This window comes from Cavia porcellus, unplaced genomic scaffold (genome assembly GCF_034190915.1).
Source record: "Cavia porcellus strain 051 isolate PalLab524CR breed Dunkin Hartley unplaced genomic scaffold, mCavPor4.1 scaffold_24, whole genome shotgun sequence".
In the NCBI taxonomy this organism is placed as follows: Eukaryota; Metazoa; Chordata; class Mammalia; order Rodentia; family Caviidae; genus Cavia; species Cavia porcellus.
Window position 1 is genome coordinate 21,975,047 of NW_026947507.1, and position 72,089 is coordinate 22,047,135.

Consider the following 72,089-nt stretch of genomic DNA (forward strand, 5'->3'; position numbering starts at 1 on the left):
TACCTATTCATAGCAAATAAATACTTAGCACTTACCAGGTGCCAAATGCAATGGTATATTAGTGTAACCCTTGCAACACCTTTGTGAGTTAGGAGCTATTATTCCTGATTTGCAAATCAAGAGACTGGGAATAAATGCTTAATAATTTATCTCTGATCACATAACTGCTATGCAGAATTCAAACTTAGTCTTCTGGCCACAACACTTGGAGAAAAGACTTCTTGCAGATATAAAAAGTGTACTGGATTTTATTGAGGGAGAGAAAGAAGAGAGGGAAAAGTAACTGATATTTAATTTTAAACTTTGCAAAGTTCATCTGAATAAATAAAAGATGCACTAGAGATCTTACATCTACAGATCCCACAGTTTATCTAGAATAAGGGAATTAAAAAATATTAGGAGTTGAAAATAAATTTTATGTATTTATCCAAATGAGGATCAGGGGAGGAAAGAGGGAAAACTCCATATATATATATATATATGATCTTCCTGCCATTAAAAATATCAAAGCACAATATAGGTGCGTTCTTCTCTTAAGCATCAGTGAAGGACACAATGTTTTTCTTATTTTTTTAAGAGATGTAAGCTGACACTGACAGAAGTCATATAATTCTCCAGAGCAAGGAATGGGTCAAAGGTGTGAGCAGAGTGAACATTTAGCCTGTAGGGATGTGGTTGCTTTTGCACCCGAGGAGACCTCCAGGCAGCCTTGACCCACGTCAGCTATTTGAGCACACTGGTACACTGAATTGTATATTTGCAGCTTCAGGCCACTTTCACTTTTCATGCCAGTGAGTTTCCTGTTGTAAGCTCATCTTTACCTATGACCCAACCCTATAAATAGCTTAAAAAGACTCTTGGAAAAAATCAAAGGCAATTGCAGCTCAAGCTCTCCAAAGGAAACTCAAAGCAGACACTCTCACCTTCTGAAAACTCTGACACATTAATTTCCCTCAGCCACCTCACTACTTAACATAGTACGTCTGGCACCTCTGTGGCGGGAGCTCTAATCAGATACCAAACCAACACGGACTGTGTCAGAAATGATGTCAGATGAACAGCAGTCCCTGCACCACCGCCTCATTTGGGGCACACACTGAAACACTTGTTTTTTCTGCTACTTTATGACTCACATGAAAAATGACTTTGTTCGCCATGGAAGGCTACTAATGTATGAGGTGTTATCTCAGGATTTTACCACTCATACTATGTGTACAACATTCTTTGTATACCCACCCGTACCTCCGCAACAGTGGAAGTATCATTGAACAACTTAAACTATCATTACCACCTATCACAAAAGAAACTACATGGCAAAAGGTGTATTCATATTTTCCTGGATGTATAAAATCTAGTAAGAAACCATTTTACCAAAAGTATAAGGAGAAAATGTCTCCACCTTATGCCACATGGTCCAGCTTCTATTGGATTTATACATTTGGAAGTTCTTATCTATTTTTAGTGATGGGCCTGAATGTGGTTTTTCACCTCTTGGCTTTTGGGACTGTGAGCATTGAAGGCTCTGTCAAACAGGGTTCAGAGAGTGTGCTGGTTACCTCTTAGCAGATCCTTTATTTCCTCCTACCTTCTCCATAAGATGTTGCTGTTGTCTGAGAAGCACGAGGGGCTCTGAGACAGGCTCATCCTGTGACAGGGTGAGAGCAGAACTGGGGGAGAGCAGCTTTCCTCCCTGACACTGGTGTGGTGCCCGCCATCAGTCACTGAAAATGTACTGCCCAGAGAAAAATCCTTCCTCAAACTCTCCTTCTCATCTCCATAACTAGCCCCAAGGTTGGTCTCCTTTTGGAAATTATCTGGTAATAAGAAACAGATCCAACACAGTGTTGTGAGGTGAGCCCGTGATCTTTCACCTTGAGAGACCTGGGTGCCAAGCCTGTCTGGAGGTTGGTGGTCTTTGCCTAGTCAAAAGCAGGTATTTCTCAAAGCTGCAGAATTATACAACATTTACAAGCAATAGTGCTTTGATTTCAAGAAGAACATGATGTTTAGGAATAGGATTGTTGGAAAATTGCTCATCACTTTCTTGCATTGTCATTGTTTCCAATCCAGTAGCATTTCTAGTTTGACTTCAGTGAATTTATAGAAAATAGTTCGGTGAAGAAGAAGATCAACTGTCATGTAGGTCATAGTATTCTCAGATTTATGGTGTTGGCTTAGAATATTTCTTTATACATTGTGATTTTCCCAGATTCTTATCTATACTTTTCAATGTGATTAACATTTCTTGGATTCACACCTTTTGGTTTATTTGTTATTTTGACAGCCTCTCACATTATGTTGCAGAAAACTTAACTGGTTCAGAACAAAACACTGTAATGGCAATAAGTAATTTTCCACCTATTTATATTCAAGTACAATCTAAAGTATCAATTTCCCTTTCTACATATGTATTGTCTGGCTTACTTTAGAAAGATGCTCACTCTTATTTTAACTGAGAATGATTTTAGGCAATCACCACTCTTCCAAAATTAAACTGCAGACTATTAGAAGACAAAGACCGAGGTCTATTTTTACTATTTGATAGTGGGAAGTATTGAACATAAAATCTAAACAAGAATGACTTATATGAATCATTTTCAAAGGGCGGTGAGAGTGCGCAAGCACAAGCTAGCACCACCTCAACCCAGGCAAATTTCAGGACTGATGCTGCTTTGGACAAACCAGCATCACTTTCCAGACCTAAATGTGGAGACAAACATAGATGACAATCTTTCCTCATTTTGGACTCAGGTTTTTGTTTATTTATTTGTTCATTTATACATCTATATGCATTCTACTCTTGAGGTCACTCAAGAGATTCTTTGGTACTTTTATTCCAAAATAATATTTCCCAAAATTCCTAAGGACCTAAGTATCATTAATCTATGGATACCAAGTAAACAAAATAAATTATACATAAAACCAAACAATAACAACAAAACAGTTATGTGGAAAGTGATACACGTGGGGCAGTCAATTGAACTTGGAAATTTAGGAAGATACTAATTGTATTGATGTTTCTAGCACTATCTGATTAAAGAGTCACAGGCTTTGGAAAGACAGAGCAAAGTTCTTTGCATGCTGGGCCCAAGGATTTCTCTGACAACTGACAAGTGAGCTGAGAAATTCCTTTTGTGGCACAAAACTTACTTTCCAGGTTTAAGCAATAAGTAGAACTAGCAAAAAAAAAATTTTTGCACAATGAACTGGATCTTTTCTCTGTGTCATCCTGCTCTTGGCCACCTTTGGGGACTCGTCCAAGGAACAAACAGCACTTTCATAGTCACAGAGAAGAAGGAGCCAGGCCACATTCGTTGCACTTAAGACTGCAAGCAGTAAACCTATATTTCAATTCCCTTTTGCAGAAATGGATTTGATTTATCTAAATTACAGCAAAAAACCTACTTTAAACTTACATTTCAGATCTTGGCACTGAATTTCTCATGACAGAAACACTAGTTTAATAAAAGCAAATTCAAAAATATTATTTTAAAATATGACAAATAATAAATAATTATACAATGAAAGACATCATTCCCTTATAAGTGCTCACATCTTGAGATTGTTGGATGAATATTGTTGTATTTATTCCTGCTTCAGAAAATTGAAATATTTTTAAGAATGAAATTTACACAAGCATAAGATGAAAATACATGTTATGTATAAATTTATGTTACAATTTTAAGTTGTTACAGAAGTAGCAGGTTGGTTTGAAGAACCATAAAAATTATTTTAAATTTCTATAATATCTTAACTTTTTTAAATACTCTGGGAAATTTTTAAAAATATAACATAGCTTCCCATGAAGCAGGCTCCACCATGCAGATCAGAAAGAGACTCAGCCAGAAAAGAAACCACGCCTTCCTGTGAGCCCCTCTGGCTCGGAGGATTCAGGGTGAGATGACAGCAGCTAAATGGAGTAGTTTGATGCTTGTATGGTCTGCTTGACTCTGCAGGCCTGGGGCTGGTGGTCTGGGCGTTTCCTTGCAGGGTGGCAGTGTGCACTGTGGCACTGTGGGGGATTTCCTCCTGTCTTGCTTTTGAAATCCAATGTTTCATTCCATTTTACTGTTTTGTTTTTCATTCCTGGGGCTGGAAACCTGAGCAACTATTTTGAAGATAAAAATGTGCAATATTGTTCTCACTACTTTGTTTTTACTTTATTTTTTTGTTTTATTGAAATGTTATGTTTTGATTGGTTTTATTCTTTTTTGTTTTTTTTATTTTATGTTTGTTTGTTTGATGTTGCTGTGTTTGATGACATGGACAACTATTATGAAAATAGCACCTTGGGCAGTCAACTGAACTTAAAAATTTAGGTCACCATATACTATGGTAACCATTGTTGATTTCTTATTATTCTGTTTTGAAGTTCTGTACCACTTTCAGGGCTTTGTTTTGATTGGCTTTATTCTGTTTTGGTTGGTTGGGTTTTATCTTCTTTAAAATAAAAAAAAAATTGTTACATAGTATGTACAATTATGCCCATAATTCAGAGGCAACGTTTCTTACAAAAGTCAAATACAATGTCTAAGTTTTATTGGTCTTGTTCTCTACTGTTTTGTCCAACTTTATAATATCTAATGAGATAGACAAATCTTTTTAAGGAAACAAGAGACAACGTTGATAACCATTGTTAATAACCGTGTACTCTGTTCTACATCATGTGCTATGTCTATCCTTGGTTTTGACTGACAGCTTTGTTCTGCCATATTTGACTTTATTCTCCCCCCCCAAAAAAGTAATAAGAACTAGGAGTAATAAAATCCAAAATGTGTAAATTTTGTTGTAAAAAGAGAGGAAGGGAAAAAAAAAGAGCTCTAATGGATATAACAGCAGACTATATTAATGTTTTTGGATCATTGAACACAGCTGTTTGCAGTCTCTCTGTTTGAATGTCTACTTTGTATTCTTTGATACTGTGATTTGAGCAACTATTTCCAAGATGATAATATGTAATCTATTAACAGGTGATTTCTTACTGTTATTTTTTTTTTGTAGTTCTGTATTATATGTAACCTTACACTGCTTTGTTTTGTTTTGTGTTTTTCTCTTTTTCCTCTTAAAAAAAAAAAAGAACCTGAGACTCAGAAAAATGGTTAATATTAGGTCTAGGAAATCTATAAGAGAATTCTAGGAACTATTACTGTTCCTGAAACAAACAAATATATTTAAAAGGAATTGGATCACGTAAAAGGAAGATAAAAGACAACATGTACAGGTCTTCACTGGCCTAGGATTGGACAATATTAGTATATGATGCAATAACTTCCAAGAATTAAAACACTTAATATACACATACAACCACATACACTGTGCATGTACACACATATGCTCATATATATACCCATTAATATGTATATGAATGTATTATCTGTATAAATATATATATATCAATGATTTTATTATGATACAAAAAACAATACTCCACTTTGACTACTTTTGAAATTAAGGTAGATAGTACAATATGACATTACAGTAATCCTCGAAAAACAAAAGAAAAAGAGTTCTGACAGTCTCTTATGTATTTGCGGGTAACTACATAATTTATACAGTAGGATATCTTTTATAAAAGTATTTCAGAAGTGATAGATTTGAAGAATAATTACTTTTTATCTTTGTGTAATAATTGACCTTAGTCTATAGGCACTAAAACAAATTACCTGACAGTGTGATGAGAGGGTCATTTGCTAATGCAGAATTGAGCTGACCTCTCACCCCACTGACCCATCTCAGCAAAATGAAGAACAGAGCAACTAGATAGGTGCTTTGTGATGAGGTACACTGTCTATTGATACTTGAACTTGAATATGATCTGATTTTCACTGAGCAACAACTGTTTAATGAAAAAATGTAAGGAACAAAATGAAAGTAAGAGAAATACCTTGACAAATACAGAGTGCAGAGTTCTCTAATTGTTTATCAAAGCAATGGCACAGAATTGCTGGGGTACAAGACAAAATGAGTGATTTAGACTAACACCAAAGCACATTGGTCGTGCTTCGATCCTCATTAGAACAAACTAGCTTTAAAAAGACATTCTAATGCAATCAGTATGATCTGAATACAGATTAGAAACACGGGTATGGGTGATATTTGGTATTTAATTTTATCAGCATGGGAAAATGCTGGTTATTGTTTTTTGCTTTGGTTTAGTTTTTCATTTTGTTTTGTTTTGTCTTTAATTTTTTTGAGACAGGTCCTTACCACGCAGTTCAGGCTAGTTTTGAACTCATATTGTAACCTAAACTCAAACTTGCAGCAATCCTTCTGCCCCAGCCTCCCAAGTTCTGGGAATACAGGAGTGTGTCACCACATCCAGCCTATAGTGGTTAACTTTTAAAGTCTTTGGCACTCAGAGTACAAGATGAAAATGCCTATAGATGAAATGATATGTTTGTGCCACAAAATGTAGATTTCTCTCAAAACTCAGAGAATATGTGTGCTACTTTGTAGGACTGTCTTGTCCCTTGTGCTATTTGCTTTTGGTTTTGTTTTGATTCTAGGAATTGAACAAAACACCTCAAACTTACCAGGCATGTACTGTGCCACTGAACTATATCTCCAGTCTATCCTTGTGCTTATTTGGAAACATTTAAAAAATGAGAGAGCAGATTTTGTGGTGATTCTGAGTATCTCTAGTCTGGATTTAGGTTTTCACATCTCTATGCTAGTAACTCAGTACTGCAAAATAGGAAACATGGACTGACAAATTTTCTGGAAAGACTTTTCAAAATAAGCACAGTCAAGTATATCATTATTAATTATTCTTAAGCTTTGTGCCTCTTTGTAATAATTTATTAGGCAATAGTATGACATAAGCTGTACCTATTTTTAGTGTTTTCTCACTGCAGTGACAAGGAGCCCATATTCTAAGCAGTTTCCTTTAAAACAAAGTTAATGGGGATAATGTTAAATTCTCAATAAGGCAGGCTAAGGTAGCATAGAAATATATAATAACACATTTCAAAATCTCTCTTCCAAGTCACAAGTCACAAGCAATAATATACTTAGGCAAGTCTTACGAAAGAAGATCTGAGAACACTGCCTCATACTCCAGAATCACAAATACCAAAGGAGGAATTGTTTATTACATTTTTATACTGCAACTCTGGTAAAGGCTACCTCCAAACATCAAAGGGCATTCTTTGAAAGACATAGTTTGTGAGTGAAACAGTCACAAGCTTGTCAACATGGCTGACATCAACGTCTGCACATATGACAACACTGATATCATTCATCATTTTGACACTTGTACTAGAATATATCTTTACTTCATGGCTGCTTTATTCTTCAGATCCTAAAATTGAACAAATGTTTCATTGCAATACTCTGCAGTTTATTAGCTGATATCTGAGATCAACTAAAAATATCTGTATCTGTCTCTTTATCTCAATCTATGTATCTATCTACATAGATAGATAGACCGTAGAGAAATAAGTGTCATGGAATACACTGTAGTACTTAAAGTTGATTTTTATAACTCATAGATATAAGTTAGAACCTTCATGATTTATAATGAAGGAATTATACTGAGTACCTAGGTTTAATTTATCCAAAAAACTGTTTTTTTATTTAAATGAAGCACAGAAGCAATTTTAAAATGATTGGAAAGGAATGTACTTTTCACTTTATGCACTGCCTGAGTTACTTGAATTTCTTGACGATTAAAGAATATTTCTAAAATCCAGTTTGCCCTGAATCTTTGATAGCCTCTGAGGTTTAATGATAAGGATGAATGTGCTTCTAAAGAAGAGGCTCTGTATGTGATGAGTCATTTTTCCTTGTAGCACAAGGGCTAATCCACCTCTTCTAAGGGTAAAGAGGAGTCATAAAAAGGAGGATAGCTGTCGTTTCTTTATTTTCCCAATCAGATTCTGATGCATTTTAGATGTACACAGTGATCACATGATATAACTGGTTTCTTTTCTTTTTTCATTCCCCTACTTTTCCTTTGACCTCTCCTCCTCCCACAGTTACAAAAACTTTGTTCCCATTTTTTTCCTTTTCCCTTCTTTCCCTTCCCCTCCCCCTTCTTTGTTCCCCTTCCCTTTTGAACATCTTTGTCCTATTTCACAATACCTCTTATACACTTTGTGTCTCACACCATAGAAACAATGAGATATTTACCCATGTATGTCCAATTTATTTCACTTAAAAATATGGTCTCAATGAGCATTCATTTACCTAGAAATGTCTTAAACTTATCCTTCTTTGTGGCAGAATATTACTCCTTGGCATAAAAAAATCTTTTTCCATTCACCAGTTGGTGGGCATTTGGGTTTTTTCCAAGATTTGGCTACTACAAACTGCCACTAAAAACAAAGGTATGTGTATTTCACTGGGGTATGATGCTTTAAATTATTTGGGGATGATACAAAGAAGAGGAATAGCTGGATCAAATGGTACCTCTACTCTTAGATTTTTGATGAACTACCACACTGATTTCCACAGTGGTTGCACCAGTCTATACTTCCACTAACAATGGAGAAGGCTTCCTTTTCCTCTTAGCGCTGTCAGCATTTTTTATTGGCCAATTTCTTAACAATAACCTTTCTTTCTGGGGCAAGATGGGGTCTCAGCATTGTTTGAATTTGAATCTTTTGAATGACCAATGTTGTTGAAGGCTTTTCATATATTTATTTGTTGTTTGTACTTATTATCTGAGAAATGTTTATTCATCTAAGTTGCCCACTTTGAACATAGATATAAAAATCCTCAGTAGGATACTGGCAACCAGAATGCAGCAAATTATCAGGAAGATTATATCCCATGACCAAGTAAGATTCAACCTAGGGATGCAAGAATGGTTCAACAACATAAATCATTAAATATAATAGTTCATATTAACAAAGTCAAGAACAAAAACCATATGATCATCTCAGTAGGTACAGAAAAAGCATTTGACAAAGTCCAACACCTATTCATGATAATACCCTACAGAAAATTGGGCTATATGGTCTTTATCTTAATCAGATGAAAACCATCTATGATAAACCTACAGCAAACATCATACAAAATGGGAAAAACTAAAAACTTTTACTCAAAAGTCAGGAATAAGACAAGGATGTCCACTGTTACCACTCTTATTCAAAATAATTCTGGAACCTTTAGCTAAAGCAATTATTCAAAAGAGAGAAAAAGAATAAGGATAGAAAATGAAAAAGTTTAATTATCCTTATTCATAGATGACATAGAAGACCCCAAAAACTCCATCAAAAGATTTCTATATTTAATAAGCAAATTCAGTAGTATAGCTGGATACAATATCAACACTCAAGAATCATAACATTTCCTGTACAAAAGCAATAAACCCATACAGAAAGAAATAAGGGAAACATTACCTTTCACAATAGCATCTTAAAAATATTGCTGTCATTTCTACAAAGGCTTACGGGAATGAAGGACATTCACTGTGTATACAAGAGACACTTCAAAGCTTTCTGGGTCTTACTGAACTTCTGGGTGGTGTTAACAGAAGTTCCCAGTTATCTCCTCAGATTGCATTCTTAGAATCAATCAACTCCAAACTTCTTGATACCTACCCAGATCCCTTACCAAGACAAGGAGTCTAGTAGTATAAAATTCCTTGCCTAATTTGCCTAAATCTTTGCTCTCTTGTATATGGACCAAGGTTTTGTCATCTTGCATCCTTCCACTTGGGTGGCAGCCTAGCAAAACTGAATGGAGAAAATGTCTTCAATGTCTATATACATTGACATCAAAGTGGGAGACAATGAAATGTTATTACTTTAATATATTTTAACTTATTTTTTAAACTTAAAAATAGAAAAAGTATTTATCTTAGTCATTTTCTTGTCATGGGGCCACAATACTCAACACCACATTGTAAAGGAGAAGAGGTTAATTTGGGGTCACATTTTTCGGTCATAGTCCACTAACTCCAAGGCTGGATGGCATGGCAGAGGGTCAAAGTGGAAGAAAATCTGCTCGTATCAGGGCAGCCAGGAAGTAAGGATAGTAAGGGGAGAAGCCTGGAAGAGAGAATCTTCCAGGTCATGAATGTGGTCACCACCCATCTATTGTGATCAAAACCCGCCAAGTCTTAACAGGCAGTTTGCTATGTTGCCCTCATGATTTAGTCACTTTCCAAAAGCACTATCGATGAACCGTGAGCCATCAGGCAGCTGGGGGGATATCTTGATATTTTTACTTAAAAAATAGGATATGGTTTTTAGAATATCATAGCTATATTCTGTGAAGTAGAGACTATTGTTATCCTTTCTCTTTCTTTATTCTTTGAACTCTCCCTAGTTTTCAAGGCCACCCCAGCCCATGCCTCTCCTACTTAGCTACAGTCTGCCATCATCACAGTAGTTTATTGTGGTTGACCATTCAGGTGTACCCCACCATCTAATGTTGTCAATAACCTACTAAAAAGGTACCAAGCCTGTCTCCAAGACTGTCAGAGGGGTGAAATTTAATTCATTCCCAAGTTCAAAACTGTGAATATCTTAATATAGAATAATATGATTATTCTATGCAAAATAGGTAAGCTTGGGAAAAGTTACTTTTAAAAGTCATTTTTAAAAAGATGTCAGGCGTCAAAAGATTGTGGAGATTAAACTTAATAAATAGGATTTCATAAATGTTCAAATATAAATTTACTGCCAAGTCTTTGCCTCGTATTAGTCAAAGATAATGAATGTTGAAAAATGATACCACTTGACTGAATTATTGATTGAATTATTTCCCAATTGAATCAGCTATTGTTCTATTGTATGTAAGCTCCAGATACCTTGTTTCTCAGCAGAGTACATTAAAATGTGGAAAACATTTCCATAGTAATTAAGACACATTTTGGCAAAGTTTTCAATTATGTACAGAAAAAGGACCTAGATAGATAGTTGATAGACAGATAGATCGATAGATAGATGGATAGATGGATGATAGAATTTTTACATAACTGTCATTCATATTATAACTAGTGACTCCATGCCAACTGACTTGTTATCAAATAGACCTGAATCCAGAAGACCATATCTATACATGATATGGTTTAAGGGGAATGGATACACTTAAATAAGAAAAAAGCATCTGTTATGGCTTATGCCTAAAATATTCCCAAAAGCCTTAGGTGTTCAGAGGTGGGGTTTTTGGGTGTATGATACTCATGACTGGATAATCCACTCATTGTGACGCTGGTAGGTGAAGTCTGGTGGAAAGTCTGGTGGTCAGAGTGAGCTCGTCCTGGAAAGATTTAGTTCCTCTTCGCTTCATCTTTCTCTGCTTGCTGCTTGCCAAGCCCCGGGCCATGCTGCCCTGGAACCAGCTGACTACAGACTAAACCTCCTACAAACTGTAAGACAAAATAAACTCTTTTCCTTGAATTATGGATTTCAGATATTTTATTCTATCAAAGAGAAAGTAAATAAAACAAAAAGTAAATTACAGGATTATCCAGTTATACTAGTACAAATACAAACATACGAACTAAATAAAATTAAAGATGCTAATCTGAGATAATCTAGTGACCACATTCCCCCACTTTTAAAAAATCCTGAAGAAATGTTATAAAGAATAAATAAATTTGAAAAGGCATATGAAGACTTAAAGGAAAAAAGAAAACCAAGAATAACAAAAGCAAAATGATATTATTTTCCTAAATCAGATGTTCAACAAGCTAAAGAGAAACCAAATTGTCACATTTCAGTGGGGCTTGGATCTCCCTGTTCTCTAATGAGAGGCTTATGCAGTGGATAATCACACACACACAGAGGACTCCAAGTGACATCTCTTTTCCATGTCTCATCCAGGGACTATGTGCCCATGTGGTGATGAGAAAACAAGAATAAATATTTTCATATTGGGCTTGTTAGTGGATTAAAAATTATGGTAAAAATGGGTAAATAAGTAAAAACATTTTATAGGAAATATGAACCCTTTTATTGTCAACTGTACAACAAAAGGTAGCTTCAGAAGCTGGTGTTCGGGAGTCAAAGTTTATCTCCTGGTCTACTTTTGCTCAATCACCAAATGCATAGAGTGAGTACCCTTAGGAGTGTATTTTACCGAAAGATTTTTATCAATGGCATCAAAAGTAGAGAAAGAAATTAAGAATAAGCAATGATTTTTAACAGGGGCTGAAAGATGTAGCTTAGGGGAGAAACTGTAAGTTCATGAAGTGAAAGAAAAAATATTCTTTATAAAGACATATGCTTCAATTTAAAAGAAAAATTTTAATTTCATATTAAGATCTGAACTGTGATTGTTACAGTATATATTGATATTTCAAAAGAAGCATTTAAAGACCCTATAGCCTGTGTTAAAAGCTATGTTAAGAGATTAATGATCCAAGGACACTGGGAAGCCAAGCAAGCACCTCCCCTCCCTAGTAAGTGGCTGCAGTATGGCAGACTAAGGCCCCTCCAGAGAGAGAACCACAGGGTCTTCTGAGATCCACACCATGTTGGAACTTACGAAGCTGGGAAACCAAGCAACCAGCCTGCCTCCCTGCTAAACAGTAGTGAACCTACTGGTGCACGGCCTAGAGTCGAGCATCCCACTTTCCCTACCCCTCTTCTCCTGCCCCCGCCTCTGGTTAGCAAATGGGAACCAGAAATCTGAGCATCTCCTGGAGGTTGACCATAGCAAATAAGGGGGATTTCCTTTTACCATCTCTTTGAAGGCAAATATTTTTATTACTGTTTTGCTCTATTCTGATTAATGGTACTGCTCTACTCAATATTCTGTTTTGATAAGTTCTATAATGTTCTGCATTTCATTTTATTTTGGTATACGTGATTGAAAGAACAACTACTGTAAAGATAACGAAATATACAGTGATACCTATTACTGTTACCCCGGTAACCTGCTGTGAAGTTCTGTACCAATTTCACTGTACAATCTTAGTTGGCTTTATTCTGTCTCGTTCTGTTGTATTTTACCACTTGCAAAATTAAAAAAAAAGAGATTAATGAACCTATTCATGTATGTAATTGATTGCATATATAATATCTGTTAAAGCTGCATTACATGCATATATTAATGTGCATGTATGTATAATAAATATTTTATTCATTCAACAAGCACATATGGATTGTCGACTATGTTCTAGGGGTTGGTCTATGAACTAAGAAACTTCAATGAATAAAATAAAGACCCCTGATTTCCTAAAACTCATGTTCAGGTGTGGAGACATACAAGAAATGAAGGTAGGAGTCAGCATTGCATTATTCCCCCTCATTGAGATAAAATTCCTGGCACCCACAATTTAAAAGAGAAGAGTTTTATTTTTTACTCATTTTAATGGGTTCAGTTCATGGTAATAAGGCTTCTAGAAGGAAATAGCATGGCAGAATGACCTGGTGGAAAAAAGCTGTTCGTCAGATGATGGCCTGGAAGCAGAGAGAGAAGGGAGAAGCGATGGATGAAAATACACCTTTCCACGTCACGTGCCCAGTGAACTGCCCCTTAAACCAGACCCAACCTCTGAAAATGAGATTTGGGGATATCTTAGATCTAAAGCATAACAAGTATTTTAGGTTGTATTCAGAAGGTGATGAGGGTAAGGAATAGCAGGAATAGGGATAGGTGTGGTTGCAGTTTGAGGTAGGTGTGGAGGGTAAACCTAATAAACAGTAGCCATTTGAACAAAGACAGTCAAAAAGTTTAAGTACAACAATATCTGGAAGAAAAGGGATCCAGAAAAAAAAAAAAAAAAGGAACAGGGTGTGGAAGGGTTAAGGCACATTGTGTGTGTGGAGGAGCATGGGGAGAGGTAGAGACAAGTTAGAATGATTGCTTAGCAGGTGAACCGTAATGACTTTGGTCATGGAGAGGTCTTGGGTCCTAACAGAGTTTAACATACACTCAGATTCCCAGACACTGGGCATACAGAACTGGAAATCCATCCCATCCTTAAGAGCTTTCCATCTGCTAATGAATATAACTAAAATTCAGTGTAGCAAATCTCAAAAATTTGTAGTGGAGGCTAAAAGACATGTTTTCCCACATCTGGATATAGGAGGTGGAGGACCTCCCAAATGATGCAGTTTCAAAATCTAAGTAAAATTTAGGTAGGGGAAAAAGAATTGTTTTTCTGACCAAAGAGAAGCACATGCATAGAATTCACTACAAATTATTAACGGAGTCTTGGTAAGTCTAGAAACAATTCTAGACTGTAGGGATACAGAAATGATCAAAACTGATATTTTAAAAAATCTGTGGGCCCCTGGATGGAAGAAAATAGTGAAAATCTCAGAGCCTTTTGTATGACCTTTGTAGAGCATGCTATGGGAAGGTAGCAATGGATAAGACCAGATAAGGAAACTACAGATTCTAAAAGTCTAATTTTTGTGCTCAGAAGTATGAATTTTTTCCTGAAGGAAAGTGTATGTCTTTGGGGAGGAGCTTAGAACCATACTACTTCTGGGAAATACATAGCCAGTTTCTGTAGGTCCATATCAGAGAACAAAAAGGTGATACAACTGAGAATATAGGAGATAAACTACCATTGTTTTCAAAAGATACTGCGGATGGCCTTTCACACATGCACTGCCATTTCTCTCCTTATGATGTTTAGAAAGAAAACACTACAGACGGAGAAGATATTAGCACATAACCTCACATGTATAAGAAGCTTGGGAGTCCTTACACTGTTTATGATTCATTGCTGTTCCCTTTTCCATGGGAAAATTTCACTTGTGAAACACTCACATTCTTCCATTGTAAAATAATGGCTTAAAAATAATACCCATCCATCCTTGTAAAACGACAAGCCAATTTAAACTTAGGGGGAAACAACTTGAAATAGGTTTGTGGAAGAGTACCCAGGGGCTTTCATTTATTGACTTGGCTTGGCTTACTAGATAAGAGCACACCCCTTTGCTTTCATGTCAGCTAATCTCCTATTGACCCCCATAGCCATGCTGTGGCATCCATCAGCAAGTAAACAGGACTTTTTTACTTTCTGATTGTACCCACTGACACTCTTTCTCCCTGAAGACAGATCATCTTATTTTTGAGAGAATTTTTGCTTTGTTTTGTTTTGTTTCATTTTGGTATGTTTTGAATCAACTTCCATTTTATATAAAATCCAAATTGACCTTGTTTGTAGAGTCTTCTTTTTAGGAAAACACAAATAAAATGGTGTATGTAGTTTTCATATTGCCACAGATTCTTTAGGATCTAAACTTTAAAGTAATTCAAGCATTTCTGCAATCATAGCATCCAGACTGGCTTTGTGCTTGCAAAGGAATAGCACAGTTTCACATAGGTAAGACAGGGAGTTAAGAATCCCCTGAAGTGGAGCCCGTGAGCACTTTACAACCTCAAAGTTCACTGAGCCAAATGTATATGTGTTAAAGCAGCGTGGCTAAGTTAAGCTTCTCTGAGAGACGTGAAAAGAAGCTCTTTTTAAAAGTTGCCTCAGAATCTGCCTCACTTAATTGGCTTCTAAAGTGATAACAGAAACGAGTAATTTCAGGCTGGCTGGTCGACTTGACTGAAAACTTAGTGACAGATAAAACATAAATCAGAGCCCTTATCAGTCCCCTTCCTTGCTTGCCAAATGGGGGGTTAGTTTATCAGCGACCTATAGGCCCTCGGACTGCTTTTCCCCTTAGTGCTGGGCAGCAGGGCCAGTCTGGCTGGAAGCTAAATGGCTGTTCTAAAACGTGTTCATGTAAACAAGCTAGGTAGGACTTCCTTGAACTGCCAGTTTGTGCAGTGCCATCCATCTCACTAAACTGTACATTTGATAGGAGCGAATCATCAATATCTTCAAAAGAAAACAAATAAAAAAAACCAAGTTCCCCGTTAAGGCTGGGAGCTCTCATGGTGATAAAAGTACTAAGAATTAAATGGCCTGCCCCAAACAATGGTTCCTCTTTCCTAGGAGGATGAGGGTTGGAATGGGGAAGAACTGTTTTAGGATATTTGAAACTATCATTGAGGTCCTCCATAAAAGGGTACATGGCAGTTACTTTAACTTTTGCTGCGCATCCTAACATCTGCAGTGTTTTCCTAGTGTTTAAAGCAATTTGATCAACCTTAAGGGAAAATGTTTTACAATATGCTCCTTTGCAAATTTTTTCATATAGTTTGCTTATAGTAACAATATGGTTTTCTAGCCATTTTTAAACTTCACAGCTACATTCACCAGTAATTTATTTAGGTAAAGTATCTTTTATATAGGCACCAGTCAGTTGTTTTTTGTGTCTTTTTTTTTTTTTTTTTTGCTATTTTAAATTTTGAATGTATCAAAAGTCTGAACGGCCACTGTAAAATCCTTACCATAGTGCGAAGCCCTCATTTGGAAGACTGGAGACACACGTCTTCAGATATAGCTAGAGCAACTCTACTTAGAAGGAAAATATGTGACCTTTATAAAGGGCCAAATACTTGTGTGCTGGCACTGAAATTAAAGAGATGTTCCAGCCAAAGGTAGAGTAAATGACTGGAAGTTAAATTTTTGGCATTGTTAGAACAAATGTTTGAATGTAAAGATGATAGTTTAGGAAAAAGAAGAAATAAACATGTGCGCACACACACAAACACACAGATTCCTTACAGGAAAAGCCAGTTAAAATTACTTTTCCTTGGAATTGAAGTAACAAAAAATCCAATACAAATGAATTAAATATAAATTCTTTACATACTAGAAAGTCAAAAAGGCATATAAATGTCCATTATTTTGGCCATGCCCAGATATTTTGCCATGTTTTGTCTGATTTTACCTCCTTACTCAAGACTAGCTCATAGGGGCTGGGGATTTAGCTCAGCGGCATAAATGCCTGCCTTATAAGCAGGCAGTCGTGAATTTGATCCCCGGTACCGACAAAAAGGAGAAAGGCAAAAAAAAAAAAAAAAAAAAAAAAAAAAAAAAAAAAGACTAACTCATAGTCACTAAAGCACAGAAATTTTCAACTAGATATTGATGTGTGAAAATAAATATAAGAGAATATTTCATCTGTGATCCACTCAAGATACCAGCCTATGAGTTAACCAAACTCTACAGAAATGAAGACCAGAAAATTTTGTCCAAAAACAAAACAAAACAAAAAAATGGGGTTTTCACTCAGGACATTACTTTGGATGCCACTTTTAAGCAATAAATCCTGGGTAATGCTTTAAACTTGAGGAGGGACTTCTATTTATACTTAAATAGAATGCTCTTCAAAAAACTTCTTTGTATGGTTCCCTTTGGTTTTTTCATACTGATATGAGAAGTAACTATTTCTTCATTTTGTAATTTAAAGTCATTCTGCCAGAAGAACTTCTCTTACAAAAATTTTGTTGTATCAATATTTTTAGAGGTATTGTTGATAATTTACAAGATTTGATCTAACATTATACTTTACTGATAAATAAAATCCAAATATTATTACACTGCAGTATAGCATTTGCTTATCAAAGTTTTGTTCTATTAATGTATTGGACCAGACTTGAGGAAATTGGGGGGTCCTGTCATACTTTAGCTGCCTTCTCTGCCTAAGCTATTGAAGAGCAAACATTTGATTTTTATTATTATTTGATATATATTTACCTACCAAATGTTTTAAAATGACCACCATGTCCAATGATGTGTATGCCCATTCAGCTTTCCAATAAATATAATCACTTGCATGCCAGGGCTTTTCATAAAAAAAAAGAAAATAACTGCAGGTTTCTATTTTGAGGTACTTTCCATCAAATTCCTGATACAAAACTTTAAAATGTAAAGCTTTTAAGAGAAAGATGAGATGTCAGAAAGTCATGAAGTTTAAGGCGAATATCATTAACAGCTAAGGAGAGAAACTAAAGTGGCCCAAGGTGGAATCTCATTGTATCTGAAAGAACTGATAGTCTAGTCCAGTCTTGTCAGCAACTTTCAGAGGCACTCAAAGTATCTGAATAAATACAGATACCAGGGTTGGTATCTTGAATTGTCTTCTCCAATCTTATACTTATCTAGGACTTCAGAGGAAACCCTAACTTATTATCACTGCCCTCCAGAAAAAGAAGAGTCACAACCTGTCTCAAGTGTTATACAACCCTGACACTTAAGGAATCATTTAAGTTAACCTCCAACCTTTACTCTGCAATCTCCGCTCGTCTTATTGGGTCCCCAGAAATTGCTTGATTATATTTTATTTTACCATTCTTTCCATCATGCTGAGTAACATAATCCCTTCCTTTTCAAAAGTAGTACTTGGAGTTTCATGTGTACTATTGCTGTTATTACATTTATTTTTCATTTGGTATTATAACTCCAGCTGTTTCATTAAGAGCTGAAAGTTCTTGGATATGGCCTGACCTAGAGGATTAGAATAGATCAGAAAGGGGGTCTCTTCTGAATTCTGAATCATATCTGCTCCAATTCAATGATGGTACTAATCTAGTTGATCCTTCACTGGTCTACCACAACACTGTCCAGTAGAAATACTATGCTAGCCATACTTGTGATTTTAAATTTCCCAATAGCCACATTTTAAAAAAAAGTCTGCAGAAACAGGCAACATAAATTTCAACAATACAGCTCATTTAACTCAGTATACCAAAAAAAAGCATTTCAACACATAATCAACAAGTAAAATTGATGAGTTTGTGTTCCTTTCTAACACTGTCTTTGAAATCTGTACCATTTCACTTTTGCAGCACATCTCAGTGTGACTAGACAAGCCACATTTCAAGTGTTTATTAGCACTAAGTAACCAGCAAATACTGCACTAGCTCACACAGATGAACAGAAGATGAGACAGCAATCTCAATGAGCCTTAAAAACATGAGCCTTAAAAACATCTTCCCTACTGAGCTTCTTAAGTACTGTGAATGAAAACTGAAATTCACTTCTTCTCTCTAAAGTGGTCCAATTCCTAGTCTCTGTGCTGTTATTTTTGAATCTTAATTACTTGTCTTTTTAATCAGTTTTATCATGTCACAAAATATTTAAGTTCCATTTTGAAGCTACATGTTTCATGGAAATTACTAGGACTCTCCCAGGAAAAGAGAGAGGCCTTGAATGCGCTGTCTTTTTTCTGTATAGAATTTAAACAACTCTGCTTTCAGAGTCAATCAGCTAGTGGAGCAATATTTATTAGGGCCAGGCAGGGCTAAAGTAGGAAAGACAAACTAGGAGAGACATAGCATCCTGTTCTCAAGCAGCATCTACCCTAAAGCATACTGAAGTGAAACTTTTCACCAGTTTTGTCTTGTGAGGTGCTTACATGGACTTTAATGACTGGTACTGTACACTCTTGGGTATTAATAATAAAAATTTTAAAAGATCTTCAGTATCCCCTTTTTGCCCTCTTACATTCAATTTGGCAAGTTTTCTAGAATGCAAAAACTCCCTTGCAAACGAGAAACAAATTGTTCCTTTAAAAAATATTTTGAAACTGTGCTAAAATAGATGCTATTTAATCCATCTTAAATATTGTATCAGACCTGATTTCTTTCCTCTTTAGAAGTAACAGCAAAAGGAAAAATACCAGAAAACCAAGAATAATCCAAATAAAAGTCATGAACCTATACCATAAACCACCAATTTTAAGTGTTCTGTGGACAAGAGTTTCCTATTTACAAACAAAACCCACTAAAGAACTCAAAGAATGATCTCCTTTTGAACCAAAGGCATTAAATTAAATTGTTTTTGTTTTTAGCTGAAAGTTAAGACTTAGTGTCATTAAATATTCTACCAGTTTCTAACAAAACAAAGTGCTCAGAAGTTTCTTTGGTGCAACATGCTGTTTTTCTCTATTTATCAACTGGCTTAATGTCCTCTTCTTTTTTAGCTTTTAAGTTTCTGTGACCTTAATATGACATTTTGGTTGGAAGATTAATCGCTATTAAATGGCACTGGACTGATTAAACGAAGGCCTTGTTGGCATAATAGTCAGTTACAATACTGTGATTCAGTGTGATAAGCTTAAACATACACAATTAGATGGGGTAATATCTAATTTGTCAACGTTCTTGTGGCTTAATTTTCTGCCACAAGGCTTGAAAGGAACAGTGACTGGACAAAGCTCAGATTTATTGCTTAAGTACCTTCAGTAGATTGATCTTCCCATCACGTAATCTCATTGGGGACATTTTGGGAGACAACGAAATTCGACTAGACTGAAGCCTCCTTAAAAATGAGCCTGAGGGTTCCTGATCACAGAACTTGAAAGCTAAGTGGGGAGATATGAATGTCTCTTCAGAGGCAGACACCAACCAATTTGCCTGGCCAGAGCTTTCCTTTTAAGATAATTGGATAAAAATAATAAATGTCAGTAAAAGGATGAAAGATTCACATAGGGAAATAAAAATATATACCAGGTCCTGAAAACATCATGCTGAAATAGCCCACAACCCTACAATGTGAAAAATAAAACAGAAGCAGTGACATTTCTTTTTAAACTACTTATTGCAATCATAATTATCTTATCCTAACAACAGTCAGTTTTCCTGGTTATGTTTTCAAAGCTGGTGAATATTTTCTAATTGGAAAAAAAAAAGATACTGCATATTGTTCTCTTGAAATTACCTTTCATTTGAAGCCTGTGAAATTATAATTATTCTTCTAATGAATCAGCAGAAAAGAAGTAAGTATGAGCATTTTCTGAAGCTTAGATATTTTAGCTTAAAAACACTCAAAAACTAAAAGTATATTTGATGAATACTTCACAGACATTTTTTGGATTACTAAGTGTCCGTTGTATACAAGACATTGGGCTCCATATGAAGAGATAGAAAAGTTAATAAGATGATAGTTCCTGTCCTGAAGTCCCTTGTGGAATCTACAGACACAGGAATAGCTATTATTTTAGGTGAAAAGCAAGAAGGAAGAAATTACTCTTGCACAGACTACACAGGATCTACTCAAGAGGAGAAGCAATATTGGAAAGACCTACTAAGTGGATAGTATTGGAACAAACCTTTGATGGAAAAAATAGAATTTATACTGGTGAGTATGGGCACTACAAGAACAGAAAAATACAAGAATAAAATCAGATGTTGCAATGATGCAAGCAAAATTACTTCTTACCCAAGTCAATGTTCTATTAAATCATTTATACAGATTTCCACTCTTTAATATCCACTACTCACTCAGGTTCAGACCAAGAGATTCCCCAAAGTACAGCTGCTCAAACAAGATGGGAGTTTTGTTCTCCCTCATGGAGCAGGCTCAGGGTAAGTTGACAGTCAGGAGCAGGCAGGTACCTGTATCCCAAAAGGTCAAACAGGAACCCGGCCTCCTCCTATCAGCATCAGGATGGCTGTCAGAGGAGGTGCAAACTAACTCACTACAATCACACCTGCATTTCTGTACCTGGGTAAGGAGACAAAAGGTTAAACGTAGGCAGCTTCCTTTTTAATGAAGTCACCCAGACATTGCACACATTACCCAACAGCAAGAATCTACCTGGAAGTCATCTGCCCTGTACAAAATCCAAAGAGTTTTATAATTAATAAGACTAGATAGAAACAACTGTGGAACAATTTGACAATTTCTGAGATAGTAGGCATTTTGCTAATGGTCACTACTGAATTAATGAAAGGGCAATGAAATGGACTATCCAGTGTTTTTGTGTCCCATGCAAAACATAGTCCAATATGGGCATCAATGTCCTCTTAGTTTCTTTGGTGAATCAGAGGAATTGAAGAGGGGTTGTTCCAGATTCCTTAGTGGAAAGGGCTTTATATCTAGATAAAGGCAAAAACAAGGCCTGAAATATCAGAGATATATTAAGATGTTGTTATGGCTTGTGTCTAAATATTTTCCCAAAGCCTCTTGTGGTCATAGGTAGGGAATTTCAAAGGTGGCTGAATCTAGACATGTGTGAATGTGGATTAAGTATATGATTCGGGATTAAGGGTGGCACCACCCAAAAGGCTTCCAGCCCGGATGAAACATAAACGCAAGTTTGTGATTGCTACTGTGCTCTGCCTACCCTGTTCTGCCGTCAGCTCTTTCTCTTCTGTGATGCCCCTCTGCCGTGCCACCCTGCCTTGGAGTCCTGACTGGGGACTGGAACCTCACTGACTGCAAGCTGAAATAAACCTTACTGCTTTTAACTTGTGGCTGTCAAGTATTTTGTCTCATAAATGAGAAAATCAACCAAGACAGATTTCACTGGAAGCAGCAGGCTCTCTGAGGAAGTATGATGTCTCCAGCATAGAAGGAAGACTTTTGCAGCCAGGAGGAAGAAGATCATTTCTAAACCTTTGTCAAATTCAGGAAACTTGACTCCACACAGCCTCTTTGCCATGTCTATCAGCATCTCTAGTTACTCCATGCTTTTGATCCAGCAGTTATGAGATGGATTTTCCTATACAAGAAGCACTTAACGTGATCATGTATTTCCAAGTCTCCAAGCTTTTATCCTCTACTTGTAGCTACACTGTATCATATTTTCATTAGAAAAATCTGTCTGTGATTTTAGAAAGATATCACTGGAATTAGAAACCAAATTCTTTTTATATCATTTTATATGTTCCCAAACAGAGTCCTCATATATATCGGTCCTTATATGGGTCCTCACACCCATATAAAATTTTAAGCTTACTAAATTGTATCTACAGATTACTTGAAAATAAGTACTTGTTTATATATCTCATAAGTATCATTATCTAGAACTCAAAGTAGAAATGAATAAAGGTGAAATTGAATTTTGTAAACAGCATGAATTTAGTGTCATAAAATATGGTCATAAACATTTGCATGTATGCCTCTTCATATAGTGTGAGTAATTAATGGGTCCTAGCAAATTAGTAAAATATATATGTCTTAAATGAATCACAGATGCACCATAGATATAAAGACAATCCAAAATAATTTAAGAACTATTTTTATAAATGTATTTCTATCATACAAAAAACAGCATGATATGAAGATATAGTTGAAAATGATTATGTAAAGGTAACATTATTAATTTTGCCAAACATCTCTAACTACAACTTCGGCATAATATGTTCAAGGGTTAAATTCTTTAGAGCAAATATCACCTTGAAAATTGCAAATGCCAAATGCTCTAAAACCAGAGAATGTGAATCACTAGGATGTGAACCACATTTGCTCACTTCCCATTAATATAGTCCCTGAGGAAGTCCCAGGATAGATGATTTATGCCCCTACCTTCAAGAAGTTTAGTCTAGTAAAGAATTTGTATCCAAGAAAGTGAATGGTGGGCCAGTGATTTAGCTCAGTGGCATAAGCACCTGCCTGGCAAGGACAAGGTTGTGAGTTCGATCTCCACTACTAAAAAAAAAACAAAAAAACAAAACAGTGAATGGTGTTTTTACTTTGATCTCTTATACCTATTTGCAAATACAAATGAGATACATGTACTGCCATGTTAATTACAAACATAAAGTCTACAAAACTACAAATTTTTAAATAATGAAAAGAAATATTTTTATAGTTAAACTGGGTGACTCCATCAATTAATATCTCACTATGTATATATTCAGTGTAAGGGTTGAGTTAAACTTGGTGAATATAATTCATTTCAAGAAGCCCTTTTGGTATTTTTCTGGGGGGAGATCTTTTCTTTTTCTTTGGGGTGAGTCATCACTTAATAGATAGTGTCAGACAGTCAATCATGTTGTGGCTGGTCAAGAACTTTTTACTAGTGGAAAATGTATCAATGATTCTGTTTTCTTTCTTGATCTCTTAGGCTTGTAGTACCAATTTTTTAGACTTCTTCATCAGAACATATATTTTCAATATATGTGAGGGGGTATTTTAGTGATAGCCATCAAGCCACGAAACTGGAAACAAAAGAAAAACTGTGTTATATTTTGTTGAAGTCAGGGGTTTTCAAGAAGAAAAGTTACTACAGGATACATAATTTATAGTATTATTTAAAATTTAATGGTCACCCAGGGGGTCAAATACAGAAGTACAGGAAATCTGTCCACACATTAAAGACCTAGAGAATCAAGCTGAGGGCCTGGATCCCACAACAATGTCCTACATGAGTCCAACTGAAGACCTAGAACCCATAACAATACTCTCCACAAGTTCATCTGGAGGCCTGGAGCCCACAGGAATGCCTGATGCAAGTATGTTCCATAGAGTAATGCTCAGAAGGCCCAAATGTCAGCGATAGAAACCAGAAAGTCTATGCAGTGGGATGAAGGATTTGTGCCAGTAGGTTGAGGGTTCTGCACTGGAGCCAGGAAGGTCACTCAAAATAAGGACCAGGGCTCCCCTGAAAACATCACAACCATCTTCAGTGACAACAAGGTCCCGAGCTCCTCCAACATTGAAAACAAGATCCTGAGCTCCTCTGATGATATCAGGAAGCCAGCATGACAAGCTTCTCCGGGAGACTGAATAGCACACATCTTCCCCTCCAGAAGCAATGCTCAAAGTAAGGTCCAGAGCTCCCCAACAGTGAACTGTAACCATTCCCAGCAACGTGGTCTTGACTCCTCTAATGATAACAGCTGAGTTCATATCAGGGAAGCCATCATGACAAGCTCTCGCAGGAGAATCAACAGCTCCAAAAAAGCCAGTGGCTCCAAATAGCAACAACTAATATTTCATCCAGTTCCCCTTTTATGTTGGCAACAATCCTCAGATGGGTCCCCTACTCGGCACCATGCTGATTCAGTTTAGCTGGTGATAATTTAACCACCAGTTTTTCATCCACCACATACTGCAATATAGAGAGATGATTAAATGATCTAATGAAGCCTCCCACACGACCACTTTCTGACAGTAAAGCTAGCACTCCTATCCTAGTTTACCATGCATCAAGGCCAGGTTGTGTAGGATTTAGGGTGAGGTAAAAGAAGAAGCAATGAAAATTTACTGATTTACTAAGGCAAATTGTTTCTACTTTTTAGATTAAAAAATAAGTATAAGAGAAATTCTAACATTTTTATTGAACCTAAATGGATTGTTGTACACCTCACTTTGAAGACTATTACAGTTGAGTTGGTATTAAAATAACTATTGTGAGAAATTAGATCCATGTTCTTTTCAAAAAAACCAGTAAGTCATGTTGTTAAATGTTTTGCTTTGTTCATTTAATATTTAAAATATAATTTGTATACATTCATAATTATCAAATGTTCCATCTGAGGCCAGGAAAAGAATTGTCCAAACTTTTTGCAAAATTTGATTTTAATAAAAACTTAATTTTTATTCAAGTCCTAGAACTCACAGAAAAGATTTAAAAACATAAAATGTTTAAAGAATAAAAGTAAAGGTTAAACAACCCAGCACTGCAAAACTTTGAGTTGTGAATGAAGTTTTTAATTTGGTATAGGGATTGAAAAGAGTTATTTCAAAAGAACAGTGACCAAAGTAAGATCTTGTAGAAGAGGAATATTTTGGTTTGGAGAGAATCTCCTTCCATGAAACTGAAATGTCATGCATGCAGAACTAACAGAAGGTAGAAAGGATAATAAAGAGATTGTTCTTATTTATGTAATTAATATCCTTCACCTATAGATAACTGAATTGAAATATGAATTGCAAATGTAATTTCTGGAAAGACCAAAGCTGAAAGACTTGCTTATTTATTATAGGCTGTTGGGAAGACATAGATGAAAAATACCTTACTTCTCTGGTTTTAGAATTATCATTTTACATACCTCTGTTTAGCAGCACAATTCATAATAGCTAAGTCATGCAAGCAGTCTATATGTCCACCAATAGATGAATGGATAAAGAAAATATGATATTTAAGCACAATGGAGTACCAGGCTCCCATAAAGAAGCATAAACTTAAGTCATTTATAGTAAAATAGATGAATGTTAAGACCATAATGTAACATGAAGTAAGTCAGACACATAAGATGAAATATTGCATGGTTTGTCTTACATCAGAAAGCCATGATATAAATAAAGGGCAAAATTAAAGATAGATAAAGGAAAGTAGGGAAATACATATTTTTGCAAATGGGAGGGGACCAGGCGCTGGAGGGAAGGGGAGGGAGAAGGGAAAAGGGGGTGAAGAAGGAACTGTGATGTGCTATATCCACGTACCAATTCCCCGTGAGGAATGTGATCATTATGTACTACAAACATGAACTACAACAAACATAAATCGAACAAAAAGTTGTCATCTCATGATAATGCAGCCTAAAGATTAGAATGTTTAAAAATTCTCTTATTTCAGGTCCTAATTTCTTTTTTAAATTCATTCCTATTGTTTACTTTTTAAACTGATACATACAACCATAAAAATTCTATATATGTGATGTTTTGTGATAAATATACATATATACATATCCTCAAAAGTCTATCGTTTTTTTTTTTTTTATTTGTTTGTTTTGGTTTTGTTTTGTCTTTTTGAGGCAAAGTCTCACAATGCATTTCAAATTGGCCTTAGATCACTTTTTAGCCAGGCTGGTCTCATATTTGCAATCATCCTTCTGCCTCAGTCTCCCAAGTGCCACCACACCAGCTGTCGTTTCATTATGGTAAGAATATTCAAAACCTCTTCTTTAAGCATTTTTTAATGTACAATACTTTCTTGTTATTAGCAGTTCCCTGACTATGCACCAGTACATAGAACTTCTTCCTCTCTGCAGTGACTATGATTTGTACCCATCAATCAACTTTTCCTTGAGCTTCCTTCTCGCCTCTGCTATTTGCCTCAGTTTCTGATGACCAGTATTCTACTTTCAACTCGTATGAAATTACTTATTTAAAGATTATGTATATGAATAAAATCATGTGATACTTGTCTTTCTGTGCCTAGGTTATTTTACTTAACAAGAAGATCTTCATCTCCACCACAAAATTGCAAATGACAGAATTTTATTCTTTTCTATGGCTAGCTAGTACTCCGTGGTATACAGGTTCTGCATTTACTTTATCCACTTACCAGTTGATGGGCATCTACATTAATATTTTTCCTTTGCTACAATGCACATGGGATTGTCGCTGTCTCTTCAACATACTGGTTTCATGTCTGTTGGATACACACCCCTCAGTAGACTGCTGGATTCCACTACCATACGGTAATTTTTTAAATATTTTAAATTTTTAAAATTTAATTTTTGAATTGTTTTAAATTTTTGAATAGCTGGTATGCAATAGGCGTTATATAATTCATTCATTACATATCCAAAATCTTTGCCTTGCAAGTTGAAGCCCAAAGTGGTTAAATTACTCAGCTGCTTGTGATGCTGAAAACACCAACTTTTCCTCCTAGGGGTTCACACTGTGTTGCTGCTTTTGGATGCTAATAAGGCAGGGGGAGGTATATAGTGTATGAATCTTTGCCTCCATTAAAACAAAGATAAATAAATAAATCAATATAAAAATTTTGAAAGACATAAAGGTTTGACCTCTATTGGTCTGAAGTAAAAATCTAAATATTCTTCTCAGAGATAAGGGCGCTGTGAAAACCTCTGATAGACAAAGGAAATGTGAACGCTTTGGGCAGCCTTAAGAAGTAGTGGGAAAGGGGCTCAGCTACCAGAATCATCCACAAAAGACACCGGAAAGCTCCAGGGAGCTGTCAAAAGAAAAAAAGAAAAGCAGAAGAATTAAAATGGTCCGCAGAGATTGAAATTCGACGGCAGTGGGCCTTTTGACAGTTCACATCCATCTTAGGCAGAGTCACTGTTTACTCTTATTGTGTCAGATTTCCTTTTCTGGTCTGCGTGTTCTCTAGGGTTTCAGAGATCAGTAGTTTTAGTTTTCAGATTTCAAAAGGATTTGGGATTTTCAAAAAACAAAACGTGAAGGGTACCCAACAGAATAGTTTACCTAAGATGTTTTAACCATAATAATCTGCATATTGTATTGTGAAATATTCTGCCTCACTGTCTGGTTTTTCTCTTTAGTGTCTGGGGAAAAGTCAAAAATCTCTCTGACTGACTTAAATAAAATATAAAATTGTAGTGGAAACACTTCATCCTGTTTTATCATATCCTGATAACTTTTCTGCTATCATAAATCAAAATTGTAAGAGCCACATTGACACACTATAATTAACGAGACATAGATATAAAATCAAGTTTTGTGGTAACACTTAGCTGTCATTACATTATGGACTTTGGCAAGTTCTCCGAATGCCAGAAAGCAACATGGTTTTGCATTCATTCTACAGCTTCTGAGACTGAACTGTGAATACTGGCAGTGCTTAATACATGTGAAGCAGAAATGATCACAACTTACTATGAGCCAAAATGCTCTTTGCAACAGGCATCAAGCAAGATCAAAATCCCATAACTTATACATAATACAGAATTGCTGCAGAAGAGATGCAGCATCATGCCAGACACTAAGTGAGTTATTTGCCTGCTGCCCTGTCTCACCACAGTTTCCTCCCACTTGGTCACACATGGTAAGCATTCATCTAACCTCCACCGCGTCCCCCAGTCTTATCAGCAGATCTACCCGGCCGCTGCAGCAGGATGAAGTGCATATTTCCAATAGAAAAAGGCCGACAACATTATTATTTTAATTAACCAGTTGCCAGGTTGCATTCTTTTTTCCTCTTTTTTTCTCCCTTAGCATCACTGTTTTCTCTCACCCAAAATTTAGTTTGCTATATTTAGTGAAAAACAAATAAAGAGCAAGATAAAGGATAGATAACAGGAAGGGAACAAGAGATGGAGGAGGAAGGGTAAAGGATCTGAAAAGCAAGAAACAAAGCTGAAATAAAGCTTTACCAGTGGGAAAGAGATTCAGAGTCGGAGGAAGCAAGGAGAGATGTGAGCGAAAGGGGACAAAAAAAGAATAAAGTTGTGCTATGTGTGTGTACAAATTCCCGGTGACAAATGTCAGCATTATTCATTGCAAACATGTACTACATTAAAGTAAAAAATGCCACTATGGATACAGGATGTAAGACCACAATGACAGAAGGTGTTTCGTTGCTGTCTGTGGTCTGTCACAGTGTACTTGGGATCACTAAAATGATGGCCTGTGGGATGACTGCACTGCCACGGTCAAGTCCTTTCGTTCTTTTGTGACTCTGTCAGCATTTCAAAAGAATAGAGTGTTTTCTTGAACACTCCATCTAGAGTAAAGTCAGTTATTAATTTATGTTATTGGACTAATAAAGACATGAAATAATAAAAAATAGTGTTTAATATTGGTTCTGATTAATGAAGGTAACAGAAGTTGATGCTAACTTATGATGCTAACAAATGAAATAAAATATGTTTATCATACTCTATACTGGTACCTGTATACTTATACCATGTTCAGCATAATTTTATAATTAATTCTTAGTATAAAATTTTACACATATCCATTTCTTAAGGCCTTGCATTTAAAATGTATGAATTGAATAAAATACCTTTAGAGACTGTGAAGAGAGACGACATAGGAAGTTGTGATTCTCACAAAAGGTCTTTTAAATTTTTCAGTGTTTTTTTGTGTGCGTGTGTGTCTGTGTGTGTGTGTGTGTGTGTGTGTGTGTGTGTGTGTGTGTGTGGAGGGTTCTGGCCACACACATGCTTTCTCTGAGTTGGAAGACTAACTTCCTGTTATAATCAATACAGATTACTTTTGGACTTCAAAAAAATCAGAGAAATATTCTAAATTGTTGAACTTTCTGGGTACATGTATCTTCTGCCTTAAGTTTATTTACTTTATAGTTTCCCTTCTTTTCTTTCTTTAGTGCCTGCTCAATATCACTGACTAAATCTTAGAAAAAAATCCCAAGATCACCTAGCCAAGCTGCAATCACTGAAGCAAACAAATGCTTGTTTAAAGAATGAGGGTAGCTCATGATTTTCTCCATGTTAAACCATTATATGATAGAAAATATAAATATTATTGTTAATTATAAAGTGCCTTCCCATGATTGTAGATTTACAATTATTTCTTACCAGTAAGTCATTTGAAAGATGATAAAGTCATAATCATATATATATATATATATGTTGTTGTTTTGTTCTGATTTTTGAGACAGGGTCTTGCAAGATAGTTCAGGTGGGCCTTAAACTCACTCTGTAGCCCAGGCTGGTCTTGAAATCATGGCAATCCTCTTGCCTCAGCCTCCTGAATGTTGGGATTACAGGCGTGTAGCACCAAACCCAGTCTCATAATTATACTTTTAAAATCAAATTATTTATATTTTCTTCTTCTCCCCCTATACCTTTTTAAATCCTATATTTTATAAAGTGCTTTATCCTCTTATATTTGTGTTTTTCACACATATCCAGAATGCCTATTTCTAGAGTTATGACTATATACATCCATCTGAGTACCTGTAGCCAACTAAGTACAGTCCTTCTGGGTAGATGTCTTAGAGAAAAGAAACTTTCTACAAATGTATTCTCACTTCAGTAACATTTATCTGTAGTTACCCTTTATTTTGCTACATTTTGCTAATGACATTTGAGTATGAAAAGAGGAAATTCTTTCAGAACTAGATACCCCATGATCAAACGTATGATCAGAAAAAAGGTTGACCACAGGTAGAGGAGGCAGAGTTGAGAATAACTTTATATCTTTCATGATCAAGATAATATGCTCATGGTACCGTGGTGGGCATTGCAGCAGAGCAGACTTGAGGAAAAGTTAACATTATAGAGAAAATAATGTGTAATAAGACACCTAAAATTAAGCCCCTTAATAAATAAGCAAATCACTTCCTTTTTTCCCTGCAACTCTGACAAAATGGGAATAATTATATTCAATAACCAGGAGTGGTGTAGAGTTGGTGTAAGTATCTGTCATTTTGTAATCAAAAGAAAACTTTCATATTTCATATAGGGTGTCCTACAGGTTGACTTTTAACTTCTCAATTACTTGTTGTATTTTAGAAAATAGATAACAGAGCATTTTCTTGACTACTTTGGGCAGATGAAAATATGAACATCAACTTATGTTACCGTCATCAATAAGAACCAAAAGAATATATGGACATATTTTCATCTTATAAATCAATTTAGAGAGAAATAAAGAGTTATTTTTACTCATGATTCTTAACATTTCTTTCCATTACCATTGACCCTCTTGCTTGGATCCCATGTTGAGGTAATACATGATGGCAGACGTGTATGGCAAAGCTAAACTTCTCACCCAGTGGGCAGAAAGGGAAAAAGAAAAGAAGGAAGGAATCAGACCCCACAGTCCCCACTTGGGACAGTCCTCCAATGACTTAAAACCCTCTTGAAGTTTCTACCACCTCTCAGTAGTGTCAAGCTAGACACTAAGCCTCTGACCCGTGGACATTTGGAGAACATTACAACTAGAGTGAATGTCTAGTCACCTGCCTCAAATGACCAAAATAGTAAAACAAACACTGTATATTGTTCAAAAACTCTAATTTTTTAAAAATTCTAAACCATTCTGGTTTACTACAGATTATATCTCTAGGTTAAAATTGTTGTTTTAGTCTTTTTTTCTATTAGACTAGAAAGTGGAGTAGCCAAGTATTCAACAGTATTCCTTTTGTCTACATCATAAGAGAAGCTCAGTTCTAAGCGTTGAGGTACAGCTGTGAACAAGACCTATTTTCTCTTCTCAGGGTCTACAAGGCCTAATTGAAATGTGGAGGAAACAGTGGATAAAGTTAAAAGAAGATATACCACGTGGGACATTCCAAAGCAAAGAGATAAATGTTACCATACAGGTGGATGCCACAGACAGCTCTTGGATTCACAACACTGTTAAGTACTTCAGTTTGCCATGTGTCTGACCCAGTGCAAGTACTTCACATGTAACATTTTACATGTAAACTTCATAACAATCCTAAGAGATAGATACTTGTTACCGTTTGATGCATGAAGGAATTAAGTCTTAGTGGCTTGCCCAAAATTACTTGCTATTAAAAGTGATAGATTCAGAATTTGGGCCTCTGTACATTGTATGTCACAGTAACTTCAGAGTATCACACTGAGAATGAGGAATACAGAATCATTCCAAGAATGGAGGTAGTGAGACTATAGAGAGTGATATGGAGAGAGAAATTAACCCAGAGGAGGAAGACAGCATGGTAGTTTCATGGAACAATCTCCAGAGCAGAGTGGAAGCACGGAGTTTCAGGAGACACAGAAGAAAGCGAGGATGAGTGAGTGCGGAGGTTTCCACCATACAGAACAGCCTCCTTAGGAGGTGACACTTCTGGTCAACTCCCAAGGCTCTGTCAGGGAGCCCTGGTGCTGTGAGTCTCATCATCCACCCTAATCCTTGAAGTTCCAAGTTCTGTGTATGTGCGCATGTGTTCATGTGTGTGTGTGTGTGTGCACGTGCGTGCATGTGTGTGTGGAAATAGCATTCTTCTCCCAAAATTTTTGTGTTAAGACCTTTAAAACGTGCTGGGGATTTAGCTTATTCTAGATTAAAGTTTACAAAGTTAATTTCAACACAGTAAAGCAACCTGACTAAGGTCAGTAGACAGCCAATTCTAGCTAGAACCCTTGTCTCTGCGCTTATTGCCTAAGGTCTTTTCATGCTGCCATTTGGCTATTTAATAACAAATTTAACGCTGAATATTGATTTTTTAAATTATGTTGGCACCAAAAATGAAACTGCATTTCCTAGTCTTCATCTTGGTCCCTTTTTTGCAGAGGTAATGCCAGGTTAATATCCCAAGAGCACAATTTAATGTACATTGCTCCTTTATTTCTATGAAATCAACTACTATTCGATCATTATCAAGAAAAACAGCAATCATATTGAAAGAGTGCTAATTTCATCTCCTTTTATATATTATATTGCTACATTTACTCACTTACAAAGCTGTAAGATAGATTAAGTGTAATTTATTTTCTTCCCTGACAAAATGATATCGTATATTTTTTGGATTATACACTTTGTCTCCTGTTTGGTTTATCAGAGAATGCAAAGAGTGTTTCAGGGAAAAAAAGAGAACAAAGTGAGTCCCTCAGTAGGTTGGGTAGTCCCTTATTTCATATTTTCCTTCTGATAACCTTTGACTATCAAATGAGTCACCATTTAACTCTTAGTTGCCATTCATCTTATCTGCACAAATTTCCTTCAGCAAAAAAAGGGAGTCCATCTGCCGTAAAGATACAGTTAGTTTTGAATGGAAATACAAAAAGGATATATTGTGTTCCTATAAAGCCTCTGCAAATATTGACTATGACAACGAGGAAATGGTTTGAAATAAAAAGAGCCAATGTAGATTTTAAAAATTTAAGAGCAATTTTATAAGGTCAGTGTTATTTAAAATCTGCCTCACGCACCATGTCCTCCTTGGCTCACTTTCCCCAGGAATGAAGGTCTCAGAAGGGTTTGGCCACACGCTGTGAACAAGGCTGTGTGCAGTCAGTGACTCGTGCAGCTCTGGAGCAAACGCAAGCCAGAAGGTGTGGAAAGCTCTGGAACCTGGAAACCAGGGCAGCTGCTCCTAAGGCATCCTTGGCAAACTGATTCCTAAAGTAGAAAGCCCGTGCTGACCTGTCTGCCTTCTCACCTGCTGCAGGGCAGAGAGCAGCCGCTCCAAGTTAACTACTCCAATTTAGAGCCTCAGCAAATATGGACCTTGTTCAGTCTCCAGGGCATTCTGCATCTTATGTTTTGTTGGTAATCTGCTGCAGTAAAGGCGCCGCACATATTTGTACTTTCTCAAGGGCTATCACAAAAATGGACTCTTCTTACTTCCTGTGAAGAACAAGAGAAAATCATCCTTCAAATGCCACTGGCGATCAGAGGCTATCCTCGAGGGTTAGGACAAGTTTGGGAATAGAAGCCATTACAAAATGGAGCAGTACTTTTAAAAAATGATTTCATCGTATAAATTTTTTATATGTACATGAAGTTTATACAGTTTCATATTTGAGGGGTATTTGAGAAAATAAAAGTATGCTTATATGTTTTTGAACTTTTAAAATATCATAGGATCCTGGAAGCCAGTGAACAGGCATTTGAAATAGTTAAACTTGCAGACAGACTCATTCATTACTTTTCAGAGAAGAAAATCTTTTTAGAGCTGAAACATTCAATTCCTGGTTTTAGTCCAAAGGTTCTGTTCAGTTGTTTTGAAGTTACAGGGAAAAAATGTACTTTTCCTATCGTACCCATTGACATTTTTAAACAAAAATAATTCAAAGATATTTAAACAGTACAACTTCAGATGTCTGTGGTTAATCCATTGTGGAGAAGCATCTGTAGGAGAAAATAAAACTATGAAAAAATAAACTTGGAGTTTGATCATCCTTTCAAACACTGGAATCAAACTAAAATTCTAAGTTTATGATTTATGATCAAAGTTGAGCTCATTTTAAACTACATAAATGAAAAATATAGGTTCTTGTATTATCTTTTCTAAAAACATTGAAAGGGAAAGCTTTTTAAAAACTATTGTATTTAGAAAGACAGAACAAAACAGTCACTTGCCAGTGACCTGTGCTTCATAAAGAATTAGTCTAATTCTTACAGTTCAGAATATTTCTTGGGGAAAGCTAATCTTTATTAAATTTATACAAAGTAAAATTAACATGTGATGTTTTCCCTACATTTTTCTGTTATAATTGGAACTGAAATTATCTTCTTAAATTGCCAAAAATGTATGACTTTTTTAAAGGAGAAAACTACATGAGATAAAACTTATTTATGTGCCACTGTTCTAGATGTGACAAATTTAGGAAAATGGAAAATCTATGACTGAATTCTCCAGGGAGGTACTTTATCTTTTGCAACTTTGACTTCTCTAGCTGTAAATGAAGAGTTCACAATATCTATAGAACAATGTAGGTAATGTCCAGCACATTGCACATACTTAGAAATTGTTAGTTTCCTTGGCCTTTAATTAGAAATTAAGAAACAGGTAAAATGAAACCATACCTACTAGTCAATACAAAACAAACTTATGTAATAAAATAATTTACTCTCCTAGGCATCAAAGTATTTTTCAAGGTATGATAGATATACTATGAGTGGATGTGAAAGGGAAGAGAATATAAAATATTAGATTCTTTCACATGTAGAAGAGTACTATTTCATGAAACTTTCATTTTAATTATATTTATGTTACATATATATATATATATGTATTGTTTTCTAAGTCACTACATAAAATGTTTATTTCATTAGGGTTTGCAGTTTTTTTAAATGAATTGTTTTATCTGTTCCTCCTATTCACAATGAGACATTTTGGGGAGTACACATAAAGACAGTCTTGAATCTTTGCCAGTGTTCAAAAGTTCATCACTGAATTTTCATCAACATAATACATTTTCCATATCAAAGTGAAATGCAATCTATTATTCTGGTTGTTGGAACAACTAGTAACTTTCTTGAGCACCTACTAGTTATGAGATACTATGATCACCCCATTAATCTTTAACACTCTTTATAAGGTATTATCTTTATTTTACAATGAAGAAGCCGAGGTTCAGAGATATGAACTCAAACCCAGGATCAGATTCCAGTTTGGTCTCATGCAAGCTCTTGCTTTGCACTCCTAAACTGCAAAAATATTCTTGATAGAACATAGAAGCAGAGAAATGACACTCATGAGTAAGACTTAACTGCCAGAGGTTTGCTGAGTATAGACTCAGGCAGGACTGTGCTTCACAAAGGAAACAGTACATGGGTGGTGTGTTCCTCTCACAGGGCAAATCTGGTCTATCAGTGCCTGGTTTAGTCATAACACAAGTTAGCCCTTTAAAGAGTCAGAACTGTATAAATACAGTACAGGAAGTTCAAAAAGTAATATTTTAGAAACCACATTCTTTTCCGCAGAACAGACAGCACAGAAGGTTCCATTTCCCACATTAAAACACTCTGTCTTCTCCTTGGGACACAGTGAAACATTTACTAAGAAGTCTGAACAGCCAGGAGCATGAACCCTGATTTTTTTCCCTCTGTGTTCACAAGAGCAATGGACTCAATGGCAGTCCAAGATTCTGAAATAGCCTGTTCAGATTTCTTTGCTCATGCTCAGCTAATATGAATCACTTTGACTAAGTATTCCCTTCCTTTGCAGAATGGTATTCTGACATTATTAATAGTTGGCTCAGTTGAGCTGACCACAATAAGAGCTTTCTCTAGCCTGAGATAAAGCCAACGAGCCCTTGTGAATGTCAGTATTAAGCTTGGGGATGGATTCAGATCCAAATTTTAAAATATAATAAACACTCTCCAAAGATATATTACAATGGGCCAGCTACTAAAAACAGGGCAATTGTGGAACTCCAGATGAAATCTAATCTTTGAATGTATCATCTGAGAACATGTCATAGAATACAGCGTTCTTAGGGAAATTTCCACAATACCTCCTCAAGAATGTATTTGTATATTTTTTTCTGCTTGCTTGAAGCTTACCAGCTCAAATCTGAATTAACTTATGCTTATGTGTTAAGAAACAATTTTAAAATTATCTTCTGTTTCAAAATTGCTCACTTGTAAATAGTGTGTACTCAGAAAAAGATGTTGTAAAGAGTTCAGAAAACACTGAGTCATGAAACATGCTTCTCCTGGCCAAGTGTATGGTACTAGAAAGACATTCAGAGTGGCTTGAAAATTTTACTTTAAGTGATGCCCATGGATCTTAAATGAATAATCTTTCTTATCAAAAAACCAGTGGATAGAACTCCAATCAAATTGGGCCAAACCACCATGTATTGAGAATAGAAGTAGCCTCTTCAATCACTTAGTTTGTGCCTTGTTTAAAGCAGTAATATAATGAAGAGCCTACCATTTGTCTGGAATTTTTTTAATCCAAAAATAAATGGTAATTTACTTCTCAACAGTAAACTTTTAAACCACTGACAACTTTCCTTGCACACTCTTATGTTCTTTACCACAGATTTTACATTAAAGCAGCAAGGCTATTGAACCCACGTTTTATCTCAATGAGTATAGGACAGGAATTATATCTGCATACTCATATAACTTCAGATAGCATTTTAAAAGCTGATCTCAAAATTATTTCTAAGGATTTTTCTGTTAATTTTTTAAAAAGTTTTACTTCTGTATTTTTCCGTAGTCATTTTTCAGAGGTATGTTATTCTGAGTATCTATGTAGTATTGGCTCAGTATAGAAAAATTAGAGATCACAGAAAAATAGGGATGAAACAAATTTCTACAATACTGCCACACAAGAGAAATCAGTGTTAACAATTACAATATCTATCCATTTAAAATTATCTTCAATGTATATAAGCAAGAAGTTTCACCAAAATATCACCATATTGCATATACAGCTCCAACAAACTATCAGTTACAAACAATTTTCGTTGTTATTAAAATTTTTTCAAGCTGGTAAAATGCTGTAATTTTACCTACTTGAGAGGCTGAGGCAGCAGGACTGCAAGTTAAGGCCAGTGCAGGCAACTTATCAAAACTCTCTCTGTCTCAATAAACTTACAATGTTTTTAACAACAGCGAACTGTATACTCTTGAATTGTATAATAAATTATCTTGAATCATTAAACATTAGGAATTCTTCCAGTTGTTTACATTATAAGTTATACATTGTCTTTTTCTTTGCTCCTCATATTCATTAATTTTTACAGGCAGAATTGATGTATCTTAAGAAGGTGTTGAAACTTTTCATAAGTAAGGTCATCATGTGGTATCTGCACATTCTGTGTCCATTAGTCCAATATTGGATCAAAAATACTCAGAAAACATGCACTTATAGTGAATGTGTGCAGATTTTCCTCCATGTCATTATTGCTTAAGCAATGAAATAATTACATATATCCCTAATAGTAAATATCATAAGTAATCCTGAGAAGATTTAAAGTATAAGGAAGAATTTGTAAAGTTATATGCCAATACTATGTTATTTTATACAAAGAACTTTAGTATCCATGGATTTGTTATTTTTGAGGGTCCTGGAACTAACAGCCTGCAGATACTGAGGAATGACTGTGTTACTGATTTGCACTCAGAAAAATGGGAAGGGTATCATCTCCTTCCTGTTCTATTGCTGTCTATCTCGGGGACTGTCATTGTGTTATGCAGCCTTTAAAATGGTCCTCAGTGATTCTCTTCTCTTAAGCAGTGAGCCTATTTAAGTGCAGGCTGCATGCAATCACCTGCTTCTAACAAAAAGAAGATGGCAGAAATGTTGGGCTGTTTCTTCACTTCAGTGAAGTTAAGTTAAACGAATTTCTACCTGGATACCATCCCAATCACCCTAGGGCAAGCAAGCTACCAAATTGTTGCCAGTCAAATGGAAAACCATATATGACATGACAAAGAATTAAAGTCCTTAGTCTAACAACCCAAGAGAAGTTGAAGCTTGCCAACAACCACATGAATGAGCTCGTGAGGACCCTTCTGTCTTAGTCTTGTCATGATTGTAAATTCCTGAGGAAACTTGCGCCAGAACCACTCAGCTAAATTGGGCCAAATTCTTTCATAATTTTTGCTTTGCTTATAATTATTTATCATACTACTTTTGTTTGCCAAACATTTATTTTATCCTTTCTATAATATCTGATTTTAAGATAAACAAAAGAAACATTTTAATTACATTAAGAATGGCAAGCTACATTAGTTTTCCTTTAATCTCTTAAGATCTAAGTATAATAATATAAATAACAATATCAACTAATTGGTCTTCTCAAGCACATTCGGTGAGATGATCATCCGTTTCAGTGATGTGAAATACATCACTATGGTAAAAAAGGTTTCAATGGTGTTTAGATCTATTTCCGGGCTTAAAATCTGCTTAACTAAGCTACTGGGACAAAGCCCAAGCCAATGTTTTCAGTATCGTCCCACTCGAATCCCAGGAAGAACTGACACTGGTAAGATGCCTGCAAATGGTTGAAACTAAGAGGAAGGATAGGATTTAGAAGTATTGACCATAGGAAGCAACCAGCATGGTCTCCAGTGTGCTGCTCTGCAAAGGACTCTAGAGGCTTTCTCTGCGGAGGACCTTAGCATACCTTATAGCCACCACCCACCCCACAGCTTTTGCCATGAAAGAATCTGTAGTAACTGTTGTCACAGACTGCAGCAGCTAATTTTACCAAGGACCCCACTAGTTTCTGCCGCTGAGCAAATTGACTCCCTCCACATTCTCAATGCACGTAAACTGTGTGTAATAGGTTTAAGATGCCAGATTTGAGTGAGTCGTTAAACAGCAATTGCTCACTAACAGCATCATTTTGTTCACGATTACTGATTTTCATTTGAAAGTATTTGTCTAATAGAAAGGTGAAATTTTGCTTTTAATTTATGCAATGGTCATTGAACAGTTCATTTGCTGAGAATCATCTGTCACTATTTTTTCCCTTCTTGTTCATTCCTAAGAGCTCATTATGCATAAAAGAATATGAACTCTTTATGCATTATATATTTGCAAGTCCTCAATTTTGTTTATATTTCTATAGACACTGAAACTTTTTAAGAGGCATAAAGAGATTCATTAGGTAGAGTTTGAAAATATACACTCAAAGGAACAGAGTATCTGTATACAAGAGAGATAAGCACACTACAGTTTGGAGCTGGGAACGTTCATGTTTTTGGCAGTGGAAATCTGTGAAATTTGTGTATCCATAGGAATTTATTTATTTATTTTGGTACCAGGAATTGAACTCATGACCTTGTGCTTGCCAGGCAGGAAGAGATTTATCCCAGGCCTAGAAAATTTTTGATATGTAAAAAGGATTTCAACTTGTAGAAAAATCTCTTCATGCTTTCTTTTAGGTTTCTTTTGTTGTTGTTTATACAAAGTCTTACTCCAAAGTGAGATATATATTGACTTACTTTTTCTAATCACTTTATATAACTAAAATATAAATATATAGATATTTAAATTATTAAAGTTAAGTTTTATAGCTGGACCTAGGGTTTACACTATCATAGTCCAAGCTACTCAGAAGCCTGAGACAAGAGGATCACTTGACTCCGGGAGTTTAAGACTAGCCTGGGTAACACAAAAAGGCTCCCATCTAAAAAAATTTTTTTGAATAATATCAGGTACATATGTAACTATTATTTTTTCCAATGGATTTCAGAATCGCTAGAAGTATTTATTTAATAATATTTTTCAGATTTATTTAAATTTTGCCTATATTATTATACAAAAAAATTCTTAAGAGTGGCAATTTTCAAAATATAGCCTGTGGACCTGCAAGTTCATGAGAAATATTCATGGAGTACATAAGAGAGACCAGAAATGGGGCTGGGGATCTAGCTCAGCGGCATAAACACCTGCCTTGCAACCAGGCAGTCATGAGTTCAATCCCTGGTACCGATAAAAAACGAAAAAGACCAAAAAAGAAAAGAGAGACATTTTCACAGTCATAAGAAGACACTGACATTTTAGTTTGCAATAATTGGCCCAAATCAGTGGTGGAACTGTGGATACCTGAGCACCAGTCAAAGTGCATCAGCTCCTGTGTTGACCAACTATGCATTACTCATCCCCACACTTCCACTCAATAATAAATGCTAGTTTCACTTAAGAATGGCTTTGATAAGGTGTAAAAAGTAATAATTTTATTAAACTTCAAACCTGGAGCACACATCTCTTTAATACATTGTAAACCATAATATAAAATGCAGGAAAAACATGAAGAATGATAGTTGTCCAAAGGAAAAATAAGTGTGTGAGTGTTTGCACTGAGACATTTTCTAATGAAACATCATTTTCCCTTAAACAAGGGTGAACAAACTACGCTCTTTAAGACAGAGGTATATAAAGGCATTTTCTTGAAAAATGAAGTGAAAGAAATTGTCATTTCAAGGAAAACAGAAATATTTATTTATTTATTTATTCATTCATTCATTCTTTTTACCGGTACCGGGGATCAAACTCACAACCGCCTGCTTGCAAGGCAGGTGCTTATGCCACTGAGCTAAATCCCCAGCTCCAGAAATTATTTTTTGCCAGTGACAAAATCTGAACTTTCAAAGTGAATGTCAGAATTTTGGAAACCTTGTAGCTACTGTGATAAGCTCAACAGCATTGGAGTACTTCCAGATGGTTTCAATGAAATCAGTGACAAAATTAGCAAACCTGATTGTTTAACATCATGTAATAAAATCTGTCAGTATGCAGAAAATCTGCATAACCAGATTATATTATGCATTCACATAGATTTTACAGTATCAAAGTTTATTTTTTCAGATTTTACATTGCAACTCATCTTTAAGAAACCACCACGTGGCAAGTTTTAGTGCAGTATCACACAGTCATACTAACACTTCCTCCTTTATCCTGAGGTTGATCTGCGTAAGGCCAATTGTTACATACAAGTGAACTGAAACAAAATATGGCAACAGATTGAATATAGAGGTAAATAATGAAATTCTGGCTGTGTTTAAATAAGTGTAACGGTAAAGAAATCTGAAAGCATAAAACAATCACAGTCTTATCACTAGTCTTATTTTTATTTTGAAAAATATTGTTTCTAACATAAACTATGATTTGTGTTCTTCTGTAATGAATTTGTGTTGATTACTTTTAAATAAATTAATGAATCAACATTTAAATAATTAACGAATATTAATTTCTTATATAGTAAATGTCAATATACATATAACCTGTATAAACAAGACCACTTTGGGATACAATTTTCTTTCATTTTCCATATCATGTCTGTTGCATCCTTTTAATCAGAATTTGTGTACACATGTTGAAGTCCTAAAACAATATTCTCTCCCCTTTTTCTCCAAGGTACTGATTCTCACCTCTCCTTTGAAACCAAATACTCTCTTCTCTTGGCTTCTCAGTGAAAAGAAACTGCTCTGATTTTCATTTCTCAGTGGTCCTTCAAGACCAGTCAGTAGTGATAACTGATCATTCCTCTCCTAACTTGTATATGCTTAGAGTCACTCAGATCTCAGTCCTTTTCTCTTGCATTTATCAGTTAGCTCACTATTTTTGTATCCATATAATTGCTCAACATTTATTTTTTCATGGACTTCTTTTCATACAGACACCCAGATTTTTTTCTCCTTTTTTTCATTTTGCTATAAAGATGTAAGTAAAAACAATTGCTAAAAATTAAAATGCTTCATCAATCTTTTCTGTGGATCTATGAGTGAGAATATGCATTATATAAGAGGAAAGTGAATTAGATCAAAAGTTCTGCCAATCACATTTCACCTAGGCAATTTTTATGGTTATCTAAGGGTAAATATGCAAGAGTTTAGAAAGAACAAAACCTTGTAATTTGTACAAAAAGATTTAAGCTTCTGCTAGTAAAAACTAGCTTTGTAAGTGCATTAGAACACAGTTCACTAAGGAGATCTATACTTCCCCTCAAGAAATATATAGGCTTCTATTATTTGTAGCATGAATCAAACACCCATATCAACCAAACCAAACTGTGTAGTTTATGATGAGGGCCAAATGGCTAGAGCAGTTTAACTCATTAGCTCTGGTTTATCTTATACTAAACGTTTTCTTCAAATCTTGTTTTTTATAAATAGCAATTTCTTTACTGTCTCATTTACTAGGACTCCATTTAATCAATTTTAGAGTATTGCATTGATTGTATCTACCAAATCTGGAGCCAGGATTTGTCCATCTCTGCTCACACCACTTTAAACAGCCCAATTAAAATATTTTTGAGTTCCAAGTGCTATACTTACTATAGTAGTAAATGATTTTCATCCATTGAAAAATATTTCAAAAATATAATTCCTGTTACATTCAACTGCAATTGTAATCCTAGGCAACTCTCACTTCAGTTGCAAATAAAACACATTGTAAAGCACCCAGAAAAATTATTTCTACTTAGAAACCTTTGTAGCAGTTAGATCAATGTTTTCTTTTCCTCCAGTATGATTTTTCTGTTATCTTCTTCCTCTTGCTCCTAATTCCTTTCCTCCTCTCCCTCCGCACTCTTTCTCCTTCTCCTTCTTCCTCTTCCTTCTGTTTTTCTTCTTATTCCTCTCCTCTACCATCTCCTCCATACTTCCTTCTTCCAGGGCTGGGGACTGAACTCAGGGAAGCCAAGGACTTGTGTGTGGGAGGGAAGGATCTACCACTGAGCCAACAGCATTTATAGTTTTCTAATAGCTTCATAAATATGTGTACTCTTTCCTAGATATTATTCTTATCCTAAAATGAAATTATTTGCCTTACAGAACTTGTGTTAGTGGCTCTTAATTAAATAATTAAATTAAATAATTTAAATAAATTAAATAATTTGCTGGTGCTGTTCTAAGCCAACTTGATATATTTAGAGATCAGTTAAGACAATTTTAATGATGTGGGTCAATTATATTTTTTGAAATAGTATTTAAGAGAAACTGCTCCTATGACACAAAGGAGGCTTTTATATTTCATACTATTCCCAGCAGTAGCTTTACATCTGTTTCTTCCTAAATATTTGTGTGCTTTATTCTTAATAGCTTTCTAAGGTTACGTTGCCTATTGAAAGAACACCACTAAGAATTAGTTCATTATTTTCTACCTCAGTCTGTATGAACACACAGACATTCATGAAGGCAGTTAAATGTGTACATAAAAATCTGTTTCAGCTGATTCTTCTGCAAATACGTATGTAAAATGTATGTAATGTATTCTACTGTGATCGCACTGTGTTAATTGTACTCCTACCTTTGATCTGCCTCATGCTGACACCCTTCATGAGACAGTGCTGAATTCTCTCCCCTGTTCCACTTCTCTTTGTCCTCAGAAGCTCTCTCCCCTCAAGTCTCACCTTTCCAACAAGCTCTTTCTGCTCCTCTGCCAGACACGGAAGAACTTACTGCCTGTGTGATATTAGGAAAATCCTCACCTCTTTGAACTTTGGTTTCTATATCCCTAAAATAAATTATTTTCAGCATGGGCTGCATCGTACATTAACTCAGTGCTTCAAATAAATCAATGGAAAATATTTGAAAATTTTAAAAAACTCTCCAAGTAGTGAAAGTGAATTCATGAGTCATCTATTATTTTGCATCGTTTTAATGTAATTTTTCTCTTTAGAACTGCATTTCTTTTGGGGTATCTTCTGTCTGAGACAGCATTGTTTTGTCATTGCCTTCAAAAAGCATAGTTTTACTGAATTGTTCAATAAGGCAGCAAAAATCAGCAGTGGATTTGAGGATCCGTACATTTGCACATGAGAAACTGATAGCAGACCACCAACTTACTCCACATTGTGGCCAAACAGCTCTCAGATGGAAACAATGACTTTTAGTCATTAACAGCCCGATTAAACAGAAACCATTGACCTGAAGGTGAAAGGCTTCATTCCCCACCCCCTCAGCCTGGGCCTGGACTAACTTACCAGTGTGCTTTGCTAAATTACTTCACTCATTAATAGAATGCCAAACTTAACTGCAGCATGTGTGTCACACACACACACACACACACACACACACACACACGTCTACCACCAGAGCAGCCTTTGTATTTCAATTGTCCATTTTCCAGCATTTTTTGGAGAAAAACCTAAAGGATTTCATGGCTTTGCTTAAACCACACATATCACCTAGGGAAATACCTGGAACACTGAAAGGATGTTTAAAAAGATCACAGGAGATTATATTATAAAATAACATTTATACTACACACATATACCAACACGGTCCTAAAATGATTAGGACCATGTTTCGGGTTTCAGAGGGAGGCATTTCTGGCAGGAATGAGTTATTGCAGCACTAAGAGCTATGTGGTTGCTGAAAGACTACCAGCCCATGATAGGTTTGTGAACTGATAGGGTCTTTTTACCCTCTCTCCAGATGAGTGCTATCGAAAACATAGTGAGAACCTTAGTACGTTGCTACGTAGCACCTAGGGGAATATATTCATGTGAAGTGATTATCTCTGATGTTTCTGGACAATCTACAGATACTTCACATTTTCCTAATAATACTAACCTTCCTTTTGATACGATGTTTTTAGAAGAACAGCTTGCATTTATAATCAGCACAATTTATCACCTATCCCCAAAATACCCTGCCGTTGAAATGCCTGACATATATATTGGGTGTCATGGATTTAGCAAAAATTGAATTATAAATTGCCCTGCCAGTTTTTGCCTCTGGTAATAATGAAAAAGTAAGCTAAAAAATGTTCCCTTGAAGGATTTACTTCTAAAACGACTATGAAGAAAGGAACAACAGCGTAGGTTGCCAAAATATTATCTCTCCGAGCATAGATTATTTGGTAACTAAGAAAATATTACAATAGAATTACGATAGTGCAAAATTTACTTCTATGAAAAGTAGTGGTAATAATAATATATTTTAAACACTTAAAAAATTTAGTGTTTTACAGTTTCAGGATATGCTAAGCCAAATTTAATTTCTTGTAAAATTCTTTTTAGAAATTGTAATAATTTTATTCTGGTCTATTGGAGTTATTTCTCTAATGAACACACAAAATGTGTGTATTCCTTAGCACCATGCAATTTATTTGAACTTCATATGCCTATGAACAATATCATATGAGTTTCTTATTAACTGCTCACTTACAAAATTAGAAATGTAAAACTTTATTTAAAAATTAAATTTTATGCCTTCTCTTAAATTTAATAAAATAAAAATATCAAGTTATAGCTAACCTATGTTTTCTCTTTATTGGAAATAGAACTGCTGAATCAAAAGCTAAAACTTTTGAAGTTACTCGTTGATACTTCCAAATAGTTTTTATACAGATTATATCTGTCACTTTCCATTTACCAATAGCTAACTGGCTGCCAGGCTCAGAAAGACTTATCAAGTTTAAGTTTTTAGGATTTTGTCCTCTCAATAGATAAAACATGATATTTTATTTTCAATTGAAATATGTTAATAGTTTTTCATCATATTTTTACTGGTTGTTAGATACTTTTTTTGGATTGTCTGCTATTAATTTATTGAGATCACTACTTTATTTAAATCTATTTCTAGTTGAATAGATCTTGCAATAAATTTTTTCTCTCAGTAATATCTTACAATGGATGGTACCATTGATTATTTGTGTTATTTTACCCTATATATTTATGATCTTTTAAGTACACAGCTTTAATGTTCTTAAAGATATTGTCAATAAGTGTTTTTTGTACTTTTGAATTTGTAATAAATATGTAGTATAATCTTTCCAAATCTTAGTCATTGTTGGATTTATTTCAGTCACATTCATCTGGAGAGAAAGATCTCTTAAGTTCAGTGATAGCTTGTAACCAGTAACACTTTCTAAAGTTTGCTTCTTTTAAACTCAGAGTTAAGTAAACTTTTTTCTTCATGAAGTACCAACACTCAGATATTTTGTGATAGCAACTGAAAATAGACCAAACACTGATGTTCAACAAATGATGGTCAGTACTGCTAATTCCATTACCTCAATTTCTACTATATTAATACTCTTATTTCTATTTACACCTGAAGTTTTACTTTCCTTGAAATGTTATTCACTTGGTTATTTTAATAAAAAAAACTTGCAAATTTGCAAGAAACTATTTTTTATTTGTATACAGTATTTTCTTCCCAATCTCACTTTATCTATACAAAATCCCTGTGGAATAAACATGAAGGGTTTTCTTGCCTCGGTTTAACAGATACAGGCCCTGAGTTTCAGAGATGATGAACACAGAAACCAGAGTTCTTATTTTTGAAACTTAATTTAGTCCTATATTCATAACTACTTCTTCTGTATTGAAGATGTTCCTTGCATCCTGGCAGATTCAAAGGAAGCGGGGCCCTCTCTTTCTGCTCTTAGTACCCCCTCTTGCATTTTTGTAATCCTACTCCAACAATGCCATATAAGTTGGAATAATATATATTCTTCTCATGTTGGGCAGCAAAATGATTGGAGATTCAAAAGCTATTAAGGGAGATGTTAGTCACTAATGTTAATGGATAAATAGAGATAGCTAGTGCTATGAAATCCAAATACCTTTTGATAACTAGTTCCTCCCCCAAGTTTGGAGAGTGTCTCCATATTTCATTACACTCAAGTTTACCAGTATAAACATCCTTGACATGTCTCCAAACCAGGAAGTTCATATCTTTACCATGAGGTTCCCAGTACAATGCTGAGTAGCAATTTCAAATTGCTGAAATCGTTACCTTAATTGGAAATTAAGCAAAATAAAGAATCAGATTTCTTGACTATATTTCTGAGACTTAAAACTCCATCCTTAGTTGTAGAAATGAGCTGAGCTATGCAGCACACAGAAGCCCGACTCTGTTCTTCTAATGTCATCATGGCCCCTTGATCTCCCATTAGGTGATATTTCACTCTGGAGAATTATGAATTGGGTATTTAAAGTAACATCTCAAAGACAGAGCAAATCATAAATCTGCTAACTCTTTTCTTCTGGGTTTATGTGTGGCAGGACAGACAAGGAATTCAGACCTACATAATAAAAGTATCTTTGCTAATGCTGGATTTGCTGCCACTGGAATTACTATCCTAAATAAATGCTGTTTTAAAAAATCTCCTGGGCTTCATTTTATTCTGGCTGACTTCCTGGCTTTCTAATAGCGCTACAAGTCAAGACCTAAAAGGAAGAATAGAGCCAAAAAAGAAGGAAGATGCATGTCACATAGACATAACACAGATCAGCTAAACCCACCTTCACTTAACAAACACTAGATAGTGACGGCAGAAAGTAGAATAAACTCAGACAATTCCCAACACTCACATAGCGATCACATATTCAGTGTATATGTTTGTGCTATTTAATTACTTGCTTAAACTTTAAATCTGCAAGCAAATAATATGAGTTTGCTTTGATTTTAACAAATATAATCTGAAGTGAACCTGAGGTCTAAGGATAAGACACAGAAATGTAGGTATGCCTTTCCTCTTCCCTTTGAGTAGTCTGAGCTCTACTAAGACCAAGAATTTTAAATAAACTTTACCTAGGATTTCCTAATAACACACTAGAAAATAAAATTGACCCAAATACAGCAAAACAGAATACTGAACTTAACAGAAAAGAATACCACAACTCCTATGAAAACTTAATAGTTTCTTTTCATTTGCTGTTTATGATGGTAAATGATCACATTCTAATGGTCAAATACCATACAGCAGAAAGACTTCTGTTGCTTCCATTTTTGAAGCTAGAGTTCTTATCCCTAACTTTTAGAATTGGTCCAAATGTGCTTACTTGGTTGATTAGGCACTGTATTATTCTAGGAAGATGATCTTTTAAATGCAGGAAAAGCAAAGTTAATTCTGTTTACCTTGTATCTTATGATTTGGTAAAATATATGTAGAGTCTCACACATAGAGATTGATATTGAATAAAGATATTGATATCTTCAGAAGTAATATGCAATGTAAAAACGTAAAATAAAGCTATCAGATGGGGATCTTTTCTTAAATCTATAAGCAGATGGGGCTGGAAGCATCAATTTTGAGCCAGTCTTCAGAAATTCTAATATTCGCTTGGTTCCACCACCTTTCCTCTCATTTCACACCTTAACTCTTTCTCTCTTACCACTAAAAGGCACAATTCTCCTGAGCCTGGTCTGTATGCTCACCTTCCTCAGTGTTCTCAAATATGTCTGATCCTAAGAAGCAACTTGGGTGCATATTAAAACACTGCTTGCTACGTCTCAACCCCATAGATTCTTATTTAGTAGGTCTGAGGTAAAGCTGAAGATTACATATTTTAAATAATTGCCCTGCATCTCTATATCCCACCAGCTTGCAAAACATTACACTAAGCCATGTTATCCATTCCCTCTGCTTTCAGAAACCTTGCATTGTTGCTCCAACTTGTGCAGCTTTTGAACTTCCTGGGATGACGACAGTGAAGGGCAGAGAGAAAGTAAATAAAGACAAGGCACAAAAAGCTGGGATCAGGTGGAGCTCTTTCTCCAGATGGAGGAAGGGAACTGCTCAACCACGGTAGGGGTGTTTATTTATACATTTAGCGAGATAATGATACCTGACACCCCTTTGCCTAGTAATCCATTGGTTGGAATGTTGTGGGGCTTGGTGTTCTCTGAGCGAGAGCTGCTTGTTCAATGTGGCTCACCCGAGGAGGTGTTTGTTCTCTGAAAGGCCTTGCTCAAGCTCCACACATGTGACAGATCTCCAGCTTCAGTGGCTCATAGCACTTTGTTCTGGGGTTGTCAAATTTTTAAGGTCCAATTCTGACATCTCTATATATTTGACATCATTAGTTAGTGGTAGGGATTCTGAATTTAAGGTTTTGAAATTTAATCTTTTGGGGCTGGGGATTTAGCTCAGTGGCATAAGCACCTGCCTTGCAAGCAGGCGGTCATGAGTTCGATCTCCAGTACAGATAAAAAAAAAAAATTGAATCTCTTGATCAGCTACCCCATATTTACCATCTTTTGACTTCGTTTTCCCTACAAATGTCACTAAAAACCACCTTAGTTAGTTAAAATTCTTGCAGCAGTTATGGTATTTCTTTCATGCTTAACTCTTACCTCCAAACTTTACCAAGACCTGTGACTCAGACCACAGTGTACTGCATCCATCCAGTCACATCTTTTATATTTTCACTGCCACTGACCCTGGAAATAAACCAAAAATTTATGGCTTGACTACTGTGATGGCCTATAATTTTTTCTAATAACTGAGTGAATTTAAATATAATACAGATCACTCTTTGCTCAAAAATCTTTTTTAAAAAAGAACAAAATAAAAGATGGATAATCAAAAGTATGGAAATAGATCTTTCTCAGTTGAGAAGGAGGTCATCAGATGGATGGAGCAAGGATGGAGGGGACACATAGGGGATGAAAAATGGAATTAAAATGTGTTATGCACACGGGCCAGCTCCACACAAGAAATGTAAACACATGCTGCAAACACAGTAATAAAGATTTTTAAAATTTTTTTAATGAAATATCTTAGTGTTTAGGATAAATTTCAGTTCTTCCCCAATCTTGTGTGTGGCCACCTATTTACATCTTCAGCCACACCTGGTACTACTTTCCTAGTTACTATCCCCCTGGCTGCTCCTGTCTGGCCAGTTCCTAGTCACTGCCCAGCTCTTACTGGTCATTGCCATAGAAGAGTCTTCCTTGACCCCCTGGCTCCATCCCTGCAACTAAATCAGTGACTCTTAAGGACCCTGGTACATTTTGTCCCTTTGTGGCGCTTGTATTTTAATTTCTTTGGCAGGGACAAACATTTTTAATGCCCGTCTATCCCACTAAACCATGCCACTGTGAGAGGAGGGATCACTTCTGCTTTACTATTTTTCTCAGGGCTTTGTAGGTTTGCTTTATACTATGCTTTTTGAATGAATGCATGATATAGACACTGAGAAATAATCCCAATTAAAAGGAGTTAAAGTTCAATGTGAAAACTATTATTACCAAAGACATTTGATACATTTGTGAATGAGAAAAATATTTTTAATTAAGTTTTACATAACAAAAACCTTTTCATTTGGGCATTATATTGATACTAACTGCTGATTCCAAGAGAAGCTATAATATTTAACTATTTTTAAATTTATAAATTAATAGAAATACCTAAATCACATATGAAAAAGTATGATTTTGAATCGTATCCCTAACTATTTCAGATGCATAGTTGATCTTAACATCAATAACATTTTTTGGGGGGGTACTGGGGATCAAACTCACAACTTGCACATGCCAGACAGGCACTTGTGCTGCTGAGCTAAATCCCCAGCAAAATTTTTTTGAATGCACAAAAACAGTCCAAACAAGGATCTGAGGCTCTAAGCTCTTTGCTTATGCACAAACGAATAAGCCAGGGTAAGAAAAAGCCAAGAGCACAAAATTTACCTACAAATATTTTGCTTGCAGAGGTGAAAGCTGATTGTGGACAATTCCATAAGGATTCTTGCATGAAATGTTGAATTTGTCAAAAATATATCATTCTTTAGTGAGCCTTAGAAAAGAAAATTTCAAATACTTAAACATATAAATGATTTAAAAAATTATATCAACAGAATTCTCTAAGAACACTCCATGTCTTCATATTTTTACTAAAACACTATCAGAAATACTTTTAAAAGATTCCATGAAAAGGTAAAAATCTAAGTGTTCAAACTCTGCAGAGTATTCAGGATGAACTCCAGGTCTGTAGCAATCTTAATCACACAATATTTGTGGCCAACCCACACCTAGTGGGAAAAGGAACCAAAACATACCAATTTTTACCAGATACCAGTAAATATGGTCCATTTTCATTTGAGATCCTCCTCACACTCTCAAAGGAAAACATTGTCCAGCTTTTCATTGCCTTGAAAGCATAAGATCCTGCATAAAAATGTCAGCTACAGATTTCTAAGCAAATGTTTCCTTTTACAATATGGCACACATCATAATTTCTTTGCCCTGCTTCTCCCTGAAAAAGAGGGGGAGTGGAACCCACTAACTAGCAGCCAAGCTTTCTACTGTTAAAAATGCAGTAAAAAGAAATGAAATACAGCTGCAACAAAACAAGGTGTCCAGAGCAAAGGTCCTGCCCTGAATTTATCATTTGTTTATATTTCCTCCTGTCTTTTAAAATTTCTCTAGGTGCATCCTCTTTGCAAAGAATTAGAAGTCAGTAAAATCACTGTGAAAGTATTCTGTTTAAATAAACTAAAAGTAATTTGTCCCATAACAGAAAACACTGGTTAAATTTTACTGTGTTCACATTATCTCATGACTAGTACATGTAAGTCGCAAGGTTTTCACTCAGTTTGACTTTTTACTGGAGAAAATCTCCAACAAACAAAGAATTCTTAAAAGTGAATCTGTTCCTCCATAGGCTTATCTGTGCCTACTTTTTTCCTTCTCTTCATGTAATTATCTAGTCTCACCCTGAGCTACAATTTGTCAAGTTTCAGTACAAGGTTTTTCTAAAAATGTTATAAGCGTTTGAAATTTGACTTTTCTAAAAGTGTTCAAATCCTTAATCAAGTAGCATGAGTAACATCACTGCAAAGAACAATCTGTCTTTCAGTTAACTCCAAGAGCCACAAGGAAACTGTTTCATCTCTAGTCTGTTCCTTTTTCCTCACATTGACTGAAAAACAAAACTTATCTTAACATAATATTAGCACGCTTCCCTTGCATGATAGTGGCAAATTTCAGATAAGTGTGGATAATTGTTTTGTTCCAGGGAGACCTCACTAACCCAACAGATCATACAGAGGGGTATTCTTTCATCAACTAGTAACATTTACAGCTCTTCAGTTTACCTCAGTTGTAATGCTAAGAAATTAGAAAGTTGAGCTAGGGACTTAGCTCAGTGGCATAAGCATCTGCTGGACAAGCATGAGGTTACGAGTTTGATCCCTGGTACCAAAAAAAAAAAAAAAAAAAAAAAAAAAAAATTAGAAAGTGTTGCTTCCGTCCTTACCACTAACTAGCCAGCAATAAGATACTCTCAATTAATTAACAACTTTAACTGATGCCTATGAGTTGCAAAATACATAGTAGACAAAAACCACTAAATAATAGTGTTATATATTCCTTCTTCTTCTTCTTTATAAAACATGTTTGCATGATTTCTCATATGACCTCTGTATTTTTCTCCTACTAAGCAGAAACTGGGCCTGAGAGATTGCTTGGTGGCAGAATGCTTGCTTAGCATGCACAAAGGTGTAAGTTCAATTCTTAACACATGCACCCAGCAGAAGTTAGTGCATAATCGACTTGCACTAACAAAAAAAAAAAAAAAAAAAAAAATAAAGAGATAACACAACTACGGTTTTTAAAAAGTAGAAGTTTGGAATACTTTTATTATTGCATTTTTATTAGTCATGTTAATATTACATGATGATGGAGATTATTTGGGTAAGTCAGTATATGCATTTTTTTCTTTTAGATTTTTGAGAGAGGGTCTCACTACGTAGCCCAGGCTGACCCTGAACTCATGACAGTCCTCCTGTCTCAGCCTCCCTGAGTACAATACATGCTTTAATATCAATTATCTTATCCCGCACCCTCCCCCACACCCCATATGTGTGGTTGTTCTCTTCCCTATCTCCAGAAATCTACTTCTTTGTATTCTGCATACCCAAGAATGAAATCTAACAGGTTATATGCAAAGCTACGCCACTGCATTTCCACTTTCTGGAGAACTTTTAACTTTAAGCTAAAAGTGAAGTTTTCAAAGCAGCTCTATATGCTCGCTCAGTCCTATAGAGATGTGGAGGACAGCTAACAGCAAGAAATAGTGTGTTGAAAGATATATTTAGGGCTGGAGATTTAGCTCAGATGTTTAAGCGTTTGCATGGTAAGTGCAAGGTGGTGAATTCAATCCTGGTACAAAAAAAAGGAAATAGAAAGATCTAGATGAAATATATGAGAATTCAAATCCAGACAACAGACACTAGAATGCACAGCAGAGGGGTCAGAGATCTGGAAAATACTTAGGAAGTAAAGCAACAGGACTACATAGGTCCTCTGATGCCAGGTGGAGATGGATGGAGGTTACACTGATGAATTAAAAAAAATAAAAAATAAATAACTGCTTTTAGGAAAACATTTTCCAAACTAAATGAACTGATAGACAATGCTTGAATAATTAGGCTATCATAACGACTTCATTTGCACCCCCAAAAATCCAAATGAGACTCTTTCCACTGTAATCAATCAAAAATATCTATGCAAAGGGCATCTCAAAAAAAATGTACAGTGAAGAAGGAAGACTTGCTGTCTGTTCTCAAAAATTTAAATGCTTCGTCAAAAGAAAGATTATAAATTCAGAAAGGAAAAAAATGCAGGCAGTGTGAGGTAAAGGAAGAATATATTGAGCATGAGGCACTTTAAAATGAATGTATGACTGTGTATCCTCCCTTGTATCAGGCAGGATTTATGGCATATCTCTGGTTGCAACCAGGGTGATATTCCAGGAGCTACAATATACATCTGCTTTAAAAAAAAACTTTGAGGGAGGAAGAAAAAGATAAAGTCTACTTGAACGACAATAAGTTTGAGTGTACTGGGAATTTCAAGAAAAGTGGTTAAAAGTGGGCTATTAGAGGAAAAGCTTATGAAGGATTCTGGAGACAGAATAAGAGGTTTGAGGAGCTAACAACGGAAATTTGTCAAGAATTTTTAAGCAAAAGAATCTCATAGAAATATCCCTTGGAGACAATGGAACTGTGGTTTGGGGAAGGAATATTTGGAAAAGAAAGAAAGTTAAGACCAAGAATATGATTCACGTAGATGCTGCGAGGCATCATGAACAAGAAGGATGAGACAGAATCAAGAAGGACTTCAAAGAAAAAATTAATAAGATTTGTAAATTGAGTTTAGCAGTCTAAAAAAAAAATCAAAAAGAAGAAGGAGGAGGAGAAAAAGGAGGAAGTGGAAGCTGAATCTCTACACAGGTTGTGAAATTGGAAATCTTATAGTATATTTGATCAGTTTTTACTTTCTTTCCTTCTTTCCCCATCCAATACTAAGTGATTCTATTAGTTTAGAAATTTATATATTCTTTAGCTCATGAGAGATACCCGGGCTTATGCCCTATTATTGAGATGAAAATGGATTCATGGCACACAATTGCAAATCATTTTACTTTTTAAATTTTTAATTTACTTTAAAGATAGTAAAATGCAACAAGACAAGACAGAACAAAGCCAGTCAAAACAATGCAGTAAAATTGGCACAGGACCTCAGAGCAGGATACCAAGATAACAATAATAGCTATCATAGTATATCTCGTTATCTTCACAATAGTTGTCCATTCAATCAGGTATAGTAAAATCAAACCAAAAACAGAACACTATAAAACCAATCAAAAGAGAATATTAAATAGATCAAAACAATTAATCAGAACAAAGCAAAACAGTGATAACAATATTGGCCTTCCAAGACAAGATAGAAGGAAATCCCCCATATTTGCTATATTGCATACTGTCATCCTCCCAAGAGTCTCAGACCCCTGGCCCCAGGTCAGCATAATCAACCAAACTATACAGGCATTTAGCTGCTTTACGTACCTTAGTTGCTATCAACTGAGGTTGGCCTCGAAGCCATCCAGTTGCTAAGGGTGGGGGGCGTGCCCTTAGGCTCCCAGGAGACACTGACTTGTTCTCTCCTTAGCTCACCCACAGCTCCTGCCACTTATCAGGAAGGCTGGCTCCTTGCTTCTTGGTTGGTCTCCCAAGTTCCACCATTGCAAGTTTCTTTAAATAATAAATTTATGTTCTTTTTTGTCCTCTGAGTAATACCATAGACTTTGGTTTCACAGTAATAATGGCAGTCTGACAAAAATCTTCAGCAATTTGAAAGCCAAATGGTGAACATGCTACATTTTTTAAACTCTTAAACAAAATAGTATTTGTCCAACAAAAGCAAAAATTCTTCGGAGATCTTAGAATAATAATGTTGGGTTGAATATTTGAATTTATAAAATGGCCACTATTAATCCACTTTGGGGTAAGTCTGTCTGACAATAAAATTATAATAATATCATTGAAAATTCAGGGAAGATAATCAATTAAAAGAGAATACACTCCTCTAATTCCTTTTAACTCTAAATGGATAAGCTTTACTTAGGAAAAAATCTTCTTTCTTCATATCTACAATTCACAAAAAAAGACTGATTTTTTCAATAGCAGGTTTAACCCACAAATGTCAGACATAACGGTTATGTTCAATTCCTGCTTACAATGTCTCCCTTATTTTACCTTTGATGTCCAAATATCTGAGACTACTTGTCAGGATATTCTCTATAAATAAACCTTATTTCTCAATTCAGTAGATATAAATGTTCTCAGATTTAATGGTCATGGTTTACTATGCTCTGTGATAATAAAATTATGTATTCATTTGTAAGTTGTGGAGGCAAAGTCTTTAGAACAATCAAATGATTTGAGAATAACACATCAAAAAGTAAGCATAATCAACCATGAGCATCCCCATGGCTGGCATTGTTTAATATCATAAAAACTCTAATTCTATCATTAATGCAATAATGAGATTATTAAATATTTTTATAAATACATGATATGTTACTTTAAGCATAAACAATTTCTGTACTGGTGTATTCTTCAGTATCAGGATATATGAGACCTTTATGTACCAGTTTGTCAATTTCTCAGCCTCAGCTATCTTTGGATTTTTACATTGTCTATAAAACCCAAATTTCTTGTATGTAATTTCCTCTGAAAAATTTTAATCAATGAATAAGTAGGCCAATTGATGCCTCAATTAAATTACCATATAATAAAGTAATTGATGATACAATAAACATTTCTTCTTATCCTTAACATTACCCTTGACATTGTTTATTTAGAGTTAAAATCAGACTTCCTCTTTACCACATCAAGTCTTTTGTGCTTTACTTTCAAAGTTTTAAAAAATATGGAACGATCTTATTTTTCCAAGTTTATTTCCTTTATTTGCACTAGAGTCTGGTCAAGTCTAATCTAGTCAAAGAGAGTCTTAAGACTTTGCCAATGTTCCCTGTGTACAACAGTCTCATTTAGAAGAAACAAAACTATGTATTCCACATTAAACTTAGGATAGCAATGGACACATACGAAGAGTTTAATAACAGATGTTCAACCAGCAAAACTGACAAGTACTTGAAAAATCTATATTATTTGTCCAGGAATTATTAGGTATGACTGAAGATTCGAATGCAACCTACATAGAATCTGTCTTCAAAAAGTGAATTATTACCTCAAACAATGGAAATTTAAAATAGAAGGTGGATAGGTACTAGATAACACTATAAATTTTTTATTATTCTTACTACCTTTTTTGGTTACTTTTCTCTCGTTGCTGAGACAAAATGCCTGATACCAAAATAAAGGAAGGAACAGTTTATTTAGCTCACAGTTTGTAGAGGTTGCGGTCCATAATCAACTGGTGCTAAGGCAGGGTGACTTGGCAGAGGGCAATAGTTCATGGCAGCAAAAGAAAGCAAAAGCAACAGAACTAAAAGTGGGGAGAGCAAGCCTCTTTTCCTCTCTTATATTATAAGCAGGCTACCACCCCTAGGGCGGGTGCAGCACTCACACCATCTCCATGCCCTCCTCTTGCACAGGATGAGGATGTTTGCAAAGTGAGGCCTCTGAACCCCTGCTGAATTTCTTAGTTAAACTTCTAAACTTCTCAATTCTCAAGTTGACCTGAACTATCAACCATTACACTATCCTTGTGTTTCTGTGTTAAATATGTAACCCTCAGACATTTATTAAGGTTACTCCTTCCTCAAAAGAACAGTATCACAATTATTCTACGTACCCATCAGTATGTAGGTCTGTACCTTGTACACATAATCTACAATCAACGCATGCTGAATTGAAGTATACTGTGCAGATTGATTATGCATCTGGTATTGAAAGAGAGGTAGAATCAACATTGCAGTGAAGTTGTCACAAATTCTCAATACAATTTTCAACGTGATCTTTATCTATTAGTATACAAACAAAGTGGGTCAGCATGGTAGTGTAGCGAGGACATTAGCTTTTAAGTGAGAAAATATGGATTTAAGAACTGATTTTACTAATTCTGCCTAAAGGACCTTATTTAATTCAATTTGAGAGTCTGTGTCACACCTCTGGAATTGGAATAAAGATAACTTCTCTCTGTTTCACAGAGTTCTATAATTAGCAAATTAAGTAGTCAAGGTTGGAGGAAAGGTTTTGTAAAGCATAATTGTACAGAGGCATACATTATTGTTTTATTGGTTATTTTTAAATCCTTTTGCTACTAAATAAGAACAAAGTTTGCTAGAAAAAATATTTAAGAAGAGTTACATATTAACAATGCAGTATCCACTTAGTGGATGTGGATGCTTTTTCAAAAGAATCACTTTGGGGCAGAAATATTCAGTAACATTTTTGATGACATAGATGAATTTGGGAGGAGCTCATTAAATTACAAGTAGCACCAAGCTCAGTTGGAAGCTTAGCAATGTAGGAAGATAATTATACTTTTAAATGACCTCGAAAAATAAACAGAAATAATGAGGACTAAAAGTGTAATCAAGGAAAAGCTAACTGTAGAGAGATGATGATAAAGCCCTGGTTACACGCAAATACAGCATAAACAAAGCCAGCATTACCGAGGATCATATATGAATCATCAGTGCCATGTTAATGTTTGAAAACAGATTGATAATAAAGTGAGGTAAATAGGATTCCACCGTGTGGGAGTTACTAGACAGTCTTTCCACCATCCTCAGGGTTTTATCACTTTGAAAAAAAACTTATCAAACACCTACTGCATGCAAGGCACAGTTATAGAGAAATATGTCTGAGTTAAGGCCTTAAAAATGAGGTGTGGACTCCCTGGACATGATCCTAAAAGAAGCAGCAACATGATTCATGGTTTGCAAACTAAGATCCTTCAGTAGAAGTTAAAAGGATTAGCTTTATTTAGATTGAGGGATGTGGAACTTGGGTGGGATTAGTGAGCCACTGAAATTACAAAGCCAAAAGTGTGGGGAAGAAATAATAGAAAATGCACTGGGAATGCCAGGAAGGGTTTGTACTGGAACATACCAAGAAACTGCTAAGGGAGATTTGCAATGATTTACTACCATGTTCTAGACAATGATGATTTCACCAAGTGCCACTTTATGTGAAGTCTGCACTTACTGAAGTCTTCTTTTTCACCTTCATTGCTCGCAGCTGAATTGATGAATTCCTCAGTCTATCAATATCCATTGCTTCTCATTTTTCCTGTCTATTCTATCTTTCAAGCCTAAGTCACCCTTGATTGAAGAGTTATCATCTCTCACACTCTTAGCTTTCAAGCAAGATCCTTCAATAAATGCCTGTCACAAACAAAATTAAATTCAAGCTTTATGACCTTGAAGCTTCCCTTGATCTGGTGTCTTCTAACTCGCTGGTCTCAGCTCTTGCTTTAGCAGCATACTTTATATGCTCTGCTGTTCGTCTCCGTTGGAAAGCTCCTTCTTTAGTTTTTGTCGGCTAGCTCCATAGCTCCTGACTCTCTCTGCCCGGATGGCTTCCTGGATCCCTTGAGTTTAGACACGTCATTGCTCGCAGGTCTCTTTGTCTCAACTACCTTGCTTATGACAGAGCATCTTCCCCGGGGAATGAGCCACTGTGGAAAGGGCCTAAGATGCATTCTTTGGGAATCTTAAGTCCTTCTCACAGTACTTAGTTTAAAAAGCAGAAATGTTGAATAAATCTTCAAACAGGGGGTTAAGATTGTATCTCAGTGGCAACACATTTGCTTAGCATGGGAGAGGCCCTGGTTTTGATTGCCAGTGCCACCAAAAAAAGAAAGTTTATAAATGATAAAGCAATGCAATAAAAATATTATTTATTTACATTACAACTCATGTAAAATTTTAAATTTTCTTGTAAAAATGCAAATTATAATACAACTGGTAACTTTCTTCTGTTTTTTTTTTTCCTTTCTTCTTGAATTTTAAAACTCTTCAGCTGGATTTTAAATCTTCACTGAAAAATCTTCACTGAAATTTAGTCAACAGCTTGATTAATGTCTCACAATTAATTGTAACTTGACATTTATATTTGATTTTTACGTTGATTCATCCTAAATTAAGTTTTTGTTTTAATATAAGTAGTGGTTTCAAGGACATAATGAAGGACACTCTTCATACTAGAAATAGCATTATTACTACAAGACATTTAAATTCAGAAGAATTTAAATTCTAATAGAATCATATACCTAAATGTAAAGTATTATTATTAATTGCACATACACACCTGATACATTAATCACACTAAATATCTTTTTCTTTTTTGCCATCTTCAAGTTAAAATAACCAATTGCGAGTACAAGAGATACAATAATTGAATTTTTAAAAAAAGACAAACACATATGAGGGTGACTATGACACATTTTTTAATTTGATTTGGTTGACAAGCTACTGAGAACTTGAAAATTATTAGAAATTATACAAAATTAAAGTTGCAAATCTGATTCATTTAATGTGGAGAAACAGTAGAAGCCATTCTTTTTCACTTGGCATAAAATGATAAAGCATTGTTCCACCTGATTTCTACCCATCGCTTGGTGATTCCCTCCTCTCTGTACTTGCACCAAGCTGTGTGCGCTTCGTGCTCACCAGAGAAGAGTGGGGCTGAAATGCAGCTCAGGCAGTCCCGGATGCAATGTCTTGGTGCAAGCTTCCATCTTGAAGAAACAAAAGACAAAGTCCCTGATGCAGTTGTTACCATTTAAATACGAAGTGTGCCCCAAAGACCCAGATAATACTCAAGGAAGCATTGTTCAGAGATGGGGGTTTAAGGAGGTGCTGAACCATTAGGACCCTAACCCCATCAGTAGATTAATTCCTTAGTGAGTTGATGGCTAATGATCTATTAGGAGGTAGGGCCAGGCTGGAAGAAGCAGGTCACCAAGGGGTACATCAGGCCCTCCCTTCCTCCAGCCTTTCTCTCTGGCTCTTTCCTTCCCTCCGTGTTTCCTGGTTAGCATGAGGTAAGCAGCTTGCCTCTGTCACAGCCTTTAGCCACCATGTACTGCCTCTTAGGTGTCTCATGCCCACATCAGAGAAATCGAACGTCTAAGACTAGGACAACTCTACTGTACTGGTCAGTAAGCTTTCTTCAAACTGTAAACCTCCTATCACATTGCCAGGTTTATAATAATAGAATCACTAGATTGATGGCTTAACCACTACATTCAAGCTCTATTACGACAAAGATGGATCATACCACAGTGATATATTGCACCCATGTTTATAGCAGCACAATTTGTAATAGCCAGATCTTGGAAACAACCTAAGTGTCCCTCAACTGAGGAGTGGATTAAAAAGATATGGTATTTTTATACAATGGAGTACTACTCAGCTATAAAGAATGATCACCTTGAGATATTTATAAATAAATGTACGCAGCTTGAGACCATACTCATAAGTGAAATAAATCAAACTCACATGTATAAATACTGAATAGTTTTCCTAGTGTAAGAAATGGTAAGAATACACAAAAGTATGTGGTAATCATGATTCCCCATTATATTGCTTTGAAGTCCTATAATGTTTTCATTTATTAGTTGGAATGGTTTTATTCTGGGTTGTTTGATTTTATTGTCTTTGATGGAATGAACTATTTTGAAGATCAGCTATTTTGAAGAAAACAAGATATTATAATAACTAGTGATGATTTAATATCATCTTGTTTTGAAGTCCCACCAAGCTTTTGTTCTTCTGTCTCCATCGGTTTTTATCATGTTGAATCTTACTGGATTTTATTATATATGATAGTATAAACAAAATATTTTATAGGCAAGGAGATAATATAGTAACCATTGTTTGTTTTCTGTTAGTTAGTTCTGAATACCCTGTAATACTCTCATTCTCTTGAATGGTTTTACACTGTCTTGTTATGTTTGATACTCTAGTGTATGAAGGTATACTCAAATATCTCAAGGAAAAAACCACTATGGTAGCTACTGTTTTGTCGAGTTGTCTTGTGTGAAACACTATGTTGCTTCAATTGTTCTGTTCTGACCTGTGTTATGTCCTCTTTTATCTTAATCTTTTTTTAAAACAAAAAAAAAAGACAAACATAGAGTCTATTTTAACTACTACTGTATTCCCAAAACACATGGTACACATTAAATAAGTATTTGTGGAATTAATAAATTAACTCCTGCAGAACATATATGTAGCATTAATTTCTTACAGGCACATAATAAGTTTAGTTCATTGATTGAATTGTTTTATGTCATTCCCAAATTATTTAATGGGTAAAATAATTCAAAAATCAAAACCACAATTCTAATTCTTCTACACATTTTGTAAATAATGGCTCTTGATTTTGTTTCATTATTTCAGACATAAAAATGATCTTCATCCTCAAAGTTTAGTATTATGGGGATAGATTAATATTTGATTTTAGCATCCTAAATGTTACAGCACAAAAACTGGTTTATTTAATCATTCATCAAATCAGTAAAAGTTTAGCACACCATTTCTATACAATTTGTTAGAATAAATAACTAATCCTAAATAATGATGTTAATATAAACCTTCAATAATGCAGACAAGGTAGATTATAACTGTAAACCACATGCTTATGTACTTTAGACTTTTACAGCTTTTAATTTATCGAAGGAAATAATTAGCACACTTTGTGGCCGCAAGTGATGGAATTTATTCATCTGGAAGGCCATGGGTTTCCTGTCATTAAAACTGCATCATGTCCTTCCTTTTCTATTAAACTTCCACTAAGGGCAATAAGAAGTCACTAAAAGGAAATGAAGAGTTTTTGGCAATGTTCTTGTACAATGATTTAATACTCTTAAAAGATAGCAAGCTCATAATGTATGCCAACAAGTGTATTATATAAGATGAGGACCCAATTACCACGTTATTTCCTTTATTTGAAGTTTCATTTGTGACTCAATTAACTGTGATTTGCAAAGTTGTGCCATAAATTTCATTTCTTTTTGTGGGTTAATGTATTTTTGGTTTTCATTAGTAATGTTTCACTACAGCAAAGGAATAGATTTAGATTCCATAACAACTGCATAAAGATTTATACGTCAAAGGATATTACTTTTCTCTCCAGATGATCAATGGCGTATCATTAACCATACAACCATTGTAGTTAAAGCTCACACAAATGATTTTCCTCACTGAAGGATTTTCAGTGAGATAAACTATAAATTCTGATCTTTCTTTCCGTTTAAATGGTATAAAGGTTTAATCTTGTGTCTGTTTCAAATGTTAGAACTATTCTCGTAATGAATGCTGTCTAGTTTGAGAAGGTTTAGATGAAATGCTTGTTTTTGTAAGGTCTAAAGTGGGCCTGACAGGGAGACAGAATTAGCCTCTCACCCCCAGAAGTGGGTGGTCCTTTGAAGCCACAATCAAGGGACTCTGTTGGAAGAGATTTAGTCTCAGCTCTTGACAAAGCCTGTGCAGGTAAGGGGGATTTTATTTGTGAGGAGCACAATTGGTGAAAATTCTTCAGACATATGCTAGGAAACAAAAAATACCTTAGCTCTTAAAATTATAGAAATGGGTAAAACCCTACATCCCAAAAAACTTTGTATTAAATCCTAAGCAGCATTAATGAATTTCAAATTTCCTACCAGGCTTTATGCTATCACCTCTCACTTTCATCACAACAAGAATATTAAGAATCCCTATCTTTATGACAATACTCTAAGTAAAATGTAGTCTAAAATCAATTGATGTAGTAATTTCAAAGTTCCTCTCACCCCATTCTGACCATTGTCAACATCTTACAATATTCTTTTATAAGACTGAGATGCACCCACTTTAAAAATTAATCATTTGTGATTTTCTTTCATTGGAAAAAAAGGCTTTGATTTCAATTCAAATGATATTGTACTGAATTTCTATGGATAAGTCATTAAGTTCATTATTGTTTTCTCTGAGTCACTTAAACCAAGTACTGATATTGCTGCTGAGTTTGCAAATTAAGATGTAAGTGCAGAGATTGGTAAGATTGTCATACTGTCTCCTTTAATTTGGAAAAGTAGAACGAAGCTAGAGAGAGACTCATAAAACAGACTTTACGACTCTCTCTAAGACAGATATGGAAGCCCACACTCCAACCTCTTCTCTCAGCTTCTGCAATTACATTTCCGCAGGAAGAAAGAGAAAGAATTAGAAACAGGATAATGTAGTCTTAAATCACCATTCTTAGCCTTTGCCTTCTTGTGAGAGCCCTGAATTTTTATAACATGGTCCTTATATTGTATAGTGTGACACAACAAAAAACACAACTTGTTTGACCCTTCCTCAATAAAAAATCATTTTGTCTGACATCCTATAAAAACTTTGCATGAAGCTATACTAAGATCCAGTGTCTCCTCCAATTGGCAAAAGCATTGTAAACATGTACAGTAAAACTAAATATCTATTTTAGAATGAGTTCTAAAGACTAAATAATTTCACATTTCTGGGAAACAAAACCCAGGGATGTTTAGTATTATTACTAATCCTCAAATAACTGGAAATTTAGAGCATTATGGCATTGAAATTAAAGTCTTGAGTTGTTTCATTGTATCTCTTCTAATTAGAATATTAAAGTTACAAATTCTTATTAGAAAAAATGTAAAGTGATCCAGGATCTAGGCCAAATCTTAAGTCCACCAACAACAACTAGTTAATAACTAAAAGCTGAGTATCTTGAGGTCACTAGAAGCAATGCTGGGTGTAACACGTTGCGGAATTTTTCACCAGAAAGCACAGTAAAGCCCCAAGCTTCCACCAGCAATGCTTATCTGGGCATTAGCAGCGCCAAGAAAGCAGACTTGTTTGTCTGAATGAGTGTGGTAAGGGCCTCACAATCTCTGCTCCCCACTGGTTTATGATAAGACTAGTCCAGATGAGATCAGAGTTAGGAGACTTCATGACTCACCACTTTAGCATATAAGCAGTTCCTCTGAGTATCTGCGTTCTCTAATGTTAACATATGGATACAAAACTAACATTAATAGGTACATATTATGTGACTTTATCAGAAAATATTTCACAGCAATATAACATGCAATACCTTGACATGTGCAAAAGTTTAATAAAATAAAGTTTAATAAAATAAATTTTAAAATATTCCAAAATATGTTGTTCTTCTTTCAAGCTCCTCTAAGGTCATAAAAAGAAATTTTGCCATTTAAATTAAAGATAAATAATCAGTCTGTTACACAATTAAATATTATATCTAACTAACATATAGACATCTCTCTAGTTTCTGTAACTGAGAAGGTACCAAATACATAATTTAAATGAAGACTTCAAAATACCAGGCCAATTACCTGATTTGTATTTTCCTGAGTTCAACTGACGATGTTAACAATAATTAAATATTTAATTATGTTATAATGAAAATTGAGTATTAATCAAATATAGACAGGTTGGATTTTATCTTGCCTCTACCAGTTCTAGATATGTGTTTTTAAATACTTTTTTCATTGGTCTGTGCCTCAGTTTCTTCCTTAATGGAAAACAGAATAAAAGGGAGAGAGATAGCAGCAGCAATGGTTCTATTGGATAGTTGGAATTAAACTTTAATTTGTACCATTTATATAAATATTGAAATCAGACAATCTGAAGGTTCAGACACAAGCAAAAACACAAATTTCTTTTTTTGTTCTCATAAGAGAAAATAAGAATTCCAAATTAGCTTACATAAATCAAAGGGCAAGTTAGAAATGAAAAGCTTGTACTTCCGGGAGAACATGGTGGATAGATAGCAACAGCTTCGGAGGCTCTCTGAGAAACCACACTTAAAATCCAAGAATGGGTGCCCGGCGAGAAATCCTAAGCAAGGGGAGAGATACTTTGCCGATTCAGGAACAAACTAAACTAAGAGAAACCAACTGGAAATGCAATCCTGATGATATAACAGGAACAGATAAGGTCTCAGCACGGAAGCTGGACCCCGCACCACTGGAAGCTGCGATTTGAATTCCCTGCAGCTGCTGCTGCATCCCAATTGGCGCAGCAAGGAGAGAGGCGCAAAAGCTCTGAGAATGGAAAGTGGTGAATGGAGTTGAGAGCAGGACTGGCTGGGAGCCCTGCATCGACCTGTGGTGAGTGAGCAGATTGGGGACCCTTCCATAGGAGGCTTCAGCAAAGGACATACTGGGACCTGGCAGACTAGCCAGAACAGGTTGTTGCAGTGGCTTCAGTCACATATTCCCCCTCAAGCTGGATTGGTGGGGAGTTCCTGGCCTGCGTGATGCTACTGACTAAGACCCAGTAGGCTAGCCCAAACCAGATCCCAGCACCTGGAGGTGCACCCTAGCAGTGAAGCCTTCGGTAGGTTGACCTGGAGGGATGGGCCCAGCAGAGGCTGCCCAGGTCTCTGTCTCCCTAGTACACTGCAGTGGGTGGGAACACCTAGCCTGCGCAATTCAAACAAACGGTAACCGACAAAGAAAGAAACTGGGCCTCCTATATTCACTTGTATAAAAGGAACAAAAAATATGGGAAGAGGGAGCAACAAGAAAGGGTCCTTGGCCCCCAATCCTGAGAAACATGCAATATCAGACACGGCACCAATAGATATAAAGCGATATCTCCAGAGCCTCATAGATGAGTTTAGGAATAAGTTATTAGCAACCTGAAGAAAGATATAAGTAAAATAGAGAAATGTTAAACACTGCCCAAGAAAAAACAGATGGTGGGATGGAAGAACAGAAAAAAAGCAGAGAATTGTTTGATGGAGAAAATAGAGAAAACAGAATATGTGAAGCAGGTTCAAAGAGATTACTAGGAAACTAAAAACTCTATAGAAAACTGGCATAACAGCTTGAAAGAAGCTAAGGACAGATTATCTGAACTGGAGGGCAGATTTGTAATATGGGAGCATGAAATGAAAAACTTCTTAAAAATAACAACAACAACAAAAAAAACCAAACAGCAACCATATAAAGGCTAGAAGATGATAAGAGTATCTGTAACTTAAGAATTAAGAACATAAAACAAGAAGTAGGGACACAAACAAATGGACTACAAAAGCTATTAATCCAAGAGAATTTCCCTAATTTAGCAAATGGTAAAGATACTCAGATGTACAAGGCATACAGAATCCCAGCCACCTACAACCCAAACAGAGCTACACCCAGGCATATAATAATCAAAATTCTAGAAATCCAATATCAGAACAGAATACTAAAAGCCATCAGAGACAAGAAACAGATCACTTACAAGGGAACACCCATCAGAATTACAGCAGACTTCTCAGCACAAACCATCAAATCACGAAGAGTGTGGGGGGAAATAATTCAAGCTTTGAAAGATAATAACCTCCAGCCAAGATTTATATATCCTGCACAACTGTTCCTAGAAATTGATGGAAAAACAAGGTGCTTCCAGGATAAAGAGAAACTAGGGGAATTTGCAACCACCAGTTCAACTCTTCAGAGAGTACTGCAGGATATTCTAAAAAAGGAAAATACCAAGATTCAGAAATAGTGGCAGGGAGGCCACAATGAATGGGGCAGAAAGCAAAATGAAGAAGACAAACTGACAACAAATGACAGAAAAAGAGCTCAACAGAAATGAGGCAGAGAAGATCAGATGGTAGGAACAGCTATTTTGGAGAAAACAAGACATCATAATAGCTAGTGCTGATTTAGTGTCATCTTGTTTTGAAGTCCCATCAAACTTGCATTCTTCTGTCTCCATCAGTCTTAAAAGGTTGTATCTTATTAGATTTTTATTATATATGATAATATAAGTAAAAACTTTTATAGACAAGGAGATTATACAGAAACCATTGTTCATTTTCTGTTAATTGGTTCCAAATACCCTGTAATAATGTCATTCTCTTGAATGGTTTTATAGTGTCTTGATATGTTTGGTGCTACAGTATACGAAGTTATACTCAAAGATTTCAAGGAAAGAGACACTATGGTAACTATTTTTATGTCAGGATATCTTGAAGTGAAACACTATTTTGCTTAAATGGTTATGTTTTGACCTGTGCTGTTCTGTTGTTATACCCTCTTTTATCTCAATCCCCATTTTTTAAAATTATTTACTTTTTTCTTTTTATCTTTTTAATTAAGGGAAAAATAAATAAAAATAGGATACATTATAGTAACCTACTTTGATTTCCTATTAACTTGATTTGAAATCCTGTATTGCCCTCACCATCTTGTTTTGACTGATTTTCCCCTATTCTGCTTTGCTTGATAGTACAAAGTTCGAAAGTATGGGCAAAACTGTGAAGACAATAAGATTCATTATGGCGCCATTCTGGTTGACTATTATCTTCTTTTAAAGTCCTGTAATGTCTCCAATGCTTTGGTTTTATTCTTTACTGTTTTGTTCAATCTTATTATAACTGGCAATTCTTCTTAAAATAGCAAGAGGCAATATGGTAACCACTGTTGATCACCTTGTATTTTGTTTTTACATTATCTATTATGTCCATCCTTTTGATTTGATTGACTCTGTTCTGATATGTCGCATTTGGTTTTACTCTCTTCAAAAAAAGTAATAAGAACTGTGAGAGTAATAAAACCTAAAATGTGTAATTGTCATTGTACAAAAGAAAAGAATAGAAAGTGCTTTAAAGGTTATAACTGCATATATGTTTAAGTGTATAAGATAGATAACCAAATTACTGAGTTTTGTTGGATCATTGAACAAAACTGTTTGCAGTCTCACTGTTTGAAAGTCCATTTTAAATACTTTAATTTTGTAACTTGAACAACTGTTTCTAAGATGAGAGAATGTAATCTATTAACTAGTGATTTCTTACTGTTTATTTTTTAAATTTTGTATTACTTGTACCCTTTTCTGTTTTTTTCTTTTTCTCCTTAAATTAAAAAAAAAAGAAATGAAAAGCTTATTAAGAGTTTTGTTCTTATATAAAGTACTACAATGCGGCATAATATCTGTAGTAAATAATTTTGTGAGTATGATAATTTTGTAAGTATGTGTAGTAACATGCCAATCTGAACTATGAAATACAGTACATGATACTTTCTTTCTGAATACTGTTGTATAAATTCACAGTTTTAACTATATAAAATATTTTAAAAATGGAATTTATACACAAGTCATTGTTGTCCACAGTTCCTAAAGCATATGTGTTCTTAAAGAAAAGCAATTTCTCCTCAATTATGGCTAAGGATCCCCAAACTGAAACACATGTGCACAAAGCCATTTGAGTAACCCGTCCACACCAGCCTGCTGGTTGGGGGAGGGAGAGCAAAGAGGAGATAAATGGCCCACATGATTGATTTCAACTAAGACCAAAATCTTGGAGAACGATTATTGGATTTATTCCCTGTTTGTTTTTGCAATATTTCAGAAATTGCCAAAAGGAGGGATGTGTTACAAAACTGAAAAGGAAGCTAAAAGTTGGTTTTCTAGGTAAGTGATGTTTGTTCCTGAAAACCTCTTGTCTTACTTACCTTAAGCAAGACAAAGCATTAAAAATCATCCTTGGTGAAATTATCAACCATAAAATTAGCAAAGTGATAGTGTGAAAGACTGTTCAATGCACGTTTCCGAAACATACACATCTGTATATATTTCAAAGCTCGGATATTCTTTAAAGATGTCTTTGCAATATCAAACTTTAAATTTATCTGGTATTATCTTATTTTTAAAAAGTTAATTCTTTCCATTTTGTCCAAGAAAGATATTAAATCTAATCAATACATCAACATGTCTCCTCCTGTAACTGACAAATGCTAAATGTCTTATCAGTCTGGCACCAACAATGATGTTGTCTCAGTGATTTCCCAGACTGCCTTGTCTGACAAGCTACATGAAAAGCTTTAATGATCATATATTAGGTGGGAACTTTAACCTTTTTTGTCCCAGGTCAATTGAATAGGTAATTGGAAAAGTCAATTCCACTTGTAATCTACTCAAAGGGAAACTTAGATTTATATAGAACATAGTTTTCACTCATAGAAATAGCGCAGGGCAATATGGAAAAACAAAACATGATATAATAATACTGGATATAGCTTTCCATTTATTTAATTGTACTGATTAAAATTCTGAAATAAGAGCAAAAGGCACAGAATGGACAAAAATTTTATTAATTTTGTATTTTCTTCTGCACATTGGAGAAATTAAATTTAATTGTAAATTAAATACAAATCATAGTCATGGAGAGAAGATTTGTTCCTAGTTCTATATGAAGCTTTTCACAAAAATCATCTCACTTAACTGTTACAAAAGTATAGCAAGAAGAAAGGATTCTTATGGCCACACAATAGCAAAGAAGAGTAACAGTAGAGGGATTAAGAGTCCAGAAGTTGTTCCAACTTGCTTATTTCTACCACTTATTTGTAAAATAATCTTGGATGAATTCACTCATTTTCAGTACATCAGATTTTCCCATCCTTAAAATGGAAGTGATACCAGCACCTACCACACATCTATGTTGAGAGGAGCAGACAGTAGCTGGTGTACAGATGTTCTACAGAGGTTTTTTGGTTGTTATTGCTTTTCAGATAATGAAACAAAGGAGGGTGGAGATTTAGCTCAGTGGCATAAGCTCCTGCCTGCCTTGCAAGTGTGTGGTCCTGAGTTCGATCCCTAGTACCAAAAAAAAAAAAGGGGGGGGGGAATAAAGGCTGTATAGGGTTTTTAAATCTGCCATATATCACAATACACAGTGACAATATACAAGTTTGGGCATGACTGTGCTTTAGGAGCCGACAGATTAATAGGAAAAAACAGGAAAGTGAATGCTTCAAGAGTGAAACTAGCAACATCCAAGAAAGCAGCACACCAAAGCAAGAGAGAAGTACCCAAAGCCTGCAGAGAGAGATGGAGTCGATGAGGAGATGTACCAGGAGCAGGAGCAGCTGACATGTAGCAGCTGTCTGCAGATTTACCACGCCCCCGCGACTGTGAAAGCAGCAGTCACCTGCAGGACTGATGAAGTTTTATCAGGGCTATCACAATGGAGGCGAAGCAAAAAATGGAATCTGAAAAATGGAGTACTCTTCCAAAATGTGTAGCATTCTACAAACTTATCATTGCAAATGAGTTGCTTTATGTATACTATATACTGTTACTTAAAAATATGTGTGCAAAGAGGAATTTAGATTTTCTGTTCAGTACTGATGAATAGTTTAAGGCAATCCAAAAGGCGAGTTGCATTTAAAAGAATTTAGTTCCTACTGTCTTTTCTAATGTCTCCCCGTCTCTAAATAGTTAACAATTGAGAACATTTCCATAAGCCAAAGCATTCACAATGTATAATGTCCATCACATTCTTTAGTAAATGTGAACAAATTAGTAACCAAGTGAATAATATTACATCCCACTAACTTGTTTTGTTTTATGTTCATTGCTGTTGGTATAAAAACAAAATTCCTGCTTATAACCAAGGAGGTCTGACCTGGGCTCCTTTCTGTCTCCGTGGTATATTATCAATCTTCTCACCTCAACTTATGCTGCCCAGCCAACTACCTTTCAGTTGGATGCCTTCAGCTACAGGGCCTTTGAAGATGCTTTCCCTCTGTCCGGAACATGCTTCTCCCCACCTCTGCCCCCCTTTTAACTTTCAGATCTCAGCTGAAGTGTCGCTTGTTCAGAGAAGACTTTTATAAACCCTCAGGCAAAAAGTAACCTCCCAGGCCAAGCTTGCTTTCTTCTCTCTTTGCTTTCTTATTCCTCCTTCTCCTTTCCTATTTGTCTGTGTTGCCTCTTCTTTTTTTATTTAAACATTTTTTATTAGGCATTTTTCCTTCTTCCGCTCTATTCATTCAAAAACCATCCACTGTACAACAGTTACTCAGCTGTCTAATACTTGTCTATGTCCTGCGAAATAGGGAAGAAAACAGGGCAGATCCTGCTGCAGTTCCCTTCAATCATTGCTGGACAGCCTGGAAGTTCCCAAGTCTACAGCAAGGAGTCAGGTTGGCTCTGCCCTCATTCTTGTTTCTCCAGAACCTTAGAGTCGAGCTCGTAGGAGATATCTAATAATTATACGAAATGAATTCACACAAATGCTTCTGGGTGAAATTTAGGATTAGCCTGATATGAAAATGATTTGACAGAGAATCGAGATATAAAACCAAGGAACCCTCAAACCCCACCCTAACCCTGCAAATATTCCCATCACGTTCACGGCACACTGCTCATTCAGGCTGAAAATGAAAATTCTGAAGGCTTCAAAGCGTAAGAAAACATCGTTATGCTTTGTAAAAGAAAGAAGTACATGTGTCTGGAGAGAGAGACAAAATGAGAGAGACAGAGCTAGGAATCACTGTCACAGAAATGACATCATCTCTATTGGTAAATGTTTATGATAATATGTGACATTGCTGATTCTAACTCATTGCTGAGATCTGAAAATTTTTATCTTCTTTTAATGATTAGAAAATAAGTATGAATCAAAACCATATTTCTCAGGTATATGGTTATCTTGTAACTTGCTTTTATTACTGTATTTTAAAAAATGAATGTTTGTAAAATTTTATGTGAATTTAACAAATTATCAGGCAATATATATATATATATATATATATATATATATATGAATGATCTGGTGCAAAAGATAATGGGAAATACATTATTTAATGCTCATTAATAATGACAAAATTGTCATAAAATCATAATAACAGAAAAACACAATAGATGATCAAATAACTTGCAGAAAATATTACAAAAAATATTTCAAGCACATCAAGTACTGAAGATCAGAAGCAAAAAGGACTTCTAAGAGATGACAGAGTCCACTCACTGAAAAAGACAAATTACAGATATTATTGAAATTAAATTAACCAAGGAATATGAAAAGCCAGTACCAAAAATAAACATTATTTTCTAAACCAGAGATGAAACATCAACAATCAAGAATTCAGAAGCTAAAATCTAAATATCTCTCTCATTCAAACCCCACATCTTTCCCTGCAATTCATAGAGACCAAAATCATAAAAAAGAGGGCTGGGGGTGGAGTGCTCGAGTGTAACTTTTGCTTGGCATGCAGAAGGCCTTAGGTTCAATCCCTAGTA

At 35.4% G+C, this 72,089-nt stretch overlaps 1 long non-coding RNA gene across 1 annotated transcript; it reads right to left on the minus strand.

Annotated features, from left to right (window-relative positions):
* Nucleotides 1–32,082: 32,082 nt before the first annotated feature.
* Nucleotides 32,083–51,992, minus strand: LOC134472677 (uncharacterized). The gene is made up of 3 exons (XR_010042593.1): nucleotides 50,477–51,992; nucleotides 49,142–49,228; nucleotides 32,083–33,484 (listed from the first exon to the last, which is right to left on the minus strand). It is a non-coding gene; the product is annotated as an uncharacterized LOC134472677 (long non-coding RNA).
* Between the last annotated feature and the right edge of the window lie 20,097 nt (nucleotides 51,993–72,089).